The 64,263-nt window shown below is 44.3% G+C and overlaps 3 protein-coding genes and 1 long non-coding RNA gene across 60 annotated transcripts in view; 1 reads left to right on the top strand and 3 right to left on the bottom strand.

Annotated features, from left to right (window-relative positions):
* LOC127927251 (uncharacterized) overlaps positions 1-898 on the bottom strand; it is a 4,939-nt gene extending 4,041 nt beyond the window's left edge. Inside the window, exons 1-2 of the mRNA XM_052513356.1 lie at positions 804-898; positions 1-463 (exon numbers count right to left, since the gene is read on the bottom strand). The exon at positions 1-463 is cut by the window's left edge and continues 1,231 nt beyond it. The gene's annotated coding sequence lies outside the window, so the exon portion shown is untranslated. The remainder of the gene's footprint in view (positions 464-803) is intronic.
* An 11,576-nt stretch (positions 899-12,474) lies between these two features.
* Positions 12,475-19,022, bottom strand: LOC127927245 (uncharacterized). 50 transcript variants are annotated; one of them, XM_052513319.1, is made up of 12 exons: positions 18,426-19,022; positions 17,916-18,077; positions 17,679-17,876; positions 16,956-17,036; positions 16,878-16,919; positions 16,761-16,838; positions 16,524-16,601; positions 16,446-16,484; positions 15,504-15,623; positions 15,072-15,305; positions 14,906-15,035; positions 12,475-13,023 (listed from the first exon to the last, which is right to left on the bottom strand). In XM_052513319.1, the coding sequence occupies exons 1-12, from the start codon at positions 18,471-18,473 to the stop codon at positions 12,941-12,943; spliced, it is 1,293 nt and encodes a 430-aa protein (XP_052369279.1). In that variant the 5' UTR covers positions 18,474-19,022; the 3' UTR covers positions 12,475-12,940. The 50 variants fall into 50 exon arrangements, with proteins under 50 accessions (XP_052369279.1, XP_052369293.1, XP_052369256.1 ...); XM_052513333.1 differs by lacking the exons at positions 16,446-16,484; positions 16,524-16,601; positions 16,761-16,838 and adding exons at positions 16,173-16,211; positions 16,680-16,721 and having other exon boundaries at positions 15,072-15,227; positions 15,465-15,542; positions 16,956-16,997; positions 17,601-17,876; XM_052513296.1 differs by adding an exon at positions 15,702-15,743 and having other exon boundaries at positions 16,212-16,838.
* A 6,033-nt stretch (positions 19,023-25,055) lies between these two features.
* Positions 25,056-28,452, top strand: LOC127927243 (uncharacterized). Of its 8 annotated transcripts, none has more exons than XR_008126665.1 (3): positions 25,056-25,488; positions 25,743-26,352; positions 26,899-28,452. It is a non-coding gene; the product is annotated as an uncharacterized LOC127927243 (long non-coding RNA). The 8 variants fall into 8 exon arrangements; XR_008126664.1 differs by having other exon boundaries at positions 25,056-25,599; positions 25,824-26,352; XR_008126667.1 differs by having other exon boundaries at positions 25,056-25,791; positions 26,082-26,352.
* A 544-nt stretch (positions 28,453-28,996) lies between these two features.
* LOC127927241 (serine/arginine repetitive matrix protein 1-like) lies at positions 28,997-40,705 on the bottom strand. The gene is made up of 5 exons (XM_052513283.1): positions 40,092-40,705; positions 35,351-36,036; positions 33,354-33,938; positions 32,478-33,198; positions 28,997-29,408 (listed from the first exon to the last, which is right to left on the bottom strand). The coding sequence occupies exons 1-5, from the start codon at positions 40,682-40,684 to the stop codon at positions 29,267-29,269; spliced, it is 2,727 nt and encodes a 908-aa protein (XP_052369243.1). The 5' UTR covers positions 40,685-40,705; the 3' UTR covers positions 28,997-29,266.
* Positions 40,706-64,263: the final 23,558 nt, after the last annotated feature.

Raw genomic sequence — 64,263 nt, 5'->3', positions numbered from 1 at the left:
CATGATGCTTTACCAAACATTACAGCTGCTGACTGGAATACGAAGTCAAATCAATCCCTCACTCCCACTCTCCCTCACTACCACTCTCCTACTCCCTCACTACCACCCTCCCTCACTACCACTCTCCTACTCCCTCACTACCACTCTCCCTCACTACCACTCTCCTACTCTCCCTCACTACCACTCTCCCCCTCTCACTCACTACCACTCTCCTACTCTCCCTCTCTCCCCCTCTCCCTCACTACCACTCTCCCCCTCTCCCTCACTACCACTCTCCTACACTCCCTCTCTCCCCCTCTCCCTCACTACCACTCTCGTACTCTCCCTCTCTCCCCCTCTCCCTCACTACCACTCTCCTACTCTCCCTCTCTCCCCCTCACTACCCCTCTCCTACTCTCCCTCACTCCCTCACTACCACTCTCCTACTCTCCCTCACTCCCTCTCTTCCCCTCTCCCTCACTCCCTCTCTTCCCCTCTCCCTCACTACCACTCTCCTACTCTCCCTCACTCCCTCTCTTCCCCTCTCCCTCACTACCACTCTCCTACTCTCCCTCACTCCCTCCCTCTCTCCCCCTCTCCCTCACTACCACTCTCCCACTCTCCCTCTCTCCCTCACTACCCCTCTCCTACTCTCCCTCACTACCACTCTCCTACTCTCCCTCACTCCCTCTCTCCCTCACTACCACTCTCCTACTCTCCCTCACTACCACTCTCCTACTCTCCCTCACTCCCTCTCTCCCACTCTCCCTCACTACCGCTCTCCTACTCTCCCTCACTCCCTCTCTTCCCCTCTCCCTCACTACCACTCTCCTACTCTCCCTCACTCCCTCTCTTCCCCTCTCCCTCACTACCACTCTCCTACTCTCCCTCACTCCCTCCCTCTCTCCCCCTCTCCCTCACTACCACTCTCCCACTCTCCCTCTCTCCCTCACTACCCCTCTCCTACTCTCCCTCACTACCACTCTCCTACTCTCCCTCACTACCACTCTCCTACTCTCCCTCACTCCCTCTCTCCCTCACTACCACTCTCCTACTCTCCCTCACTACCACTCTCCTACTCTCCCTCACTCCCTCACTCCCCCTCTCCTTCACTACCCCTCTCCTACTCTCCCTCACTCTCCTACTCTCCCTCCCTCTCTCCCCCTCTCCCTCACTACCACTCTCCCACTCTCCCTCTCTCCCTCACTACCCCTCTCCTACTCTCCCTCCCTCCCTCTCTCCCCCTCTCCCTCACTACCACTCTCCCACTCTCCCTCTCTCCCTCACTACCCCTCTCCTACTCTCCCTCACTCTCCTACTCTCCCTCACTACCACTCTCCCACTCTCCGTCTCTCCCTCACTACCACTCTCCTACTCTCCCTCACTCCCTCTCTCCCCTCTCCCTCACTACCACTCTCTACCACTCTGTTAGCTAGTATAGTTTGCTGTTATAGTTAGTGTTAGCTAGTATAGCTAGCTGTTAGTGTTAGCTTGTTTAACTAGCTGTTAGGGTTAGTGTTAGCCAGTATAGTTCGCTGTTATAGTTAGTGTTAGCTAGTATAGCTAGCTGTTAGTGTTAGCTTGTTTAACTAGCTGTTAGGGTTAGTGTTAGCTGGTATAGCTAGCCATTAGGGTTAGCTGTTAGTGTTAGCTCATACAGCTGGCTGTTATTGTTATTGTTAGCTGGTAAAGCTAGCTGTTAGAGTTAGCTGATATAGCTAGCTGTCAGTTTTAGTGTTAGTTAGTATAGCTAGCTGTTATGGTTAGTGTTAGTTAGTATAGGTAGCTGTTATAGTTAGTGTTAGTAAGTATAGCTAACTGCTAGCTGTTAGGGTAAGTGTCAGCTGATTTAGCTAGTTGTTAGTGTTAGCTAGTATAGATAGCTGTTAGGGTTAGTCTTAGCTGGTATAGTCAGCTGTTATGGTTAGTGTTTTCCAGTATAGTCAGCTGTTATGGTTAGTGTTAGCTAGTATAGCTAGTTGTTAGGGTTAGTGTTAGCTACGGTAGTATAGCTTGCTGTTTGGTTTAGTGTTAGTTGATATAGAGCTGTTAGGGTTAGTGTTGGCTAGTATAGATAGCTGTTAATGTTAGCTAATATATATAGCTGTTAGTGTTAGCTAGTATAGCTAGCTGTTAGTGTTAGCTTGTTTAACTAGCTGTTAGGGTTAATGTTAGCTGGTATAGCTAGCAGTTAGGGTTAGCTGATGTAGCTAGCTTTTAGGGTTACCTGATATATCTAGCTGTTAGATTTAGTGTTAGCTTGTATAGCTAGCTGTTCGGGTTAGGGTTAGTCAGGATAGCTAGCTGTTAGGGTTAGTGTTAGCTGCTATAGCTAGCTGTTAGTGTTAGCTAGTATATCTAGCTGTTAGGGTTATTTGGTCAAACTAGCAGATAGGGTCAGGGTTAGTTGATATTGCTCGCTCTTATGGTTAGGGTTAGCTGATATAGCTAGCTGTTAGGGTTAGTGTTAGCTGGTATATCTAGCTGTTAGGGTTAGTTGGCATAGCTCCTGAGTGGTGCAGCAGTCTAAGGCACTGCATCTCAGTGCTTGAAGCATCACTACAGTCCCTGGTTCTAATCTAGGTTGTATCACAACTGTCCTTGATTGGGAGTCCCATAGGGAGGCGCACCATTGGCCCAGCGTTGGCTGGTGTAGGTTGTCATTGTAAATATGAATTTGTTCTTCAATGACTTGCCTAGTTAAATAAATGTTAAATAAAACATGTTTTGTGTGTGTTAGCTGGTATAGTTAGCTGTTAGGGTTAGCTGATATAGCCAGTTATTAGTGTTAGCTAGTATAGCTAGCTCTTAGTGTTTGGGGAAACTGATGTAGCTAGCGGTTAGGATTAGGTGGTATAGCTAGTTGTTAGGCTTAGTGTTTGCTGGTGGAGCTGGCTACATTTTAATAAAAAGCTTGTTTTTTACATTCCTATGTGAATATTTATGTTCATTTGAAAGGTTTAACATTATGATGGCGATGCTGAAAAAAGATTGAAGCCTCAAATCTCTGTCCCTCACTAGTGTGTGTGTGTGTGTGTGTGTGTGTGTGTGTTTGCAGTCTTTCTAGTGTGATTCAGCTGTGTGTCTCTGCCAAGGTACCTCTTATACGTTCTCATAATCAACAATGTACTTTACTGTGCTCAAAAATATGATATTTTTATCAAAGTGTTTAATTGATCATTTATTTTCAGTTGTTGCTGGCACGGTCATTACGAATGATGTGAAATAATATTGTAAACAGTCCAATAAGACACAGAGTTAACAACTATTTTAATTCTGTAGTAAGTTTTCCAGTATACAACTTGTGTATTCACTTGTGTTTTTAAAAAGGTCATACAATGTTCAACTTGTTGCTAGAGAACTGAATGTTGTTTAACAGAATACGATGATTCTATATCGTCTTTTTGAAATAGATTCTGTTGAGTGCATAATGCATGCAGCACGAGTAACATTATGAAACCGTGTGTACAAGCACCATAACATGCTACGCTCATGTAACTCACTAGGACAACAAGTTGTTATTATCTTGTTATGTTCATGTTAACACACAAAACCACTCTTATTTTTGATGTGCTGTCCTTCTTCATTTCCATGTACATATATAGATGGAAATAGTTTGTTATATTGGCTGAAAACTGAATTTTCCATGAAGGTTTTAAAGTGTTCACCACTCAAGCCATTGCAAATAAAAATATTTAAAGAACCATGTAGGCCTTGTGTCAGACTATTGTTAGGAAATTGTAGTTTTTAAGATGTATTTAGACAACACATAATCACATAATCACACTCCATACCCACTAGGGGAGTTTTTTTAAATCTATGCTCTCAAGGATACTCTGAGGCAATTTCCTGTTTGGAATTGATCAAAAGAAGGACGTGGCTAGCCCTCATTAGGTTTGGGACTTCTTGGTGCCATGTGGTGGAGAGGGAGAAATGGTTGTTTGGTGTGCAGCTAGCCTAGTGGTTAAGAGCGTTGGGCCAGTCACTGAAAGGGTGCTAGTTTGAATCCCGTAGCCAAAGAGGTGACAAAATCTGTCGATGTACCCTGTAAATCGCTCTGGATAAGACAACTGATAGACCAAACAACGCTGGAGCTGTCTGGCTCAGATGGTCAATGCTGTTTTTTAAACTTGCTCCTCTGGGTGTTCTGTTTACAGGTAAAGGACCCGTAAGGCAGAGTGAAGTTTATATCAGACTATGGCTGGATTAGACTGGGTAAAGTTAGTAGTGACTGGTTATAGTAGTGGTAGTGACTGGTTATAGTAGTGGTAGTGACTACAGTAGTAATGGTAGTGACTACAGTAGTAATGGTAGTGACTGGTTATAGTAGTGGTAGTGACTGGTTCTCGTAGTGGTAGTGACTGGTTATAGTAGTGGTAGTGACTACAGTAGTAATTGTAGTGACTGGTTATAGTAGTGGTAGTGACTACAGTAGTAATGGTAGTGACTGGTTATAGTAATGGTAGTGACTGGTTATAGTAGTGGTAGTGACTACAGTAGTAATTGTAGTGACTGGTTATAGTAGTGGTAGTGACTGGTTATAGTAGTGGTAGTGACTGGTTATAGTAGTGGTAGTGACTGGTTATAGTAATGGTAGTGACTGGTTATGGTCATGGTAGTGACTGGTTATAGTAGTGGTAGTGACTGGTTATAGTAGTGGTAGTGACTGGTTATAGTAGTGGTAGTGACTACATTAGTAGTGGTAGTGACTGGTTATAGTTATAGTAGTGGTAGTGACTGGTTATAGTAGTGGTAGTGACTGGTTATAGTAGTGGTAGTGTCTACAGTAGTAATGGTAGTGACTACAGTATTAATGGTAGTGACTGGTTATAGTAGTGGTAGTGTCTACAGTAGTAATGGTAGTGACTACAGTAGTAATGGTAGTGACTGGTTATAGTAGTGGTAGTGACTACAGTAGTAATGGTAGTGACTGGTTATAGTAGTGGTAGTGACTGGTTATAGTAGTGGTAGTGACTGGTTATAGTAGTGGTAGTGACTACAGTAGTAATGGTAGTGACTGGTTATAGTAGTGGTAGTGACTGGTTATAGTAGTGGTAGTGTCTACAGTAGTAATGGTAGTGACTGGTTATAGTAGTGGTAATGTCTACAGTAGTAATGGTAGTGACTGGTTATAGTAGTGGTAGTGACTGGTTATGGTAATGGTAGTGACTGGTTATAGTAGTGGTAGTGACTGGTTATAGTAGTGGTAGTGACTGGTTATAGTATTGGTAGTGACTGGTTATAGTAGTGGTAGTGACTACAGTAGTAATTGTAGTGACTGGTTATAGTAGTGGTAGTGACTGGTTATGGTAATGGTTGTGACTGGTTATAGTAGTGGTAGTGACTGGTTATAGTAGTGGTAGTGACTACAGTAGTAATTGTAGTGACTGGTTATAGTAGTGGTAGTGACTGGTTATAGTAGTGGTAGTGACTGGTTATAGTAGTGGTAGTGACTGGTTATAGTAGTGGTAGTGACTGGTTATAGTAGTGGTAGTGACTGGTTATAGTAGTGGTAGTGACTGGTTATAGTAGTGGTAGTGACTGGTTATAGTAGTGGTAGTGTCTGGTTATAGTAATGGTAGTGTCTGCAGTAGTAATGGTAGTGACTACAGTAGTAGTGGTAGTGACTGGTTATAGTAGTGGTAGTGTCTGGTTATAGTAGTGGTAGTGACTACAGTAGTAATGGTAGTGACTGGTTATAGTAGTGGTAGTGACTGGTTATAGTAGTGGTAGTGACTACAGTAGTAATGGTAGTGACTGGTTATAGTAGTGGTAGTGACTGGTTCTCGTAGTGGTAGTGACTGGTTATAGTAGTGGTAGTGACTGGTTATAGTAGTGGTAATGACTACAGTAGTAATTGTAGTGACTGGTTATAGTAGTGGTAGTGACTACAGTAGTAATTGTAGTGACTGGTTATAGTAGTGGTAGTGACTACAGTAGTAATTGTAGTGACTGGTTATATTAGTGGTAGTGACTGGTTATAATTATAGTAATGGTAGTGACTGGTTATAGTTACCGTAGTAATGGTATAGAAAAAGCGATATCTCAGACAAGCCAATCAAAATAAAAATAAAAATTAAGATGGGCAAAAGAACTCTGCCTGGAGTCGCCTCAAACTTTTTGATGTTGAGACTGATGTTTTGCGGGTACTATTTAATGAAGCTGCCAGTTGAGGACATGTGAGCGTTTCAATCGGTGACGTCACTCGCTTTGAGACCTTTAGGTAGTGGTAGTAGTGGTTCCCCTTGCTCTGCAAGGGCCGCAGCTTTTGTGGAGCGATGGGTAACGATGCTTCGTGGGTGACTGTTGTTGATGTGTGCACAGAGGGTCCCTGGTTTGCGCCCGGGTATGGGCGAGGGGACGGACTAAAGTTATACTGTTACAGTAGCATAGCTGTTTCGATACTTTTTCCTCTCACATACAGTAAAGGGCTGCAGAATGGAGAGCCAAGTGCTCTACGGTGTCCTCAGAGAGACAATCCTAAAAGAGAAAAGTCTGCTTTACGACTGAATAATTCAGCATCTGGATATGGCTGGTATATAAATACACTGCTCAAAAAAATAAAGGGAACACTAAAATAACACATCCTAGATTTGAATGAATGAAATATTCTTATTAAATACTTTTTTCTTTACATAGTTGAATGTGCTGACAACAAAATCACACAAAAATTATCAATGGAAATCAAATGTATCAACCCATGGAGGTCTGGATTTGGAGTTACACTCAAAATTAAAGTGGAAAACCACACTACAGGCTGATCCAACTTTGATGTAATGTCCTTAAAACAAGTCAAAATGAGGCTCAGTAGTGTCTGTGGCCTCCACGTGCCTGTATGACCTCCCTACAACGCCTGGGCATGCTCCTAATGAGGTGGCGGATGGTCTCCTGAGGGATCTCCTCCCAGACCTGGACTAAAGCATCCACCAACTCCTGGAGAGTCTGTGGTGCAACGTGGCGTTGGTGGATGGAGCGAGACATGATGTCCCAGATGTGCTCAATTGGATTCAGGTCTGGGGAACGGGCGGGCCAGTCCATAGCATCAATGCCTTCCTCTTGCAGGAACTGCTGACATACTCCAGCCACATGAGGTCTAGCATTGTCTTGCATTAGGAGGAACCCAGGGCCAACCACACCAGCATATGGTCTCACAAGGTGTCTGAGGATCTCATCTCAGGTACCTAATGGCAGTCAGGCTACCTCTGGCGAGCACATGGAGGGCTGTGCGGCCCCCCAAAGAAATGCTACCCCACACCATGACTGACCCACCGCCAAACCGGTCATGCTGGAGGATGTTGCAGGCAGCAGAACGTTCTCCACGGCGTCTCCAGACTCTGTCACGTCTGTCACATGTGCTCAGTGTGAACCTGCTTTCATCAGTGAAGGGCACAGGGCTCCAGTGGCAAATGCCAAACGTCCTGCACGGTGTTGGTCTGTAAGCACAACCCCCACCTGTGGACGTCGGGCCCTCATACCACCCTCATGGAGTCGGTTTCTGACCGTTTGAGCAGACACATGCACATTTGTGGCCTGCTGGAGGTCATTTTGCAGGGCTCTGGCAGTGCTCCTCCTTGCACAAAGGCGGAGGTAGTGGTTCTGCTGCTGGGTTGTTGCCCTCCTACGACCTCCTCCACGTCTCCTGATGTACTGGCCTGTCTCCTGGTAGCGCCTCCATGCTCTGGACACTACTCTGACAGACACAGGAAACCTTCTTGCCACAGCTCACATTGATGTGCCATCCTGGATGAGCTGCACTACCTGAGCCACTTGTGTGGGTTGTAGACTCCGTCTCATGCTACCACTAGAGTGAAAGCACCGCCAGCATTCAAAAGTGACCAAAACATCAGCCAGGAAGCATAGGAACTGAGAAGGGGTCTGTGGTCCCCACCTGTAGAACCACTCCTTTATTGGAGGTGTCTTGCTAAATGTCTATAATTTCCACCTGTTATCTATTCCATTTTCACAACAGCATGTGAAATTTATTGTCAATCAGTGTTGCTTCCTAAGTGGACAGTTTGATTTCACAGAAGTGTGATTGACTTGGAGTTACATTGTGTTGTTTAAGTGTTCCCTTTATTTTTTTGAGCAATGTAGATGTGTCTGGATGCTGTATAGCAACAACATGGGACAGTAGGACTGTTAGCACTATGGGAGGTTCAGTAAGGAACTCACGCAGCAAGAGACATTAGGGACATATGTAACCGTATAACTTTAGTCCGTCCCCTCGCCACGACCGGGCGCGAACCAGGGACCCGTTTGGCTCTAGATTACACCTACCCATATACATACTTTACATTGTTTGTAATCTTACTTCTCTCAAATTTTGTGCACAAATTTGTTCACATCCATGTTAGTGAGCATTTCTCCTTTGTCAAGATAATCCATCCACTTGACAGGTGTGGCATATCAAGAAGCTGATTAAACAGTATGATCATTACACAGGTGCACCTTGTGCATGTGGACAAGTCCACTCTAAAAGTCCACTCTAAAATGTACAAGTCCACTCTAAAAGTCCACTCTAAAATGTAGTTTTGTCACACAACACAATGCCACAGATGTCTCAAGTTGAGGGAGTGTGCAATTGGCATGCTGACTGCAGGAATGTCCACCAGATTTGTTGCCAGAGAATTGAATGTTCATTTCTCTACAATAAGCCGCCTCCAACATCAATTTAGAGAACTTGGCAGTACATCCAAACGGCCTCGTAGAAGTCATAGAAATCCGTCACTGGCCACGGGCAGCATTTGGTTCTTTAACACACGCACACATTCATCACTCCTCCCTGCTCCGTTATAAGACAAGTTAACAATGTGGGTCGACACACAGTTAACTCCTCTGTCTTAGTACATACATTTCACACTTATGTCAATGTTCATATATAATACAAGTAATATGTATTTTACTTATCGATGTTGTGGATGAACGCGTTTGTTTGTTCTGTTCCTCTCTCTCTCCATCTCTGTAGCTTCCGGGTATGCTGGATAAGGACCTGAGCTAAGGGAATTGGGCTTTGTAGTGCCTGTCCCAAATGGCTCATTAATGTAAATGTGCATATTGAAAGACACTGTCAGTAGTGATGTAATTTTGTAAATGTTATGTTGTGACATTGCTTCATAAACATGTTGCAATGTATATACTTTAGTATGTTTGTTTAGTTAAATGGAAAATGTAGGTTTGACTAGGTAATTGCTTAATTAGTGTTAATTGTTCTGAGGGAGCCTCTCTTTCAGTTCATGGAGAGGCCATTTTGGATTGAGCTGTGAATGGGGCAGCATTGTGTTTAGCTGGCCCATATGGTATATGTTTGATGGCAGTACTGTTGATGGGGCAGCATTGTGTTTAGCTGTCCCATAAGGTATATGTTTGATGGCAGTACTGTGGATGGGGCAGCATTGTGTTTAGCTGTCCCATAAGGTATATGTTTAATGGCAGTACTGTGGATGGGGCAGCATTGTGTTTAGCTGGCCCATAAGGTATATGTTTGATGGCAGTACTGTGGATGGGGCAGCATTGTGTTTAGCTGGCCCATAAGGTATATGTTAGATGGCAGTACTGTGGATGGGGCAGCATTGTGTTTAGCTGGCCCATAAGGTATATGTTAGATGGCAGTACTGTGGATGGGGCAGCATTGTGTTTAGCTGTCCCATAAGGTATATGTTTGATGGCAGTACTGTGGATGGGGCAGCATTGTGTTTAGCTGGCCCATAAGGTATATGTTAGATGGCAGTACTGTGGATGGGGCAGCATTGTGTTTAGCTGTCCCATAAGGTATATGTTTGATGGCAGTACTGTGGATGGGGCAGTATTGTGTTTAGCTGTCCCATACGGTATATGTTTGATGGCAGTACTGTGGATGGGGCAGCATTGTGTTTAGCTGTCCCATAAGGTATACGTTTGATGGCAGTACTGTGGATGGGGCAGCATTGTGTTTAGCTGTCCCATAAGGTATATGTTAGATGGCAGTACTGTGGATGGGGCAGCATTGTGTTTAGCTGTCCCATAAGGTATATGTTAGATGGCAGTACTGTGGATGGGGCAGTATTGTGTTTAGCTGTCCCATAAGGTATATGTTTAATGGCAGTACTGTGGATGGGGCAGCATTGTGTTTAGCTGTCCCATAAGGTATATGTTTGATGGCAGTACTGTGGATGGGGCAGCATTGTGTTTAGCTGGCCCATAAGGTATATGTTAGATGGCAGTACTGTGGATGGGGCAGCATTGTGTGCAGCTGGCCCATAAGGTATATGTTAGATGGCAGTACTGTGGATGGGGCAGTATTGTGTTTAGCTGTCCCATACGGTATATGTTTGATGGCAGTACTGTGGATGGGGCAGCATTGTGTTTAGCTGTCCCATAAGGTATACGTTTGATGGCAGTACTGTGGATGGGGCAGCATTGTGTTTAGCTGGCCCATAAGGTATATGTTAGATGGCAGTACTGTGGATGGGGCAGCATTGTGTTTAGCTGTCCCATAAGGTATATGTTAGATGGCAGTACTGTGGATGGGGCAGCATTGTGTTTAGCTGTCCCATAAGGTATATGTTTAATGGCAGTACTGTGGATGGGGCAGCATTGTGTTTAGCTGTCCCATAAGGTATATGTTAGATGGCAGTACTGTGGATGGGGCAGCATTGTGTTTAGCTGGCCCATAAGGTATATGTTTGATGGCAGTACTGTGAATGGGGCAGCATTGTGTTTAGCTGTCCCATAAGGTATATGTTTGATGGCAGTACTGTGGATGGGGCAGCATTGTGTTTAGCTGTCCCATAAGGTATATGTTAGATGGCAGTACTGTTGATGGGGCAGCATTGTGTTTAGCTGGCCCATAAGGTATATGTTTGATGGCAGTACTGTGGATGGGGCAGCATTGTGTTTAGCTGTCCCATAAGGTATATGTTAGATGGCAGTACTGTGGATGGGGCAGCATTGTGTTTAGCTGGCCCATAAGGTATATGTTTGATGGCAGTACTGTGGATGGGGCAGCATTGTGTTTAGCTGTCCCATAAGGTATATGTTTGATGGCAGTACTGTGGATGGGGCAGCATTGTGTTTAGCTGTCCCATAAGGTATATGTTAGATGGCAGTACTGTTGATGGGGCAGCATTGTGTTTAGCTGTCCCATAAGGTATATGTTAGATGGCAGTACTGTGGATGGGGCAGCATTGTGTTTAGCTGGCCCATATGGTATACGTTTGATGGCAGTACTGTTGTTTTTGTTCAGGAATCACTATGTAAATAAACACCCTGAAGCACAGAAGAACTTTTGCAGCTCCGCCATCTTTGTATATTGATAGAGGTTAGGTTTTCCAGTATAGTCTTCTGGCCTACTCTACGTGATAGGGGTCAGGTTATCCAGTATAGTCTTCTGGCCTACTCTACGTGATAGGGGTCAGGTTATCCAGTATAGTCTTCTGGCCTACTCTACGTGATAGGGGTCAGGTTATCCAGTATAGTCTTCTGGCCTACTCTACGTGATAGGGGTTAGGTTATCCAGTATAGTCTTCTGGCCTACTCTACGTGACATATGGTGGCAGTGGTGGGATGGCGCACCGCAAATCAGTGAATTCCAACAAGAGGTAAAGGATTGCGTTCTCAGCAGCAGCATCAGCTGTCAGAAAAGTTACCTTAAGTTGAACCGGGGTGGAATACCATGGAATCGTCTGGTGAAGAAGAGGTCAAGAATGAGAAACTAGGAGCCCGACCAAGTGGCCAAACACAACCAGAACCATTTGAGCTACCGGTTGAACCAGCAGGGACAGCCATAAAAGACCATCTGACTGAAGGAGAAGTTGGGGGACCAGAACCCAACCATGGTAGCCCTTTTCCAGCAACTGATCACCTGCCTTGAGAGGAGGGACGAAGACCTCAAGCAGGAGTTACGGAGTCTACGCTAATCTATCCTCACAGCTCCTCACCAAGCGGAACTCGTCAGTGAGAGCCCAAGATTGGGTCTGCCAACACCAGGACGAAAAAGGCTCAAAGGCTCCCCAAGCAGTAATGAGGCCAGCCCCAGCACCAGGAGACCAGTCCAGCAGTGTAAACGTCCATATTCCAGCATTCCTGAGGAAGGAGCCAAAGATGCCCTCATACCAGCAGGGGGAGGACATTGAAAACTACCTGCTGAGGTTTGAGCGCATGGCCAAGACGTGGCAGTGGCCGGAGGTAGAGTGGGCCTGCATACTTGTCCCATTGCTCACGGGCAATGCCTTAGAGGCTTACACAGCAATGGATGAGGGGCTGTCCAACGTCTACAAGGGCTTGAAGGAAGCGCTGCTGGTGAAGTTGACATCTCCCTAGAGATGAACCATTCCACAGGTGCAGGTTCATTAATTGTTTATGGTCCATTGAACAAACATTGGGAAACAGTGTCTAAACCCTTTACAATTAAGATCTGTGAAGTTATTTTGATTTTTACAAATTATCTTTGAAAGACAGGGTCCTGAAAAAGAGATGTTTATTTTTTTGCTGAGTTTAGTAGAATAAAGCTAACACAGCCAGGACTGAATTACTTTTTATTTTTATTTTTACATACCATGTGTTTGCAACAGTTGACAGAAGATGAATATTCCAATAAAAATACCCAGAAGCCTTTACAAGTTATTTCATTGGTCACATTAAATAAATGTACACAGTAGGGGGGGCACAAGAAACCATAGAAACAAAAGTATTGCTATTTACAAATGTTACTGTGACAATAAGACAATAACAAGCACTTACAGCAGAGCCCTCTGTACACTTTTAATCTTTCTAACTTTTCCATTTAAATCACTGGCTGGTCATTTCCTGTTAAGTCCTTGGGAATGTCATTGAGGTGGGTGAGGAGGGCCTCTCTAGCTTGTTGTCTCTGCTGGTCTCAGTCACTCCTAAGTTGAGGTACCTGGTGGTCGTCTGTAAGGATCCTTCACTACTCTGACCTGTCACTATTGTACTTTACTGAGCCCCTGGCTGTGGTCTCCAGGCCTCACTCTGAGCTCTCTGCCAGCATCCTGGTGAAGTGTAGAGCAGCAGGTTCCTGGGTCAGATTGTGGAGGCTGTAGGCATGGCCTGTTGGACAACACAGGGAGAGGGTCAGAAGACATGGTCTGTTGGACAACACAGGGAGGGGGTCAGAAGACATGGTCTGTTGGACAACACAGGGAGAGGGTCAGAAGACATGGTCTGTTGGACAACACAGGGAGAGGGTCAGAAGACATGGTCTGTTGGACAACACAGGGAGAGGGTCAGAAGACATGGTCTGTTGGACAACACAGGGAGGGGGTCAGAAGACATGGTCTGTTGGACAACACAGGGAGAGGGTCAGAAGACATGGTCTGTTGGACAACACAGGGAGAGGGTCAGAAGACATGGTCTGTTGGACAACACAGGGAGAGGGTCAGAAGACATGGTCTGTTGGACAACACAGGGAGGGGGTCAGAAGACATGGTCTGTTGGACAACACAGGGAGAGGGTCAGAAGACATGGTCTGTTGGACAACACAGGGAGGGGGTCAGAAGACATGGTCTGTTGGACAACACAGGGAGAGGGTCAGAAGACATGGTCTGTTGGACAACACAGGGAGAGGGTCAGAAGACATGGTCTGTTGGACAACACAGGGAGAGGGTCAGAAGACATGGTCTGTTGGACAACACAGGGAGAGGGTCAGAAGACATGGTCTGTTGGACAACACAGGGAGGGGGTCAGAAGACATGGTCTGTTGGACAACACAGGGAGAGGGTCAGAAGACATGGCCTGTTGGACAACACAGGGAGAGGGTCAGAAGACATGGCCTGTTGGACAACACAGGGAGAGGGTCAGAAGACATGGTCTGTTGGACAACACAGGGAGAGGGTCAGAAGACATGGTCTGTTGGACAACACAGGGAGAGGGTGAGAAGACATGGTCTGTTGGACAACACAGGGAGGGGGTCAGAAGACATGGTCTGTTGGACAACACAGGGAGAGGGTCAGAAGGCATGGCCTGTTGGACAACACAGGGAGAGGGTCAGAAGACATGGTCTGTTGGACAACACAGGGAGAGGGTCAGAAGACATGGTCTGTTGGACAACACAGGGAGAGGGTCAGAAGACATGGTCTGTTGGACAACACAGGGAGGGGGTCAGAAGACATGGTCTGTTGGACAACACAGGGAGAGGGTCAGAAGACATGGTCTGTTGGACAACACAGGGAGAGGGTCAGAAGACATGGTCTGTTGGACAACACAGGGAGGGGGTCAGAAGACATGGTCTGTTGGACAACACAGGGAGAGGGTCAGAAGACATGGTCTGTTGGACAACACAGGGAGGGGGTCAGAAGACATGGTCTGTTGGACAACACAGGGAGAGGGTCAGAAGACATGGTCTGTTGGACAACACAGGGAGAGGGTCAGAAGACATGGTCTGTTGGACAACACAGGGAGAGGGTCAGAAGACATGGTCTGTTGGACAACACAGGGAGAGGGTCAGAAGACATGGTCTGTTGGACAACACAGGGAGAGGGTCAGAAGACATGGTCTGTTGGACAACACAGGGAGAGGGTCAGAAAACATGGTCTGTTGGACAACACAGGGAGGGGTCAGAAGACAAGGTCTGTTGGACAACACAGGGAGGGGGTCAGAAGACATGGTCTGTTGGACAACACAGGGAGAGGGTCAGAAGACATGGTCTGTTGGACAACACAGGGAGAGGGTCAGAAGACATGGTCTGTTGGACAACACAGGGAGAGGGTCAGAAGACATGGTCTGTTGGACAACACAGGGAGAGGGTCAGAAAACATGGTCTGTTGGACAACACAGGGAGGGGGTCAGAAGACAAGGTCTGTTGGACAACACAGGGAGGGGGTCAGAAGACATGGTCTGTTGGACAACACAGGGAGAGGGTCAGAAGACATGGTCTGTTGGACAACACAGGGAGAGGGTCAGAAGACATGGTCTGTCCTGGGTTAAAACTCACCACATGGGACCATGAAGGTCTGTCCTGGGTTATAATGGTTCTCTTTGCCATTGATCTTCACAGTTACTGAGCTGGTTAGGAGGTTATACACCTGGAACAACAACACACAGCTGGTTAGGAGGTTATACACCTGGAACAACATACAGCTGGTTAGGGAGTTATACACCTGGAACAACAACACACAGCTGGTTAGGAGGTTATACACCTGGAACAACAACACACAGCTGGTTAGGAGGTTATACACCTGGAACAACAACACACAGCTGGTTAGGAGGTTATACACCTGGGACAACAACACACAGCTGGTTAGGAGGTTATACACCTGGAACAACAACACACAGCTGGTTAGGAGGTTATACACCTGGAACAACAACACACAGCTGGTTAGGAGGTTATACACCTGGAACAACATACAGCTGGTTAGGGAGTTATACACCTGGAACAATAATAATAATAATAATAATATATGCCATTTAGCTGACGCTTTTATCCAAAGCGACTTACAGTCATGTGTGCATACATTCTACAACAACACACAGCTGGTTAGGAGGTTATACACCTGGGACAACAACACACAGCTGGTTAGGAGGTTATACACCTGGGACAACAACACACAGCTGGTTAGGAGGTTATACACCTGGAACAACAACACACAGCTGGTTAGGAGGTTATACACCTGGAACAACAACAACACACAGCTGGTTAGGAGGTTATACACCTGGAACAACAACACACAGCTGGTTAGGAGGTTATACACCTGGAACAACAACACACAGCTGGTTAGGAGGTTATACACCTGGAACAACAACAACACACAGCTGGTTAGGAGGTTATACACCTGGAACATCAACACACAGCTGGTTAGGAGGTTATACACCTGGAACAACAACACACAGCTGGTTAGGAGGTTATACACCTGGAACAACAACACACAGCTGGTTAGGAGGTTATACACCTGGAACAACAATACACAGCTGGTTAGGAGGTTATACACCTGGAACAACAACACACAGCTGGTTAGGAGGTTATACACCTGGAACAACAACACACAGCTGGTTAGGAGGTTATACACCTGGAACAACAACACACAGCTGGTTAGGAGGTTATACACCTGGAACAACAACACACAGCTGGTTAGGAGGTTATACACCTGGAACAACAATACACAGCTGGTTAGGAGGTTATACACCTGGAACATCAACACACAGCTGGTTAGGAGGTTATACACCTGGAACAACAACACACAGCTGGTTAGGAGGTTATACACCTGGGACAACAACACACAGCTGGTTAGGAGGTTATACACCTGGAACAACAACACACAGCTGGTTAGGAGGTTATACACCTGGAACAACAACACACAGCTGGTTAGGAGGTTATACACCTGGAACAACAACACACAGCTGGTTAGGAGGTTATACACCTGGAACAACAACACACAGCTGGTTAGGAGGTTATACACCTGGAACAACAACACACAGCTGGTTAGGAGGTTATACACCTGGAACAACAACACACAGCTGGTTAGGAGGTTATACACCTGGAACATCAACACACAGCTGGTTAGGAGGTTATACACCTGGAACAACAACACACAGCTGGTTAGGAGGTTATACACCTGGAACAACAACACACAGCTGATTAGGAGGTTATACACCTGGAACAACAACACACAGCTGGTTAGGAGGTTATACACCTGGGACAACAACACACAGCTGGTTAGGAGGTTATACACCTGGAACAACAACATACAGCTGGTTAGGAGGTTATACACCTGGAACAACAACAACACACAGCTGGTTAGGAGGTTATACACCTGGAACAACAACACACAGCTGGTTAGGAGGTTATACACCTGGAACAACAACACACAGCTGGTTAGGAGGTTATACACCTGGAACAACAACACACAGCTGGTTAGGAGGTTATACACCTGGAACAACAACAAACAGCTGGTTAGGAGGTTATACACCTGGAACAACAACAACACACAGCTGGTTAGGAGGTTATACACCTGGAACAACACACAGCTGGTTAGGAGGTTATACACCTGGAACAACAACAACACACAGCTGGTTAGGAGGTTATACACCTGGAACAACAACACACAGCTGGTTAGGAGGTTATACACCTGGGACAACAACACACAGCTGGTTAGGAGGTTCCGGGACCACCCATACGTAGAATGTATGCACACATGACTGTAAGTCGCTTTGGATAAAAGCGTCTGCTAAATGGCATATATTATTATTATATTATTATTATACACCTGGAACAACAACACACAGCTGGTTAGGAGGTTATACACCTGGAACAACATACAGCTGGTTAGGAGGTTATACACCTGGAACAACAACACACATCTGGTTAGGAGGTTATACACCTGGAACATCAACACACAGCTGGTTAGGAGGTTATACACCTGGAACATCAACACACAGCTGGTTAGGAGGTTATACACCTGGAACAACAACACACATCTGGTTAGGAGGTTATACACCTGAAACAACAACACACAGCTGGTTAGGAGGTTATACACCTGGAACATCAACACACAGCTGGTTAGGAGGTTATACACCTGGAACAACAACACACAGCTGGTTAGGAGGTTATACACCTGGAACAACAACACACATCTGGTTAGGAGGTTATACACCTGGAACAACAACACACAGCTGATTAGGAGGTTATACACCTGGGACAACAACACACAGCTGGTTAGGAGGTTATACACCTGGGACAACAACACACAGCTGGTTAGGAGGTTATACACCTGGAACAACAACACACAGCTGGTTAGGAGGTTATACACCTGGGACAACAACACACAGCTGGTTAGGAGGTTATACACCTGGAACAACAACACACAGCTGGTTAGGAGGTTATACACCTGGAACAACAACACACAGCTGGTTAGGAGGTTATACACCTGGGACAACAACAACACACAGCTGGTTAGGAGGTTATACACCTGGAACAACAACACACAGCTGGTTAGGAGGTTATACACCTGGGACAACAACAATACACAGCTGGTTAGGAGGTTATACACCTGGGACAACAACAACACACAGCTGGTTAGGAGGTTATACACCTGGAACAACAACACACAGCTGGTTAGGAGGTTATACACCTGGAACATCAACACACAGCTGGTTAGGAGGTTATACACCTGGAACAACATACAGCTGGTTAGGAGGTTATACACCTGGGACAACAACACACAGCTGGTTAGGAGGTTATACACCTGGAACATCAACACACAGCTGGTTAGGAGGTTATACACCTGGAACAACAATACACAGCTGGTTAGGAGGTTATACACCTGGAACAACAACACACAGCTGGTTAGGAGGTTATACACCTGGAACAACAACACACAGCTGGTTAGGAGGTTATACACCTGGAACAACAACACACAGCTGGTTAGGAGGTTATACACCTGGAACAACAACACACAGTTGGTTAGGAGGTTATACACCTGGAACAACAACATACAGCTGATTAGGAGGTTATACACCTGGAACAACAACACACAGCTGGTTAGGAGGTTATACACCTGGAACATCAACACACAGCTGGTTAGGAGGTTATACACCTGGAACAACAACACACAGCTGGTTAGGAGGTTATACACCTGAACAAACTGATACCCTTGTATAATAGAGATAATACCAGAGCCCTGAAGCCTCCAGAAAATGAACCGACGCTCCACCAACCTGGAGGTCTTCCAACTAGCTGGTAAAAAGCTGTTCGGTCATCTTTCTTTTCCAGTCTTATTGCTCAGAATAAAAACAATCCAAAATGTATTTTGATACTGTCGCAAAGCAGCATTCCCCAAGGGAGGATGGCCTAGCAGTGATTTGATCATGATGATTAGAAAAGAGCTTATGGACTCTCTTTTAATATGCGTATTTCTGCAAAACTTTGTTGTCACGAGTCTGCACAGAACTGCTAGGACAGAACTGCCAACTGGACCCTATTGCAACTAAACTACTGAAAGAGCTACTTCCTGTGCTTGGCCCTCCTGTGTTGAACATCATAATTGGCTCCCTATCGTCCGGATGTGCACCAAACTAACTAAAAGTGGCAGTAATAAAGCCTCTCCTGAAAAAGCCAAGCCTTGACTTGAAAAAAAAAAAGTATACGTGTTTGAAACCTGACCGTTGTACATTACTTCAAATAATGAGGCATGTTTTACCTTGCTTCAAAGTAGCCTAGCCAAAATCCATCCAGAGAAACGTGGAGACAGTTATTTTATAAAGGCTTCCTCGTGCCATTAACAGCATTTCACTCCTGTTCTATTGGTTTTCATATATATATAAAAAGTGTTGTCTAGAAGCCAAAGGCTCCTCGTCATATTAGAAACCCTGTGCTAAGAACTATTCAATGCTGGTCTGACCAAACAGAATCCCCGCTTCGTGATTGTTTTTTCTCATGCGAACTGGGATATGTTCCGGATACGCGGTGAGTGAGTTTTATCAGGACGTGTATGAGATGTTTCACCCACTGTGACTATTAAAACCTACCCTAACCACAAACCGTGGATTGATGGCAGCATTCGCGCAAAATACCACATTTAACCGTGGCCAGGTGACTGGGAATATGGCTGAATACCAACAGTGTAGTTATTCCCTCCGTAAGGCAATCAAACAGACAAACCGTCAGTAAAGAGACGAAGTGGAGTCGCATTTGAACGGCTCAGACACAGGACGTATGTGGCAGGGTCTACAGACAATGATGGACTTCAAAAAGAAAACTATCCTTGTCGTGGACACCGACATCTTGCTTCCAGACAAGCTAAACATCTTCTTTGCCCACTTTGAGGATAACACAGTGCCACTGAAATGGCCTGCTACCAAGGACTGTGGGCTCTCCTCCGTGGCCGACGTGAGTAAGACATTTAAACATGTTTGGTGGAGGAGGAATAATGGTCTGGGCTGTTTTTCATGGTTCGGGCCCCTTGGTTCCAGTGAAGGGAAATCTTGACGATACGGCATACACAGGGGCATTGTCATGCTGAAACAGGAAAGGCCCTTCCCCAAACTGTTGCCACAAAGGTCAAAGCACAGATTTTAGACGATTCTGTGCTTCGACCTTTGTGGCAACAGTTTGGGGAAGGGCCTTTCCTGTTTCAGCATGACAATGCCCCTGTGCACAAAGCGAGGTCCATACAGAAATAATGGTTTGTTGAGATCGGTGTAGAAGAACTTGATTGGCCTGCACAGAGCCCTGACCTCAACCCCATTGAGATTATTTGGAACACCGACTGCAAGTCTGGCCTAATCGCCAAACACCAGGGCTGTTGGTAATGTAGTGTATCTGACATCACACTCAACTCTGATATCGTCTTTGTAGAACGCGTAGGGGTGTAGTCTGTGCTCAGTCAATGATTTCGATGTCAGAAACAGAGAACAGACCACAACCCCCTCCCAAGCTCAAATGGTTCATTCTTCGGATCTACACGTGGATGGCCTATTTAGAAAGCAAAATGGCGAATATCGCAGAAAAGCGACATTTTACATCCCTGATGGTTTTAGGGATCAGGGGTTAAAGGTTACTCACATTGCTAGTGCTGTTGTCGACCAGTAGAGGGTTAGGGGTTAGAGGTCAGGGTTACTCACAGTGGTGGTGCGGTGGTCCACCAGCAGAGAGTTAAAGGTCAGGGTTACTCACAGTGGTGGTGCTGTGGTCCACCAGCAGAGTTAAAGGTCAGGGTTACTCACAGTGGTGGCGCTGTGGTCCACCAGCAGAGGTTTCTTCATGTAGGAGCCCAGCAAGATCTTTCCATTGGAGAAGGTTTCAGCCAGCAGGTCCATCTTGTAACCAAGAGCTCTGTCTCGATACGAGAACCACTGGAAATGATCTGGGCTGATCTGGCCTCCCTCTGATAACACAACACAGGACAACATCACACTATTGTTGACCTATTGCCCCATCTCTGTCTGTGTGTACGTACGTTTCCCAGTGGCAGGCCAGAGCAAAGCCATCCAGTCTGTGAGGTTGGCCTTGTCCTCCAGCTGCAGTGTGATGGCTCTGAGAGGAGGAGCACAAAGCTCAGTCACAGCCTCAGGGTCCGACAGCACGATGCCAGGAGGGACAGACTGATGGACAGACGGATGGGGCGTCACTCTGAACGACTGGACACCTGTCATGAATGTTATGCATGTTAACATTAGAAGCCTCCTCCCTAAGTTTGTTCTATTCACTGCTTTAGCACACTCTGCCAACCCGGATGTTCTAGCTGTGTCTGAATCCTGGCTTAGGAAGACCACCAAAAATTCAGACATTTTAATTCCAAACTACAACATTTTCAGACAAGATAGAACTGCCAAAGGGGGCGGTGTTGCAATCTACTGCAAAGATAGCCTGCAGAGTTCTGTCCTACTATCCAGGTCTGTACCCAAACAATTTGAACTTCTACTTTTAAAAATCCACCTCTCTAAAAACAAGTCTCTCACCGTTGCCGCCTGCTATAGACCACCCTCTGCCCCCAGCTGTGCTCTGGACACCATATGTGAACTGATTGCCAACTTGCCTACCTGATTAAATAAAGGTTAAATAAAAAATAAATAAAACATGAAGAGGTCTGGGTTAGAGGTCAGTGGAATAATAAGACAGTAGTATATCAATAAAGGGATTGTAAAGTTCCAGGGTCGCCTCTGTCATCTTGGAAACAGGTGTCCAACACATCAGTGCCTTCAGAAAGTATTCACACCCCTTGACTTTTTACACATTGTTACATCCTGAATTTAAAATGAATTAAATAGAGGTGTTTTGTGTGTCACTGGCCTACACACAATAGCCCATCATGTCAAAGTGGAACTATGTTTTTAGAACATTTTACAAATAAATTAAAAATGAAAAGCTGAAATATCTTGATTCAATAAGAATTAAACTCCTTTGTTATGGCAAGCCTAAATAAGTTCAGGAGTAACAACTCGCTAAATGAGTCACATAAGTTGCATGGACTGACTGTGTGACGTAATAGTGTTGAACATGATATTTGAATGGCTACCTCATCTCTATACCCTACACATAACCACGAGGCCAATGGTGACGTTAGGGTTGAATGACTACCTCATCTCTATACCCTACACATAACCACGAGGCCAATGGTGACGTTAGGGTTGAATGGCTACCTCATCTCTATACCCCACACATAACCACGAGGCCAATGGTGACGTTAGGGTTGAATGACTACCTCATCTCTATACCCTACACATAACCACGAGGCCAATGGTGACGTTAGGGTTGAATGGCTACCTCATCTCTATACCCCACACATAACCACGAGGCCAATGGAGACGTTAGGGTTGAATGGCTACCTCATCTCTATATCCTACACATAACCACGAGGCCAATGGTGACGTTAGGGTTGAATGGCTGTGATAGGAGAAAACAGGATGAATCGACAACATTGTAGTAACTCCACAATACTAACCTAATTGACATGGTGAAATGAAGGAAGCCTGTACAGAATAACAAATATTCCAGAACATGCATCCTGTTTGCAACGAGGCACTAAAGCAAAACTGCAAAAGATCTTGTAAAGCAATTTACATTTTGTCCTGAATACAAAGTGTTATGTTTGGGGCAAATCCAATACATTAGAGTACCAAACTCCATATGTTGAAGCATAGCGGTGGCTGCATCATGTTATGGGTATGCTTGTAATCGTTAAGTACTAGGGAGTTTTTCAGGATAAAAAACAGAATGGCACAAAAGCACAGGCAAAAACCTATAGGAAATCCTGGTTCAGTCTGCCTTCCACCAGACACAGAGGTGAATTCACCTTTCAGCAGGACAATAACCTGGTTCAGTCTGCCTTCCACCAGACACAGAGATGAATTCACCTTTCAGCAGGACAATAACCTGGTTCAGTCTGCCTTCTACCAGACACAGAGGTGAATTCACCTTTCAGCAGGACAATAACCTGGTTCAGTCTGCCTTCTACCAGACACAGAGGTGAATTCACCTTTCAGCAGGACAATAACCTGGTTCAGTCTGCCTTCCACCAGACACAGAGGTGAATTCACCTTTCAGCAGGACAATAACCTGGTTCAGTCTGCCTTCCACCAGACACTGGGAGATGAATTCACCTTTCAGCAGGACAATAACCTGGTTCAGTCTGCCTTCCACCAGACACTGGGAGATGAATTCACCTTTCAGCAGGACAATAACCTGGTTCAGTCTGCTTTCCACCAGACACTGGGAGATGAATTCACCTTTCAGCAGGACAATAACCTGGTTCAGTCTGCCTTCCACCAGACACAGAGGTGAATTCACCTTTCAGCAGGACAATAACCTGGTTCAGTCTGCCTTCTACCAGACACTGGGAGATGAATTCACCTTTCAGCAGGACAATAACCTGGTTCAGTCTGCCTTCCACCAGACACTGGGAGATGGATTCACCTTTCAGCAGGACAATAACCTGGTTCAGTCTGCCTTCTACCAGACACAGAGGTGAATTCACCTTTCAGCAGGACAATAACCTGGTTCAGTCTGCCTTCCACCAGACACAGAGGTGAATTCACCTTTCAGCAGGACAATAACCTGGTTCAGTCTGCCTTCCACCAGACACAGAGGTAAATTCACCTTTCAGCAGGACAATAACCTGGTTCAGTCTGCCTTCTACCAGACACAGAGGTGAATTCACCTTTCAGCAGGACAATAACCTGGTTCAGTCTGCCTTCCACCAGACACAGAGGTGAATTCACCTTTCAGCAGGACAATAACCTGGTTCAGTCTGCCTTCCACCAGACACAGAGGTGAATTCACCTTTCAGCAGGACAATAACCTGGTTCAGTCTGCCTTCCACCAGACACAGAGGTGAATTCACCTTTCAGCAGGACAATAACCTGGTTCAGTCTGCCTTCTACCAGACACAGAGGTGAATTCACCTTTCAGCAGGACAATAACCTGGTTCAGTCTGCCTTCTACCAGACACAGAGGTGAATTCACCTTTCAGCAGGACAATAACCTGGTTCAGTCTGCCTTCTACCAGACACAGAGGTGAATTCACCTTTCAGCAGAACAATAACAAGGCCAAATCTACACAGGAGTTACTTACCAAGAAGACAGTGAATGTTCCTGAGTGGCCGAGTTATAGTATTGACTTAAATCTACTTGAAAAGACCTGTAAATGGTTGTCTGGCAAAGACCTGAAAATGGTTGTCTGGCAAAGACCTGAAAATGGTTGTCTAGTAAAGACCTGAAAATGGTTGTCTGGCAAAGACCTGAAAATGGTTGTCTGGCAAAGACCTGAAAATGGTTGTCTGGCAAAGACCTGAAAATGGTTGTCTAGTAAAGACCTGAAAATGGTTGTCTAGTAAAGACCTGAAAATGGTTGTCTAGTAAAGACCTGAAAATGGTTGTCTAGTAAAGACCTGAAAATGGTTGTCTAGTAAAGACCTGAAAATGGTTGTCTAGTAAAGACCTGAAAATGGTTGTCTAGTAAAGACCTGTAAATGGTTGTCTAGTAAAGACCTGTAAATGGTTGTCTAGTAAAGACCTGTAAATGGTTGTCTAGTAAAGACCTGTAAATGGTTGTCTAGTAAAGACCTGAAAATGGTTGTCTAGTAAAGACCTGTAAATGGTTGTCTAGTAAAGACCTGAAAATGGTTGTCTAGTAAAGACCTGTAAATGGTTGTCTGGTAAAGACCTGTAAATGGTTGTCTGGTAAAGACCTGAAAATGGTTGTCTAGTAAAGACCTGTAAATGGTTGTCTAGTAAAGACCTGAAAATGGTTGTCTGGTAAAGACCTGAAAATGGTTGTCTGGTAAAGACCTGAAAATGGTTCTCTAGTAAAGACCAACAACCAATTTGACAGAGCTTGAAGAATTTTGAAAAGAAAAATGGGAAAATGTTGCACAATCCTGGTGTGCAAGCTTTTAGAGGCATACTCAGAAAGACTGCTGTAATATTTGCCAAAAGTGCTTATAGAAAGTATTGACTCAAGAGGGGGGGAATACATACGTAAATTATTATATTTCTGCATTACATTTTCAATAAATTAGCAAACATTTGGAAAAACATATTTTCACTTTGTCATTAAGGAGTACTCTGTGTAGATGGGTGACTATCTGGATCCATTCTGAACTCAGGCTGTAACACAACAACATCAGTCAAAGGGGAGGAATACGTCCTGAAGGAACTGCACTTTAAATGTCTCATATCAAACTTAAAGTGCATATACAATCCCAACACACTTTAAATTAAAACAATACATTGGAAAAGTCAAAGCAAACAGGAATCAGTAAAACAGAAGCAATACAGGCTCCATAGGACACACTAGGTTAGGACAATAGGCTCCATAGGACACACTAGGTTAGGACAATAGGCTCCATAGGACACACTAGGTTAGGACAATAGGCTCCATAGGACAACAGGCTCCATAGGACACACTAGGTTAGGACAATAGGCTCCATAGGACACACTAGGTTAGGACAATAGGCTCCATAGGACACACTAGGTTAGGACAATAGGCTGCATAGGACAATAGGCTCCATAGGACACACTAGGTTAGGACAATAGGCTCCATAGGACACTAGGTTAGGACAATAGGCTCCATAGGACACTAGGTTAGGACAATAGGCTCCATAGGACACTAGGTTAGGACAATAGGCTCCATAGGACAATAGGCTCCATAGGACACACTAGGTTAGGACAATAGGCTCCATAGGACACACTAGGTTAGGACAATAGGCTGCATAGGACAATAGGCTCCATAGGACACACTAGGTTAGGACAATAGGCTCCATAGGACACACTAGGTTAGGACAATAGGCTGCATAGGACACTAGGTTAGGACAATAGGCTCCATAGGACACACTAGGTTAGGACAATAGGCTCCATAGGACAATAGGCTCCATAGGACACACTAGGTTAGGACAATAGGCTCCATAGGACACACTAGGTTAGGACAATAGGCTCCATAGGACACACTAGGTTAGGACAATAGGCTCCATAGGACACACTAGGTTAGGACAATAGGCTCCATAGGACACACTAGGTTAGGACAATAGGCTGCATAGGACAATAGGCTCCATAGGACACACTAGGTTAGGACAATAGGCTCCATAGGACACACTAGGTTAGGACAATAGGCTGCATAGGACAATAGGCTTCATAGGACACACTAGGTTAGGACAATAGGCTCCATAGGACACACTAGGTTAGGACAATAGGCTCCATAGGACACTAGGTTAGGACAATAGGCTCCATAGGACACACTAGGTTAGGACAATAGGCTCCATAGGACAATAGGCTCCATAGGACACACTAGGTTAGGACAATAGGCTCCATAGGACAATAGGCTCCATAGGACACACTAGGTTAGGACAATAGGCTCCATAGGACACTAGGTTAGGACAATAGGCTCCATAGGACACACTAGGTTAGGACAATAGGCTGCATAGGACAATAGGCTCCATAGGACACACTAGGTTAGGACAATAGGCTCCATAGGACACAATAGGTTAGGACAATATGCTCCATAGGACACACTAGGTTAGGACAATAGGCTGCATAGGACAATAGGCTCCATAGGACACACTAGGTTAGGACAATAGGCTCCATAGGACACACTAGGTTAGGACAATAGGCTCCATAGGACACACTAGGTTAGGACAATAGGCTCCATAGGACACACTAGGTTAGGACAATAGGCTCCATAGGACACACTAGGTTAGGACAATAGGCTCCATAGGACACACTAGGTTAGGACAATAGGCTCCATAGGACACACTAGGTTAGGACAATAGGCTCCATAGGACACACTAGGTTAGGACAATAGGCTCCATAGGACACACTAGGTTAGGACAATAGGCTCCATAGGACACACTAGGTTAGGACAATAGGCTCCATAGGACAACAGGCTCCATAGGACACACTAGGTTAGGACAATAGGCTCCATAGGACACACTAGGTTAGGACAATAGGCTCCATAGGACACACTAGGTTAGGACAATAGGCTCCATAGGACACACTAGGTTAGGACAATAGGCTCCATAGGACACTAGGTTAGGACAATAGGCTCCATAGGACACTAGGTTAGGACAATAGGCTCCATAGGACACTAGGTTAGGACAATAGGCTCCATAGGACACTAGGTTAGGACAATAGGCTCCATAGGACAATAGGCTCCATAGGACACACTAGGTTAGGACAATAGGCTCCATAGGACACACTAGGTTAGGACAATAGGCTGCATAGGACAATAGGCTCCATAGGACACACTAGGTTAGGACAATAGGCTGCATAGGACACTAGGTTAGGACAATAGGCTCCATAGGACACACTAGGTTAGGACAATAGGCTCCATAGGACAATAGGCTCCATAGGACACACTAGGTTAGGACAATAGGCTCCATAGGACACACTAGGTTAGGACAATAGGCTCCATAGGACACACTAGGTTAGGACAATAGGCTGCATAGGACAATAGGCTCCATAGGACACACTAGGTTAGGACAATAGGCTCCATAGGACACACTAGGTTAGGACACTAGGTTAGGACAATAGGCTCCATAGGACACACTAGGTTAGGACAATAGGCTCCATAGGACAATAGGCTCCATAGGACACACTAGGTTAGGACAATAGGCTCCATAGGACAATAGGCTCCATAGGACACACTAGGTTAGGACAATAGGCTCCATAGGACAATAGGCTCCATAGGACACACTAGGTTAGGACAATAGGCTCCATAGGACAATAGGCTCCATAGGACACACTAGGTTAGGACAATAGGCTCCATAGGACACTAGGTTAGGACAATAGGCTCCATAGGACACACTAGGTTAGGACAATAGGCTGCATAGGACAATAGGCTCCATAGGACACACTAGGTTAGGACAATAGGCTCCATAGGACACACTAGGTTAGGACAATATGCTCCATAGGACACACTAGGTTAGGACAATAGGCTGCATAGGACAATAGGCTCCATAGGACACACTAGGTTAGGACAATAGGCTCCATAGGACACACTAGGTTAGGACAATAGGCTCCATAGGACACACTAGGTTAGGACAATAGGCTCCATAGGACACACTAGGTTAGGACAATAGGCTGCATAGGACACACTAGGTTAGGACAATAGGCTGCATAGGACACACTAGGTTAGGACAATAGGCTCCATAGGACACACTAGGTTAGGACAATAGGCTCCATAGGACACACTAGGTTAGGACAATAGGCTCCATAGGACACACTAGGTTAGGACAATAGGCTCCATAGGACACACTAGGTTAGGACAATAGGCTCCATAGGACACACTAGGTTAGGACAATAGGCTCCATAGGACACACTAGGTTAGGACAATAGGCTCCATAGGACACACTAGGTTAGGACAATAGGCTCCATAGGACAACAGGCTCCATAGGACACACTAGGTTAGGACAATAGGCTCCATAGGACACACTAGGTTAGGACAATAGGCTCCATAGGACACACTAGGTTAGGACAATAGGCTGCATAGGACAATAGGCTCCATAGGACACACTAGGTTAGGACAATAGGCTCCATAGGACACACTAAGTTAGGACAATAGGCTCCATAGGACACACTAGTTTAGGACAATAGGCTCCATAGGACACACTAGGTTAGGACAATAGGCTGCATAGGACAATAGGCTCCATAGGACACACTAGGTTAGGACAATAGGCTCCATAGGACACACTAGGTTAGGACAATAGGCTGCATAGGACAATAGGCTCCATAGGACACACTAGGTTAGGACAATAGGCTGCATAGGACAATAGGCTCCATAGAACACACTAGGTTAGGACAATAGGCTCCATAGGACACACTAGGTTAGGACAATAGGCTGCATAGGACACTAGGTTAGGACAATAGGCTGCATAGGACAATAGGCTCCATAGGACACACTAGGTTAGGACAATAGGCTCCATAGGACACACTAGGTTAGGACAATAGGCTCCATAGGACAATAGGCTCCATAGGACACACTAGGTTAGGACAATAGGCTCCATAGGACACACTAGGTTAGGACAATAGGCTCCATAGGACAATAGGCTCCATAGGACACACTAGGTTAGGACAATAGGCTGCATAGGACAATAGGCTCCATAGGACACACTAGGTTAGGACAATAGGCTCCATAGGACACACTAGGTTAGGACAATATGCTCCATAGGACACACTAGGTTAGGACAATAGGCTGCATAGGACAATAGGCTCCATAGGACACACTAGGTTAGGACAATAGGCTCCATAGGACACACTAGGTTAGGACAATAGGCTGCATAGGACAATAGGCTCCATAGGACACACTAGGTTAGGACAATAGGCTCCATAGGACACACTAGGTTAGGACAATAGGCTCCATAGGACACACTAGGTTAGGACAATAGGCTGCATAGGACAATAGGCTCCATAGGACAACAGGCTCAAGGCTCCGTACTTACAGATGTTGTCATTCTCTTCATAATCCTCCAGTTCAATCATGGAAGACGGTCCGCTTTTGAACCCTTTTAACCTGTTGACAAAAAGGAATGGATCTCCTGACAGTGTCATGTTGGACAACAGTCACTCATAACGTTGTTTAGAAGAGAAGCAACAGTCAGAAATACACCATATATATACATACACATACAGCAGTATGTGGAAACCCCTTCAAGTTGGTGGATCTGTCTATTTCAGCCACACCCATTGGTGGAATCGGCTATTTCAGCCACACCCATTTGGTGGAATCGGCTATTTCAGCCACACCCGTTGGTGGAATCGGCTATTTCAGCCACACCCATTTGGTGGAATCGGCTATTTCAGCCACACCCATTGGTGGAATCGGCTATTTCAGCCACACCCATTGGTGGAATCGGCTATTTCAGCCACACCCATTGGTGGAATTGGCTATTTCAGCCACACCCGTTGGTGGAATTGGCTATTTCAGCCACACCCGTTGGTGGAATTGGCTATTTCAGCCACACCCATTTGGTGGAATTGGCTATTTCAGCCACACCCATTTGGTGGAATTGGCTATTTCAGCCACACCCATTTGGTGGAATTGGCTATTTCAGCCACACCCATTTGGTGGAATTGGCTATTTCAGCCACACCCATTTGGTGGAATTGGCTATTTCAGCCACTCCCATTTGGTGGAATTGGCTATTTCAGCCACACCCATTGGTGGAATCGGCTATTTCAGCCACACCCGTTGCTGACAAGTGTATAAAATTGGACTCTGGAGCAGTGGAAACGTGCTCCCTGGAGTGATGAATCACGCTTCACCATCTGGCGGATGCCAGGAGGACGCTACCTGTCCCAATGCATAGTGCAAACTGTAAAGTTTGGTGGGGAGGAATAATGGCCTGGGGCTGTTTTTCATAGTTCGGGCTAACCCCCTTAGTTCCAGTGAATCTTAACGCTACAGCGTACAATGACATTCTAGATGATTCTGTGCTTCCAACTTTGTTGCAACAGTTTGGGGAAGGCCCTTTCCTGTTTTACCATGACAATGCCCCCGTGCACAAGGCGATGTCCTGGGGCGGCAGGTAGCCTAGTGGTTAGAGTATTGGACTTGTAACCGAAAGGTTGCAATATCGAATCCCCGAGCTGAACAGGGTAAAAATCTATCGTTCTGCCCCTGAACAAGGCAGTTGTTCCTAGGCCGTCACTGAAAATAAGAATTTGTTCTTAACTGACTTGCCTAGTTAAATAAAGGTAAAATACAATGACAACAGTGTTTAGAAGCAACAATCAGAAGTAAAAGCTGTTGAGAAGCAACAGTTAGAACTAACAAGAGGTCGACCGATTATGATTTTTCAACACCGATAACGATTGTTGGAGGACCAAAAAAAGCGTATACCGATTAATCAGACGATTTTTTATTTTATTTACAGTGGGGCAAAAAAGTATTTAGTCAGCCACCAATTGTGCAAGTTCTCCCACTTAAAAAGATGAGGCCTGTAATTTTCATCATAGGTACACTTCAACTATGACAGACAAAATAAGAAAAAAAAATCCAGAAAAATCACATTGTAGGATTTTTAATGAATTTATTTGCAAATTATGGTGGAAAATAAGTATTTGGTCACCTACAAACAAGCAATATTTCTGGCTCGCACAGACCTGTAACTTCTTCTTTAACCTCTTGGTGTTAGGGGGCAGTATTTTAATTTTGGGGGAAAAACGTTCCCGTTTTAAAACGGGATATTTTGTCAGGATAAGATGCTAGAATATGGATATAATTGGATAGGAAACACTAACATTTCCAAAACTGTAAAGATAGTGTCTGTGAGTATAACAGAAGTGATGTTGCAGGCGAAAGCCTGAGAAAAATCCAATCCGGAAGTTCCAATCCGCCCCAGGTTTTCAATGACTCCCTATATGGCTGTACCATCAACGAGCTTACGCTTTTTCTACGTATTCCCCAAGGTTTGACATGTTTCTGTGGACATTACGGATATTATTTGGAATTTGTCTGCGTTGTTGTGACCGCTCTTTCCTTTCTGAACATAATGCGCCAAACAAACAGAGGTATTTTGAAAATAAAAATAATCTTTATGGATCAACCGGAACATTTGTTGTGTAACTGGGAGTCTCGTGAGTGAAAACATCCGAAGATCAAAAGGTAACCGATTAATTTGATTGCTTTTCGGATTTGTGACCAAGCTACCTGATGCTAAGTGTACTTAATGTTTTGTCATGCGATCGATAAACTTACACAAGCGCTTGGATTGCTTTCGCTGTAAAGCATAATTTCAAAATCTGAGACGACAGGTGGATTAACAAAAGGCTAAGCTGTGTTTTGCAATATTGCACTTATGATTTCATGAATATGAATATTTTTAGTAATATTATTTGACTGAGGCGCAATGCTATTCTGCGGTTGCTGATGACAGTTATCCCAGGGATGGGTAGCGTCAAGAAATTAAGGTATGATTAATATGATTGTATATGTAATTCTGTGTGATTAGTTAGGTATTTAGTAAATAAATAATTAAACCCAATTCTGTATTGCTGATTCAACTTGTTAGCCAGGGTTCGTGAAGATAACCAAGAATTTACAACTTTCAGATGAGACTGAAATAAGGTGACGATTAATATTGACTGCTAATGATGTAAAATATTACTAGGTCTTTAAGAGTTTATACGGAAGATAATAGCTCTATAAATATTATTTTGTGGTGCCCCGACTCTAGTTAATTACATTTACATGATTAGCTCAATCAGGTAATATTAATTACGGAGAAAGGATTTTATAGAATAGCATGTCATATCACTTAATCCGGCATAGCCAAAGACACGACGAGAAGCAACAGTCAGAAGTAGCGTGTTGAGAAGCAACAGTCAAAAGTAGCGTGTTGAGAAGCAACAGTCAAAAGTAGCGTGTTGAGAAGCAACAGTCAAAAGTAGCGTGTTGAGAAGCAACAGTCAAAAGTAGCGTGTTGAGAAGCAACAGTCAAAAGTAGCGTGTTGAGAAGCAACAGTCAAAAGTAGCGTGTTGAGAAGCAACAGTCAAAAGTAGCGTGTTGAGAAGCAACAGTCAAAAGTAGCGTGTTGAGAAGCAACAGTCAGAAGTAAGTAGTATTTGAGAGTGTACTTACGTGTTGTCTGAGAGTCGGTTGTTGCTTTGGGAGAAGTCTCGGTGTATGGTCTTCTTTTTCCCCAGCTGTCCAACAGGCTCTATGCAGACAGTACTGGCACTCAGATCCACAGGGCTGGAGCTCCTGTCACTGGTTGGGTCCTGGGAGGGGTCATTAGCTGGCCCAGAGCTGAGGCCGATGCTGGGGCTCTGGGCTGACTGCTCCTCAGGCGCTCTAGGGAATAGCGCGTTCCTCCCCAAAGTCTGCCGCGTGCTGCTTCTGACCGTGGCCACCGGGAGCGCTCCTCTGCCCGAGGAGAAGACGGTGGTGGCCAGAGAGCCCTTGACTGTCTTGGGAGCGGAGAGGTCCTTCCTCTTCAGCGGGGTCTGAACTCCTTCAGGTCGAGTTGAGGAGGCTGTGTTGCCATTCTGAGGGGGTCCAAGGAACTTACTTCTCTCCACCTTGCGAGTTTTTGGGTTTGGCTGTGGTTGAGGGGGTGAAGGTTTTTTGGGGTAAGGCTGGGGTTGTTGAGGGAATGAAGAGGTGCTGTCAGCGTTCTCTGGGGGGTTGTTGGTGACCCACCAGTTCCCTGGAGCTTTCCTCCTCCTGCTGCGTTTCTCTGGAGCCTCCCTGGCCTGACACCACTGCCTGCTGGGGGTAACGGTAGCAGAGTGGGGGGTAATGTCACTCTGGGGTTTACACTTGGGAGGGCGGGTATAGATCCAGTCAAACACCTTCTCACCTGAGAAGAGACATTAGCAGAACACAAAATCACCACATATTTAAGTAACAGCTGTTTGAGATGACAGAGTACATATTTTGTATTTTACTAAGTTTGATTTATGAGTGAGCTATATCCACTTGAAGGAAATGGGTGGTGTTAGTATGAAGCCTTACTTGGGGTGAGTGTATGCTGTCTGAGAGGGCTGGGCATGGGACTGAGCCCCCCCAGCTCCTGTTGCTCCTCCTGCTGCTCTGCCGTAGAGGCCTCAGCCTCCTCCTCTTCTCTCTGACCTTCAGGCCTCGCTGGCTCCTCTCTACTGGTCGTCTTTTGCTTCTTAGTTCTGCCCCTCTTGGGCTTCTCTGCTTTATGCTCTGCAGTCTGATTGGACAAAGGTTTATTTTCTGCGGTTTGATTGGACGAGGGTTTCTTCTTTGCGTTCTGATTAAACAAGGGCCTTGATGTCCCCTCTTGCCCTGACTCCACAGAGGAATATCTTGCTGGTTTGGTTTTTGTTTTCTTGTTATTGTGTTTGTACTTGTTTGCTGTGTGTGTGTTGACTGTCTCTGTGACCTGTGTGTTGAAAGGGCTGGTGAGCCACCAGGGACCAGGCTTGATCCTCTTCCTCTTCCCTGCTAACTGGGTTAGCTGGCCGGCCTGAGAGGAGTCAGCCTCACCTGTAGGGGAGGGGCCGACCTCCTTGGCTTTACGATTGGCTGGGACCTTGACTCGTCTCTGTCCTGTCGGTGCCAACTGTAGAACTGTGGAGGAAAGACAACATCTATCTAAATCAGCCTAGATTTTTATGTGCACTACATTTTTCCATTGATTTTTTTGTGAATATTTTTTATTTTGTTGTTTTTATTGTTGAGAGCAAAACATACAGTCAAAGTCCGAAGTTTACATACACCTTAGCCAAATACAGTTAAACTCAGTTTTTCACAATTCCTGACATTTAATCCTAGTACAAATTCCCTGTTTTAGGTCAGTTAGGATCACCACTTTATTTTAAGAATGTGAAATGTCAGAATAATAGTAGAGAGAATGATTTATTTCAGCTTTTATTTCTTTCATCAGAAATTGTGGGTAAGAAGTTTACATACACGCAATTACTATTTGGTAGCATTGCCTTTAAATTTTTTAACTCGGGTCAAACGATTTGGGTAGCCTTCCACAAACTTCCCACAATAAGTTGGGTGAATTTTGGCCCATTCCTCCTGACAGAGCTGGTGTAACGGAGTCAGGTTTGTAGACCTCCTTGCTCGCACACGCTTTTTCAGTTTTGTTTTCAAATTTTCTATAGGATTGAGGTCAGGGCTTTGTGATGGCCACTCTAATGCCTTGACTTTGTTGTCCTTAAGCCATTTTGCAACAACTTTGGAAGTATGCTTGGGGTCATGGTCGCAAATGGGTCTTCCAAATGGACAAAGCTTTAACTTCCTGACTGATGTCTTGAGATGTTGCTTCAATATATCCACCTAATTTTCCTACCTCATGATTCCATCTATTTTGTGAAGTGCACCAGTCCCTCCTGCAACAAAGCACCCCCACAACATGATGCTGCCACCCCCGTGCTTTACGGTTGGGATAGTGTTCTTCGGCTTGCAAGCCTCCCCCCTTTTCCTCCAAACATTATGATGGTCATTATGGCCAAACAGTTCTATTTTTGCTTCATCAGTATAGAGGACATTTCTTCAAAAAGTACGATCTTTGTCCCCATGTGCAGTCGCAAACCGTAGCCTGGTCTTGAAATAAATCAACAAATACACCTCCAATTGACTCAAATTATGTCAATTAGCCTATCAGAAGCTTCTAAAGCCACGACATCATTTTCTGGAATTTTCCAAGCGGTTTAAAAGCACAGTCAACTTAGTGTATGTAAACTTCTGACCAACTGGAATTGTGATACAGTGAATTATAAGTGAAATAATATGTCTAAACAATTGTTGGAAAAATTACTTGTATCATGCGCAAAGTAGATGTCCTAACCGACTTGCCAAAACCAGTTTGTAAACAAGAAATGTGTGGTTGAAAAACAAGTTTTAATGTCTCCAACTTAAGTGCATGTAAACTTCCGGCATTCAACTGTATTCCTATACCTACAAATGATACAACTTGAACTTGTGATGAACATTGTAGTCAAAGAAACCATTGTGATGTCAGCTGATCTTACCTGGGGAAACATCCAGGTCTGAAGCAGCTTCACTCTCCTCCTCCATGCTGACTGGCTGCTCCCCAGCTCCAGCTGACAGTCTCCTGGTCTTCCCAGACTGCAGGCCTCGTCCTCGGCTCGTCTTGGGGTTCACCTTGTTGCCTTGGATACCAGCTTGGAATTGAGATATTCTGGGAACTTTCTTTTCTGTTTTGGTGCGGGCTTTTGATTGGCTGGGTTTAGGCTTAGCCCCTCCTCCTGGTTCCAGGTAACCTGGTGTCGTTGGTTCAGATAACGGGTTGTTGACCTTCTTCTTCGGGGCTTGTTCTATGTGGTCTGCCTCGACAGGCCCATCACCCTGGGGACTTGAGTCCCTCTTCTTCCTGGCTGTAGACTTGGTGAGGACAGGTATGAGGGAGGAGCCTCCAGTAGCATTCTTCTCTTTAGTTTTCACTTCAGCTGTCCCTCTTGATCTCAGCTTGGCTGTATCCTTCTCTGATTGGCTTGTCTTGGTGAGTGTGTCAGCTGAGGCGTCATTATTGCTGTGTGATTGGTCCTTCTGCTGCGGTTGAGGTGTGGCTGTGGTCCTGTTGGGGTCAGTCTTCCTGCGCAGGGAGAACCAGGAAGGACCATCGTCCTCCAGGATCAGGAAGTCATCCTCCAGGTCGGTGAGAGGAACTTCTCTCACTGGAGACGCCAGGGCTTTCCTAGGGCAGAAACACAGCATTAAACCCTTTCCTAGGGCAGAAACACAGCATTAACCCTTTCCTAGGGCAGAAACACAACATTAACCCTTTCCTAGGGCAGAAACACAGCATTAACCCTTTCCTAGGGCAGAAACACAGCATTAACCCTTTCCTAGGGTAGAAACACAGCATTAACCCTTTCCTAGGGTAGAAACACAGCATTAACCCTTTCCTAGGGAAACACAGCATTAACCATTTCCTAGGGCAGCTCAGTTGGTAGAGCATGGCGCTTGTAACGCCAGGGTAGTGGGTTCGATCCCCGGGACCACCCATACGTAGAATGTATGCACACATGACTGTAAGTCGCTTTGGATAAAAGCGTCTGCTAAATGGCATATTATTATTATATTATTATTATTATTATTATTATTATTATTATTATATTATATTATTATTATTATTATTATAAACACATATTACATTAACCCTTTCCTATTATTATAAACACAGCATTAACCCTTTCATAGGGCAGAAACACAGCATTAACCCTTTCATAGGGCAGAAACACAGCATTAACCCTTTCCTAGGGCAGAAACACAGCATTAACCCTTTCCTAGGGCAGAAACACAACATTAACCCTTTCCTAGGGCAGAAACACAGCATTAACCCTTTCCTAGGGCAGAAACACAGCATTAACCCTTTCCTAGGGCAGAAACACAGCATTAACCCTTTCCTAGGGCAGAAACACAGCATTAACACTTTCCTAGGGCAGAAACACAGCATTAACCCTTTCCTACAGCATTAACCCTTTCCTAGGGCAGACACACAGCATTAACCCTTTCCTAGGGCAGAAACACAGCATTAACCCTTTCCTAGGGCAGAAACACAGCATTAACCCTTTCCTAGGGCAGAAACACAGCATTAACCCTTTCCTAGGGCAGAAACACAGCATTAACCCTTTCCTAGGGCAGAAACACAGCATTAACCCTTTCCTAGGGCAGAAACACAGCATTAACCCTTTCCTAGGGCAGAAACACAGCATTAACCCTTTCCTAAGGGCAGAAACACAGCATTAACCCTTTCCTAGGGCAGAAACACAGCATTAACCCTTTCCTAGGGCAGAAACACAGCATTAACCCTTTCCTAGGGCAGAAACACAGCATTAACCCTTTCCTAGGGCAGAAACACAGCATTAACCCTTTCCTAGGGCAGAAACACAGCATTAACCCTTTCCTAGGGCTGAACTTGTGAGAAGGTGGGAAGGATCCGTGGACACTAAAGGGACGGGTATGATGAGTGTGTTTCATTTGGTGACTTCAGAGAGGACAGGAAACACACATGACGATTAGAGGTCGGCCGATTAATCGGAATGGCCGATTAATTAGGGCCGATTTCAAGTTTTCATAACAATCGGAAATCTTTTTTTTTTTACACCTTTATTTCATCTTTACTTAACTAGGCAAGTCAGTTAAGAACACATTCTTATTTTCAATGACGGCCTAGGAACGGTGGGTTAACTGTATCGCTCAGGGGCAGAATGACAGATTTTCACCTTGTCAGCTCGGGGGATTTGCAACATTAGAGTTAACTTGTCCAACGCTCTAACCACCTGCCTCTCATTGCACTCCACGAGGAGACGCGAATGCAGTAAGGTAAGTAAGTAATGCAGTAAGGTAAGTTGCTAGCTAGCATTAAACGTATCTTATAAAAAGCAATCAATCATAATCACTAGTTAACTACACATGGTTGATGATATTACTAGTTTATCTAGCGTGTCCTGCGTTGCATATAATCTATGCGGTGCGTATCGTTGCTCCAACGTGTACCTAACCATAAAATCAATGCATTTCTTAAAATCACTATCACAGAATACATATTTTTAAACCTGCATATTTAGCTAAAAGAAATCCAGGTTAGCAGGCAATATTAACCAGGTGAAATTGTGTCACTTCTCTTGCGTTCATTGCACGCAGAGTCAGTGTCTATGCAAGTTTGGGCCGCCTAATTGGCCAGAATTGTACATAATTATGACCTAACATTGAAGGTTGTGCAATGTAACAGGAATATTTAGACTGATGGATGCCACCCGTTAGATAAAATACGGAACGGTTCCGTATTTCACTGAAAGAATAAACGTCTTGTTTTCGAAATGATAGTTTCCGGGTTCGACCATATTAATGACCTCAGGCTCGTATTTCTGTGTGTTATTAAGACTATGATTTCATTGAGCAGTCTGACTGAGCGATGGTAGGCAGCAGCAGGCTCGTAAGCAGTCATTCAAACAGCACATTCGTGCGTTTGCCAGCAGCTGTTTATGACTTCAAACCTATCAACACCCTAGATTAGGCTGGTGTAACCGATGTGAAATGGCTAGCTAGTTAGCGGGGTGCACACTAATAGCGTTTCCAACGTCACTCGCTCTGAGACTTGGAGTAGTTGTTCCCCTTGCTCTGCATGGGTGACGTTGCTTCGATGGTGGCTGGTGTCGTTGTGTTCCTGGTTCGAGCCCAGGTAGTGGCGAGGAGAGGGACGGAAGCTATACTGTTACACTGGCAATACTAAAGTGCCTATAAGAACATCCAATAGTCAAAGGTTAATTAAATACAAATGGTATAGAGAGAAATAGTCCTATAATTCCTATAATAACTACAACCTAAAACTTCTTACCTGGGAATATTGAAGACTCGTGTTAAAAGGAACCACCAGCTTTCATATGTTCTCATGTTCTGAGCAAGGAACTGAAACGTTAGCTACATGGCACATATTGCACTTTTACTTTCTTCTCCAACACTTTGTTTTTGCATTATTTAAACCAAATTCAACAAGTTTCATTATTTATTTGAGGCTAAATTGATTTTATTTAGGTATTATATTAAGTTAAAATAAGTGTTCATTCAGTATTGTTGTAATTGTCATTATTACAAATAATTGTTATTTTTATTTAATCGTCCGATTCATCGGCATAGACTTTTTTTGGTCCTCCAATAATCGGTATCGGTGTTCAAAAATCATAATCGACCTCGGATGACGACATCTCTGAATATGTACATTTCTCCATTATGGGGTTTGCATCTACTTCTTGTATAAAATTAATGAGTAAAGATGAAACTGTGTGTGAAATTATGTAATATGATGTTAAACCTTTAATGTGAAAGAATTGTATGGCGTCACGGACCAGCCGTTTTCTACTGTTACGAATAAAAACTCCTCCTGAGGAAATCCTCTTCAGACCACACGTCCCTCAATGGACACCGAGGGGGCACAGGTTGAGTTCAGACCACAAAAACCTCAGTATAAGCTAAGGTTGTAATGGTTGTTGAATTCCTAACCATACCACGTGGAGCATTGGCTACACGGCTGGAAACGTTGAACTCTGAGACTATCGATCCTGACAGAATAAGAGCAAATCTTAGATACGAATTACTATTACATATCTACTGTTTGTTTGCTTATGCATTTCTGTGATTATTTAGTTAATAAATAAATGATTATGACATTTGATGTATGGATGATTCATAGTGAAGACTGGGTTCGTGCAAATGAACAATTTATGATGTTTGGAATGAGACTAACGTGAGTTAAATAATAATTCATTAATTAGAAGATTAATTGATCAGATATTAAAATATCTGAAAAGTTCTATTCGGAAAATTATAACTTTGTAATCTGAAGATTTTCCTTGGTGCCCCGACTTCCTAGTTAATTACATTTACATGATTAGATTAATCACGTAATAATAATTACAGAGAATTGATTTGATAACATAACAGTCTTCACTTTAATGCCAAAGACACGACATATTAGTAACATGTTCAACTACTTAAGACATTGGCTCAAATCTAGGTTGTGCCTTTATTTTTCAGAGACAATTAACAATGATTATTTCACTTCTCTCATTGGGATTTGAGAAGTCAAATCCCAAACTCCAGCCTGGTATGCTTCGCAAGCGTTCCCGGAAGTCTCGTGATGTTGGGCCTTTCGGTGTAGAAACAGGGAGGGGCACTTCTGTGGATATTGTACACAGGGCAGTTCTAACCATTCATTCAGTTAAATGAAGACAATAGATGTGGACTCACCAGGCAGGCTTGGACTGACCAGCCTCTCTCAGCTTCTGGAGGAAGGAGGATGTGGCTTTCCTTTCCGGTGTTGCCTCCTTCTCTGGTGGTTGGGCCAGACTCTTCTTCTCTGAGGGTTGGGCCAGACTCTTCTTCTCTGAGGGTTGGGCCAGACTCTTCTTCTCTGAGGGCTGGGCCAGACTCTTCTTCTCTGAGGGCTGGGCCAGACTCTTCTTCTCTGGTGGCTGGGCCAGACTCTTCTTCTCTGGTGGCTGGGCCAGACTCTTCTTCTCTGGTGGCTGGGCCAGACTCTTCTTCTCTGGTGGCTGGGCCAGACTCTTCTTCTCTGAGGTCTGGGCCAGACTCTTCTTCTCTGGTGGCTGGGCCAGACTCTTCTTCTCTGGTGGCTGGGCCAGACTCTTCTTCTCTGGTGGCTGGGCCAGACTCTTCTTCTCTGGTGGCTGGGCCAGACTCTTCTTCTCTGGTGGCTGGGCCAGACTCTTCTTCTCTGGTGGCTGGGCCAGACTCTTCTTCTCTGGTGGCTGGGCCAGACTCTTCTTCTCTGGTGGCTGGGCCAGACTCTTCTTCTCTGAAGGTCGGGCCAGACTCTTCATCTCTGAAGGTCGGGCCAGACTCTTCTTTCTGAGTCCAGACTCATCATGTCCCCTGGAGAAAAGGAAACACCAGGGTGGTATAGAAGGTCGGGAACTCTTCTTCCCTGTAAAAGGAGGGGGTTCACCATGGACACAGGTTGTAGAAGGAGGGGCTCACCATGGGGGACAGTAAAACTTCCTGGAGGGGGAACACCAGGGGATGTGTAAATTGAGGGGGAACAACATTTAAACGGGTTTAGTGTAAAAAAAAAAAAAATAACAAGTGAACACCAGGGGGTGTAAATGCAGGGGAACACTGCAGGGGTGTAAAAGCCCTAGATTCAGGGGGACAAAGACATTACCTAGGGGGTATAGAAGGAGGGGAGTAATAATTGTACACTCACCAAGGGGCATCTTGTATAAGATATGCCATGGGGGAAAACACCAGGGGCTGCATATAAAAGTCATTTCTGGAACACCAGGGGGTATAAAAGGAGGGGGAACACCAGGGAGGTATAAAAGGAGGGGGACACCAGGGGGGTGTATAGAAGGAGGGGGACACCAGGGGGTATAGAAGGCATTTCCTTCTGGGGTTGGTACACCAGGGGGCTATGAAAGGAGGGGTTCGAACACCAGGGAGGTATAGAAGGACTAAGGGGAACACCAGGGGGCATATAGAAGGAGGGGGAACATTTGCCAGGGGGCTATAGAAGGATGGGGACCACCAGTGGGGTATAGAAGGAGGGGGATCACCAGGGGGTATAACATTGGAGGGGTATGTACATCATTTTCCATGGGGATAGAACCTGATGGTAGTTTTGAAACACATCAATTCCATTTAAATGTTCTAACATTGACATGTTCACCAGTGGGGTATAGAAGGTTCTTAACATTGACATGTTCACCATTGGGTTCTAGAAGGACATGTTCTAACACCAGGGGGTATAGAAGGTTCTTAGGGGGAATGTTCTTAACATTGACATGTTCTATAGAAGGAGGGGACATGTTCTAACATTGACATGGGGTAACATTGAATGTTCTTAACATTGAATGTTCACCAGGGGGTATGAATGTTCTAGGGGGAACACCAGGGGGTTCTAGACATGTTCTATTGGGAACACCAGGGAGGTGTAAAAGGAGGGGACCACCAGTGGGGTATAGAAGGAGGGGGATCACCAGGGGGTATAGAAGGAGGGAGAACACCAGGGGGTATAGAAGGAGGGGGAACACCAGGGGGTATAGAAGGAGGGGGAACACCAGGGGGTATAGAAGGAGGGGGAACACCAGGGGGTATAGAAGGAGGGGAACATCAGGGGGTATAGAAGGAGGGGGAACACCAGGGGGTATAGAAGGAGGGGGAACACCAGGGGGTATAGAAGGAGGGGGAACACCAGGGGGTATAGAAGGAGGGGGAACACCAGGGTGGGTATAAAATAAGGGGGAACACCAGGGGGTATAGAAGAGAAACACCATGGGGGTATAAAGAGGGGGAACACCAGGGGGGTATAAAATAAGGGGAACACCATGGAGGTATAGAAGGAGGGGGAACACCAGGGGGTATAGAAGGAGGGGGAACACCAGGGAGGTATAGAAGGAGGGGGACACCAGGGGGTATAGAAGGAGGGGGAACACCAGGGGGTATAGAAGGAGGGGAACACCAGGGGGTATGAAAGGAGGGGGAACACCAGGGAGGTATAGAAGGAGGGGGAACACCAGGGGGTATAGAAGGAGGGGGAACACCAGGGGGGTATAGAAGGATGGGGAACACCAGGGTGGGTAAAAATAAGGGGGACCACCAGTGGGGTATAGAAGGAAATCACCAGGGGGTATAAAGGAGGGGGAACATCAGGGGGGTATAAAGGAGGGGAACACCAGGGGGTATAGGAGGAGGGGAAAACACCAGGGGGTATAAAAGAGGGGAACACCAGGGTGGGTATAAAATAAGGGGGAACACCAGGGGGTATAGAAGAGAAAACACCATGGGGGTATAAAAGAGGGGGAACACCAGGGTGGGTATAAAATAAGGGGGAACACCAGGGGGTATAGAAGAGAAAACACCATGGGGGTAGAAGAAAAACACCATGGGGGTATAAAAGAGGGGGAACACCAGGGTGGGTATAAAATAAGGGGGAACACCATGGGGGTATAGAAGAGGGGGAACACCAGGGTGGGTATAAAATAAGGGGGAACACCAGGGGGTATAGAAGAGAAAACACCATGGGGGTATAAAAGAGGGGGAACATCAGAGAAGTGTAGAGGAAACAAATCTTCCCCTATTTGAATCAATATAACACATCTACAACAAGACTAAAAACAATAAACTCATTGTCAAGCGTTCCATATCAGTATCGAGTTGGGCATCTTACCCGTCTGCTGCCTGTCTGTTGCACTGTGGTGTCAGGGCAGTGATAGGCTGCTTTACAGGGCCGTGGTCATCTTCATCATCATCCTCATCACAGGTCAAGAGCAATGGAGAGGCTGTTCTGTCCTTGTCCTCATCCCCCTCCTGCCGCATCATGGGGCTGGAGGTCTTGATGGGAGCGTGCTTTTTAAATGGGCTCTCTACCTCAGCCAAGGAAAACACAGAAAAGGGTTGATGATTTCTACAGATAACTTATAACAGATAATGATGTCATACAGAGGTGGGCTGGTGAAACATTAACATATGCCCAGAGATACTGCCCCAGTAACAAGCCATTTCAGTCACTAGCTATCAGTTATCAACAGTCATCACCTACCAGTATCCAGAAAAGTGCTCTCTGCTCGCCCCATCCTTCTCCTTGTGCATCTCTTCTCCTTGGAGCACCTGATGTTAACAGATCATAAGTGTGCATTTTGACATTTCATTTCATTCCATTGCAGAATAGTACGAGGTGTTTTACCGCTTCACCAGTCTCTGGAACTGATGATGGTTCTCTCCTCTCCTTCTCTACAGGGTTACCAGTCTTCTCCTCCTCCTCTACAGGGGTGAAGGTCGGAGAGGGAGGCAGAGGGGGAAGCTCTTCCCCAACATCAGAGGGAGAATCTGCAGGACATATTAAGTCACATTAGTTATTGGGGGTCCAGAGACAAGGTAACATACCGGACAGATGATGGGTCATAGGGATGGGCGTTTTAAAATAAAACATTGCTCGACTCTGACCAACCAGAATGACGCAAAACGCCACGACAGCAAACAGTGTTGTTTTCAGGGTGTTAAAAATCAGTAGAGTAGCCTATTCTAACAACCACAGTGAAGGAGAAGTCTGACATTCGCCATTATAGAAATAAGGATGTGACAAATGGAAAACATTTACTTAAACATTCCTTTTTTGTCGGTTTTCAGCCCCTATTGAGTATGACTGCTACGGGGCAATTAGGTTCTCTGTGTTGGACAATGACTCTTACTGCAGTCCTCTGGGTTTTGTCAAGGCAGCAGGTTAGGAGAATTAAGGCAAAATGGACTTTTCCTAGAGAATTAAGGCAGCAGTTTAGGAAAACGAATCTGCAGCAGGTTAGGAGAATTAAGGCAGCAGGTTAGGAGAATTAAGGCAGCAGGTTAGGAGAATTAACGCAGCAGGTTAGGAGAGTTACACATGGAGTAAACAAGCGTACATTCAATAACACAATAAGGGAAAAACAAAGTCTATACAGCGTGTGCAAATGGCATGAGGTGGTAAGGCAATAAATAGGACATAGTAGCAAAGTAATTACAATTTAGCAGATTAACACTGGAGTGATAAATGAGCAGATGATGGTTTGTAAGTAGTTTATGTGTCGGGGGGGCTAGGGTCAGTCTGTTATATCTGGAGTGTTTCTCCTGTCTTATCTGGTGTCCTGTGTGAATTTAAGTATGCTCTCTCTAATTCTCTCTTTCTTTCTCTCTCTCGGGGGACTTGAACCCTAGGATCATGCCTCAGGACTACCTGGCATGATGACTCCTTGTTGTCTGGAAGAAAAAGAAACGCACACCTATTTAGGCGAGGTGCTGGCTAGCGGAGTAGAAAATAAAAAAATAAAAAAATAAAAAAGTTAAGAACAGCCAAGCTGTCTTCATCAGGATATAATCACAAACACATGACACTATATAAACGAGTCATCCCGCAAAAGACACAGGTGTCTAATCATGGCCAAGAGTAGCCTAATATCATTGGTTAATTATCAAATACTAAAATGTCACACAAAGAACAGCATACAAACAACAAATGGAGAGCATACGATCATAGATTCATTTTAGACTACACCAGCTTGCAAACAATTACAATGGCAAAGTCACAATAATCACAAGAATGGCTTCAGATCAAAGTCTACGTTGAGACCAAAGGGAGCACGGTCCTCTAAATTAAAGATCCAGGCAGCCTCTCGTTTTAACAATACATTATCAAGGTCACCCCCTCTCCTAGGGAGGGTGACATGTTCGATGCCAATATAACGCAGAGACGAAATCGAGTGGCCTGCCTCCAAGAAGTGGTGCCGCAACTGGTTAAGTAAAGTTTTTACACCTAATGGTGCTACGATGCTCTGAGATACGTACTTTTAATTCGCGCTTTGTTTTACCCTCATAATTTTTAACCACAAGGACAACTTTCAACATAAATAACTGCCTTAGTGGACCACGTAATAACACCTTTAATTGGGATCTGTTTCCACAAAACACTTTGAATAGTTAGAACACAAGAATGCGTCTTTTTGACCTTGAAAAGGGTCATGTTTAGTTTGGAATTTTCTCAATGGCAATATTAATCCGATCATTTCTGCAAACCCTCTCCTTGAACTTTCTTTGCGTCTCAGCCATATTTCTATCGAAATCTTTTTTTTTTTTTTGATTCGACAGAATTGGCTGTAGGGCAAACTATTTTTCAAGGGAAGTGGGTGACAACTATCAGCCCTTAAACTGTTACCATCAGTGGACTTCCTATAAAGATCAGTCTATAGAACATATATATATATATATATATGCCATTTAGCAGACGCTTTTATCCAAAGCGACTTACAGTCATGTGTGCATACATTCTACGTATGGGTGGTCCCGGGGATCGAACCCACTACCCTGGCGTTACAAGCGCCATGCTCTACCAACTGAGCTACAGAAGGACCACATACACCAACATAATCTTCACACAAGATCAGAAGATCAAGAAAACTGATTTGACTCCTTGTTGTCCCAAGTCCACCTGGTCGTGCTGCTGCTCCAGTTTCAACTGTTCTGCCTGCGGCTATGGAACCCTGACCTGTTTACTGTGATTACTATTATTTGACCATGCTAGTCATTTATGAACATTTGAACATCTTGGCCACGTTCTGTTTTAATCTCCACCCGGCACAGCCAGAAGAGGACTGGCCACCTCTCATAGCGTGGTTCCTCTCTAGGTTTCTTCCTAGGTTCTGGCCTTTCTAGGGAGATTTTCCTAGCCACCGTGCTTCTACACGTGCATTGCTTGCTGTTTGGGTATTTAGGCTGGTATTCTGTACAGCACTTTGAGATATAAATACATTTGAGTTGAAGTAGTGATGCTGGTGTGCAAAAGAGCAGCAAAGTAAATAAAAAACAGTATGGGGATAAGGTAGGTAGATTGGGTAGGCTATTTACAGATAGTTAGGCCATGGAAGGAATGTTGTTAGGCATTGAAGCTCGTTTGGAGGTTAGTTAACACAGTGTCCAAAGAAGGGCCAGATGTATACAGAATGGTGTCGGCTGCATAGAGGTGGATCAGGGAATCACCCTCAGCAAGAGCGACATTGTTGATATATACAGAGAAATTAACAGGCCCTCCGATTTGACACATTGAACTCTGTCTACAAAGTAGTTGGTGAACCAGGCGAGGCAGTCGTTAGAGAAACCAAGGCTATGGAGTCTGCCGATAAGAATACGGTGATTGACAGTCAAAAGCCTTTGACAGGTCTATGAAGACGGCTGCACAGTACTGTCGTTTATTGATGGCAGTTCTGATATTGTTTAGTACATTGAGCGTGGTTTAGGTGAACCGGTACGGTGGGATTCGAAATGGTCAGTGATCTGTTTATTAACTGGACTTTCGAAGATTTTAGAGAGGCAGGGCAGGATAGATATAGGTCTATAGCAGTTTGGGTATAGAGTGTCACCCCCTTTGAAGAGGGGGGTGACCACGGCAGCTTTCCAATTTTTAGGGATCTCGGACTATACGAAAGAGGTTGAAAAGGCTGGTAATAGGGGTTGCAACAATGGCGGCGGATAGTTTTAGAAAGAGAGGGCCCAGATTGTCTAGCCCAGCTGATTTGTACGGGCCCAGGTTTTGCAGCTCTTTCAGAACATTTGCTATCTGGATTTGGGTGAAGGAGAAGCTAGGGAGGCTCACGTGAGTAGCTGCGGGGGGGAAGCGGAGCTGTTGGCCAGGGTTGGAGTAGCCAGGAGGAAGGCATGGCCAGCCGTAGAGAAATTAGGCTTATTGACATTTTCGATTATCATGGATTTATCGTGGTGACCGTGTTACCTCGCCTCAGTGCAGTGGGCAGTTGGGAGGAGGTGCTCTTGTTCTCTATGGACTTTAAAGTGTCCCAAAACTTTTGGGAGTTAGAGCTACAGGATGCAAATTTCTGCTTGAAAAAGCTAGCCTTTGCTTTCCTGACTGACTGCGTCTATTGGTTCCTGACTTCCCTGAACAGTTGCATATCGCGGGGACTATTCGATGCTATTGCAGTCCGCCACAAGATGTTTTTGTGCTGGTCAAGGGCAGTCAGGTCTTGAGTGAACCAAGGCTATATCTGTTCTTAGTTCTGCATTTTTTGAAGGGGGCATGCTCATCTAAGATGGTGAGGAAATTACTTTTAAAGAACGACCAGGCATCCTCGACTGACGGGATGAGGTCAATATCCTTCCAGGATACCCGGGCCAGGTCGATTAGAAAGGCCTGCTTGCAGAAGTGTTTTAGGGAGCGTTTGACAGTGATGTAGGGTGGTCATTTGACCGAGGACCAATAGCGGATACAGGCAATGAGGCAGTGATCGCTGAGATCCTGATTGAAAACAGCAGAGGTGTATTTGGAGGGCAAGTTGGTCAGGATAATGTCTATGAGGGTGCCCATGTTTACGGATTTAGAGTTGTACTGGTGGGTTCCTTGATGATATGTGTGAGATTGAGGGCATCTAGCTTAGATTGTAGGACTGTCGGGGTGTTTAGCATATCCCAGTTTAGGTCACCTAACAGGACTAACTCTGAAGCTAGATGGGGGAGATCAATTCACAAATGGTGTCCAGGGCACAGCTGGGAGTTGAGGAAGGTCGATAGGAGGCATCAACAGTGAGAGACTTATTTCTGGAGAAATTAATTTTTCAAATTAGAAGTTCGAGCTGTTTGGGTATAGACCTGGAAAGTATGACAGAACTTTGCAGGCTCTCTCTGCAGTAGATTGCAACTCCTCCCCCTTTGGCAGTTCTAGCTTGATGGAAAATGTTATAGTTGGGTATGGAAATCTCAGAATTGTTGGTGGCCTTCCTAAGCCAGGATTCAGACACGGCAAGGACATCAGGGTTGGCGGAATGTGCTAAAGCAGTGAGTAAAACAAACTTAGGGAGGAGGCTTCTGATGTTAACATGCATGAAACCAAGGCTTTTTCGATCACAGAAGTCAACAAATGAGAGTGCCTGGGGACACGCAGGGCCTGGGTTAACCTCCACATCACTCGAGGAACAGAGGAGTAGGATGAGGGCACAGCTAAAGGCTATCAAAACTGGTCAAATCAAATCCAATTTTATTTGTCACATACACATGGTTAGCAAATGTTAATGAGAGTGTCGCGAAATGCTTGTGCTTCTAGTTCCGACAATGCAGTAATAACCAACAAGTAATCTAACTAACAATTCCAAAACTACTGTCTTATACACAGTCTAAGGGGATAAAGAATATGTACATAAGGATATATGAATGAGTGATGGTACAGAGCAGCATAGGCAAGATACAGTAGATGGTATCGAGTACAGTATATACATATGAGATGAGTATGTAAACAAAGTGGCATAGTTAAAGTGGCTAGTGATACATGTATTACATAATGATGCAGTCGATGATATAGAGTACAGTATATACATATGCATATGAGATGAATAATGTAGGGTAAGTAACATTATATAAGGTAGCATTGTTTAAAGTGGTTAGTGATATATTTACATCATTTCCATCAATTCCCATTATTAAAGAGGCTGGAGTTGAGTCAGTGTCAGTGTGTTGGCAGCAGCCACTCAATGTTAGTGGTGGCTGTTTAACAGTCTGATGGCCTTGGGATAGAAGCTGTTTTTCAGTCTCTCGGTCCCAGCTTTGATGCACCTGTACTGACCTCGCCTTCTGGATGATAGCGGGGTGAACAGGCAGTGGCTTGGGTGGTTGATGTCCTTGATGATCTTTATGGCCTTACTGTAACATCGGGTGGTGTAGGTGTCCTGGAGGGCAGGTAGTTTGCCCCCGGTGATGCGTCGTGCAGACCTCACTACCCTCTGGAGAGCCTTACGGTTGAGGGCGGAGCAGTTGCCGCACCAGGCGGTGATACAGCCCGCCAGGATGCTCTCGATTGTGCATCTGTAGAAGTTTGTGAGTGCTTTTGGTGACAAGCCAAATTTCTTCAGCCTCCTGAGGTTAAAGAGGCTCTGCTGCGCCTTCTTCACGATGCTGTCTGTGTGAGTGGACCAATTCAGTTTGTCTGTGATGTGTATGCCGAGGAACTTAAAACTTGCTACCCTCTCCACTACGGTTCCATCGATGTGGATAGGGGGGTGTTTCCTCTGCTGTTTCCTGAAGTCCACAATCATATCCTTAGTTTTGTTGACGTTGAGTGCGAGGTTATTCTCCTGACACCACACTCCGAGGGCCCTCACCTCCTCCCTGTAGGCCGTCTCGTCGTTGTTGGTAATCAAACCTACCACTGTTGTGTCGTCCGCAGAGATTCTACTTTGTCTCTGTACTGACGCTTAGCTTGTTTAATAGCCTTGCGGATGGAATAGCTGCACTGTTTGTATTCGGTCATGTTACCAGTCACCTTGCCCTGATTAAAAGCAGTGGTTCGCGCTTTCAGTTTCACACGAATGCTGCCATCAATACACGGTTTCTGGTTAGGGAATGTTTTTATCGTTGCTATGGGAACGACATTTCAACGCACGTTCTAATGAACTCGCACACCGAATCAGCGTATTCGTTATCTGTTATCTGACGCAATACGAAACATATCCCAGTCCACGTGATGGAAGCAGTCTTGGAGTGTGGAGTCAGCTTGGTCGGACCAGCGTTGGACAGACCTCAGCGTGGGAGCCTCTAGTTTTAGTTTCTGTCTGTAGGCGGGGATCAACAAAATGGAGTCGTGGTCAGCTTTTCCGAAAGGAGGGCGGGGCAGGGCCTTATATGCGTCGCGGAAGTTAGAGTAACAATGGTCCAAGGTTTTTCCACCCCTGGTTGCGCAATCGATATGCTGATAAAATTTAGGGAGTCTTGTTTTCAGATTAGCCTTGTTAAAATCCCCAGCTACAATGAATGCAGCCTCCGGATAAATGGATTCCAGTTTGCAAAGAGTCAAATAAAGTTCGTTCAGAGCCATCGATGTGTCTGCTTGGGGGGGATATATACGGCTGTGATTATAATCGAAGAGAATTCTCTTGGTAGATAATGCGGTCTACATTTGATTGTGAGGAATTCTAAATCAGGTGAACAGAAGGATTTGAGTTCCTGTATGTTTCTTTCATCACACCATGTCTCATTAGCCATAAGGCTTACGCCCCCGCCCCTCTTCTTACCAGAAAGGATGTTTGTTTCTGTCGGCGCGATGCGTGGAGAAACCCGCTGGCTGCACCGCCTCCGATAGAGTCTCTCCAGTGAGCCATGTTTCCGTGAAGCAAAGAACGTTACAGTCTCCGATGTCCCTCTGGAATGCTACCCTTGCTCGGATTTCATCAACCTTGTTGTCAAGAGACTGGACATTGGCGAGAAGAATGCTAGGGAGTGGTGCACGATGTGCCCGTCTCCGGAGTCTGACCAGAAGACCGCCTCGTTTCCCTCTTTTTCGGAGTCGCTTTTTTGGGGTCGCTGCATGGGATCCATTCCGCTGACCTGTTTGAAAGGCAGAACACAGGATCCGCGTCGCGAAAAAAATATTCTTGGTCGTACTGATGGTGAGTTGACGCTGATCTTATATTCAGTAGTTCTTCTCGACTGTATGTAATGAAACCTAAGATGACCTGGGGTACTAATGTAAGAAATAACATGTTAAAAAATATTTTTTTTAAATGCATAGTTTCCTAGAAACGCGAAGCGAGGCGGCCATCTCTGTCGGCGCCGGAAGAGCGTTGGACACAAAGAATCAAAGGAGCAGATTTCTGGGTGTGGTAGAATAGATTCAGGCCGTAATGTGCAGACAGGGGTATGGTGGGGTGCGGGTACAGTGGAGGTAGGCCCAGGCACTGAGTGGTAAGACAGGTTGCATCACTAGACGGCATAGCATGTATGGCATTGTGTGGGCTAGCGGTTTGCTGATGTTGTGACCATAGTGCCCCATGGTGGCGGTGGGGTTATGGGTATATGAATACGCTACAGACAATGAACACAAATAACATTTTATCAATAGCTATTTGAATGCACAGAAAAACCATGATGAGATCCTGAGGTCCATTGTGGTGCCATTCATCCATCACGTCATGTTTCAGCATGATGAGATCCTGAGGTCCATTGTGGTTCCATTCATCCATTACCTCATGTTTCAGCATGATGAGATCCTGAGGTCCATTGTGGTACCATTCATCCACCACCATCACCTCATGTTTCAGCATGATGAGATCCCGAGGCCCATTGTGGTTCCATTCATCCATTACCTCATGTTTCAGCATGATGAGATCCTGAGGTCCATTGTGGTTCCATTCATCCATCACCTCATGTTTCAGCATGATGAGATCCTGAGGCCCATTGTGGTTCCATTCATCCATCACCTCATGTTTCAGCATGATGAGATCCTGAGGCCCATTGTGGTGCCGTTCATCCATCACCTCATGTTTCAGCATGATGAGATCCTGAGGTCCATTGTGGTTCCATTCATCCACCACCATCACCTCATGTTTCAGCATGATGAGATCCTGAGGCCCATTGTGGTGCCATTCATCCATTACCTCATGTTTCAGCATGATGAGATCCTGAGGCCCATTGTGGTTCCATTCATCCATCACCTCATGTTTCAGCATGATGAGAACCTGAGGCCCATTGTGGTTCCATTCATCCATCACCTCATGTTTCAGCATGGTGAGAACCTGAGGTCCATTGTGGTTCCATTCATCTACCACCATCACCTCATGTTTCAGCATGATGAGATCCTGAGGCCCATTGTGGTGCCATTCATCCACCACCATCACCTCATGTTTCAGCATGATGAGATCCTGAGGTCCATTGTGGTTCCATTCATCCACCACCATCACCTCATGTTTCAGCATGATGAGATCCTGAGGCCCATTGTGGTTCCATTCATCCATCACCTCATGTTTCAGCATGGTGAGAACCTGAGGTCCATTGTGGTTCCATTCATCTACCACCATCACCTCATGTTTCAGCATGATGAGATCCTGAGGCCCATTGTGGTGCCATTCATCCATTACCTCATGTTTCAGCATGATGAGATCCTGAGGCCCATTGTGGTGCCATTCATCCATTACCTCATGTTTCAGCATGATGAGATCCTGAGGCTCATTGTGGTGCCATTCATCCATTACCTCATGTTTCAGCATGATGAGATCCTGAGGTCCATTGTGGTTCCATTCATCCATCACCTCATGTTTCAGCATGATGAGAACCTGAGGTCCATTGTGGTGCCATTCATCCATCACCTCATGTTTCAGCATGATGAGATCCTGAGGCCCATTGTGGTGCCATTTATCCATCACCTCATGTTTCAGCATGATGAGATCCTGAGGCCCATTGTGGTTCCATTCATCTACCACCATCACCTCATGTTTCAGCATGATGAGATCCTGAGGCCCATTGTGGTGCCATTCATCCATTACCTCATGTTTCAGCATGATGAGATCCTGAGGCCCATTGTGGTGCCGTTCATCCATCACCTCATGTTTCAGCATGATAATGCACAGCCCCATGTCGCATGGATCTGTACACAATTCCTGGGTATAACAACCTACACTGCCATATTCGTGTTAATCTCCCTGCACTGTCCAGTTTACAGTAGCTATTACAGTGAAAGAATACCATGCTATTGTTTGAGGAGATTTATGAATCAATGAACATGTATCACTGTGCAAACCAATTAGGCAGATTTGGGCAGACGTGATACAACATTTTGAACAGAAATGCAATGGTTATGTTCACTGTATCAGTCTAAAACGTTGCACATACACAAAAATCGTAATTGCATCTAACCTGGAATAATACATTACTCATCCATTTCAAAGATGATACAAAATAACATTTTTAAAACATGTTTTTTTCCATTGTATTATCTTTTACCAGATCTAATGGTGTTATATTCTCCTACATTAATTTCACATTTCCACAAACATCAAAATGTTTATTTTCAAATGGTAGCAAGAATATGCATATAGATTTCGGTATGTCATTTTAGGAGAAAATTGAAAAAAGGTTCAAACCCTTGTGTGTTTGAGCCAATCAGTTATCTTGTGACAAGGAAAGGGGGTATACAGAAGATAGGCCGATTTGGTAAAAGACCAAGTCCATATTATGAACAAGAACAGCTCAAATAAGCAAAGAGAAAGGACAGACCATCATTACTTTAAGACATGAAGGTCAGTCAATACGGAAAATGTCAAGAACATTGAAAGTTTCTTGAACCATAAATCGCTATGATGAAACTGGCTCTCATGAGGACCGCCACAGGAAAGGAAAACCCAGAGTTACCTCTGCTGCAGAGGATAAGTTCATTTAGGAGTTACCAGCCACAGAAATTGCAGCCCAAATAAATTCTTTAGAGTTCAAGTAACAAACATCTCAACAGCAACTGTTCAGAGGCGACTGTGAATCAGGCCTTCATGGTTGAATTGCTGCAACAACAAAAAACACTACTAAAGGACACCAATAAGAAGAAGAGACTTGCTTGGGCCAAGAAACACAAGCAATGGACATTAGACCGGTGGAAATCTGTTCTTTGGTCTGGAGTCCAAATTGGCGATTTTTGGTTCCTAATGCCATGTTTTTTTGAGAACGGATGATCTCCCCATGTGTATTTCCCACCATAAAGCATGGAGGAGGAGGAAGAAGTGTTTTGGTGTGGGGTGTGCTTTTGATTTGTTTAACACTTTCTTGGTTACTACATGATTCCATGTGTTATTTCAGTTTGATATCTTCACTGTTAACTTTGTATGGCTGCAGGGGCAGTATTGAGTGGCTTGGATGAATAAGGTGCCCAGAGTAAACAGCCTGCTCCTCACTTTCAGTTGCTAAATATGCATATTATTAGTAGTATTGGATAGAAAACACTCTGAAGTTTCTAAAACTGTTTGAATTATGTCTGAGTATAACAGAACTCATGCTTTTACACCTGCATTGTTTGCTGTTTGGGGTTTTAGGCTGGGTTTCTGTACAGCACTTTGAGATATCAGCTGATGTACGAAGGGCTATATAAATACATTTGATTTGATTTGATTTGATTTATAGAGAGAAATTCCACTTCCTGTTGTTGTTTTTTCTGGGGGTGGCAGATCTTCAACCAAGCTCTCATTGAAATTACAGCGAGATATGGATGAGTTTTCACTTCCTACGCCTTCCACTAGATGTCAACAGTCAATAGAACTTTGTCTGACTAATGTGAAGGGGGGGGGTCGAATGAGACCGGAAATAGTCACCACTGCCACGAGTTGACCATGCATTCACTATGCGCGTTCACAGGGGAAGGACCTGCGTTCCACCGGTCATCTGAAGTCATTCTAATTCTCCGGTTGAAATATTATTCAAGATATATGTAAACAACATTCTAAAGATTGATTCAGTACATCGTTTGACATGTTTTTACTGACTGTTACAGAACTTTTTTTTAGCTTTTTCCGTAAAGTTTTTTTAAAATCTGACACAGCGGTTGCATTAAGGAGAGGTATATCTATAATTCCATGTGTATAACTTGTATTATCATCTACATTTATGATGGGTATTTCTGTTGAAACGATGTGGCTTTGCAAAATCACTGGATGTTTTTGGAACTAGTGAATCTAATACGCCAATGTAAACTCAGATTTGATATAAATATGAACTTTATCAAACAAAACATGCATGTATTGTGTAACATGAAGTCCTATGAGTGTCATCTGATGAAGATAAAATTAATCACTAACCTTGAATTATCTTTATTTCGGCTTTTTGTGAAAGCTATATTTAGCTGGAAAATGGCTGTGCTTATTGTGGTTTGGTGGAGACCTTAACATAATCGTTTGTAGTGCTTTCGCTGAAAAGCCTATTTGAAATCGAACACTTTGGTGGGATTAACAACGAGAAAAGCTTTAAAATGGTATGAGACACATGTATGTTTTAGGAATTGTAATCATGAGATTTCTGTGGTTTGAATTTGGCGACCTCTATTTTCACTGGTAGTTGCCATATCTATCCCGTTAGTGGGATTGCAGCCATAACAAGTTAACTCAAAATGATACAATGACAAGATTCCAGTTGAACAAAGTTTACTAAATCGTATGAACACACTACAAGGTAGCCATCGCACATCAGGCTAGGTCCATCAACAGCAAGACTTCCCGTGCAGGCGCACTCTTGACTGAGTGATAGCCCCGTAATAACAGAAATATAGGGATACTTAAAACATGAACTTAACAATCTCCCCCTTTTCTTCAAAGACAAATAAAACATCAACAACATAATTAAATGCCCAAGTATTATTCAAGTTCCCCATTACAAATGAGTTGTGTGACAGTTTGTATTTGTATTACTCAAGCTGCCACTTGTGTGACGTCGTTGTCAAAAATGTTTACACAATAGTGGCCTGGTTCAAGAGTCACTGGTTGTTGAACATCAGCCTTGTATTTTTCTATGTCTAGAACAGCCCCTGCCTTCTTGAGGGAAGCGTTGCTTAATAGTAAGGATATCTGTAGGGACCACCTCTGTTTCAATGTGACACTTACCTGCAAAAATTGGTCAGACTATGTTAACTCTATTGGTATAATGGACGATTCTCCCATCTCCAAATTTGAAAGCTCCGTTGCTTGGTGTGCCAATCATATTTTGTACACTGCTCTTCCTGTTAGTTTAACTTGTTCATTTTTTACGAGGACATTCTTTAACAATGGTAAGTGCTTTGACAAATAGCACATTTTCATCTCCTTCCATATTTGTCCAGTGGATTTGTGCTGGGAAATGGCGCCCTCTTCTGGTTGTCTTGAGAACGTGACTTGTTGGTGCTTTTTCTCTGCTGCTCAGTGTAATATGCTGCGTCACTCACTTGCATTCCATCTGTTATTGGCGCGACAGACGTCTTTTCAACCAAAATTATTTTTAGTGCCGACTTCATTGATGCAAAAGTCAGCACAGTACAAGCAGTCAAAGCCAACTGTTTCTAGACAGACAGCAACTTGAAAGCTAACACTGCATCCAGGAGAACCATGTCGTACTTGCGCATCCTATTGTACCTGTTAGAAATCAATGACGTAGTCCATCATTGCAACTGAAATATCAAATCAAATTGATTTATAAAAACTCCCTAGAAAGGCCAAAACCTAGGAAGAAACCTAGAGAGGAACCAGGCTATGTGGGGTGGCCAGTCCTCTTCTGGCTGTGCCGGGTGGAGATTATAACAGAACATGGCCAAGATGTTCAAATGTTCATAAATGACCAGCATGGTCAAATAGTAATAATCACAGTAGTTGTCGAGGGCGCAGCAAGTCAGCACCTCAGGAGTAAATGTCAGTTGGCTTTTCATAACCGATCATGACTATTTGTAACCATTTGCATTTCTTTAAATAAGGGACTTTAATTTTGAAGGCGAAACACAAATTCCACTAATGTGGCTAATCATTATTGTGGCTAGCTTCACATATGTGCTGCATGCCCCTTGGGTTCCAAAGAGCAAGTCGAAAACTGGGTAATGCCTACCAACATAATACATACAGTTGAAGTCAGAAGTTTAAATACACTTAGGTTGGAGACATTAAAACTCGTTGTTCAACCACTCCACAAATTTAGTTTTGGCAAGTCGGTTAGGACATTACTTTGTGCATGACAAGTCATTTTTCCAACTATTGTTTACAGACAGATTATTTCACAGTATCACAATTCCAGTGGGTCAGAAATGTACATGTACTAAGTTGACTGAGTCTTTAAACAGATTGGAAAATTCCAGAAAATTATGTCATGGCTTTAGAAGCTTCTGATAGGCTAATTGACATCATTTGAGTCAATTGGAGGTGTATCTGTGGATGTATTTCAAGGCCTACCTTTGAGTGTATGTAAACTTCTGACCCACTGGGAATGTGATGAAAGAAATAAAAGCTGAAATAAATCCTTCGCTCTACTATTATTCACATTCTGAAAATAAAGTGGTGATCCTAACTGACCAAAGAAAGGGAATTTTTAAGATGAAATGTCAGGATTTGTGAAAAACTGAGTTCAAATGTATTTGGCTAAGGTGTATGTAAACTTCCGACTTCAACTGTATATTCATTTTTTTATTTAACTAGGCAGGTCAGTTATTAAGGACAAGTTCTTATTTAAAATGATGGCCTACCCCGGCCAAACCCTCCCCTAACCCGGACAACGCGGAGTCAATTTTGCGCCACCCTATGGGACTCCCGATCATGGTCAGCTGTGATACAGCCCAATCTCGATCCAGGGTCTGTAGTGACACCTCTAGCACGACATGCAGTGCCTTAGACCGCTGTGCCATTCGGGAGCCCCCATCTCCACCTCCTTTATACGTGACTTTGGTCAGGAATCTTGGTTTCCATTGACAACATGTGAGAGGATGAATATTAAAGTGAGTATATTTCTTACCCAAGTTTTTGAACCAAGTATTGGAGTCATCAATGTCCAGTTCGGCATTTCCCTTCGTGGTTGATGCGCTGACAGAACAGAAGAACATCAACATAGAAAGCAGTTTTTATTTACTAGTATTTATGACGATGGTTAACATTAGTATAATCAATGTATGACAACCTGATGACTGGTTCCCCCATGCAAATTCAGCCAGAAGTCTGGCAAAAAAAATATGCAAGTCTCTGCAAGCCAGAATGTTGAAAATAATCATATTTACACTTCCTTTACCGGTTGTCCGAGCTATTGGTCCTTTTGACGGTAGGAGGTTGAGATCGGGTATCCACAGGAAAATGTTGCTTACCCAACTTTTTCCAGCGCCGATAAGGTGTCACTTGTAAACAATAGTAGAATGTAACCGAACGTAGTCGACCCAAGAAATGTTCCTTATTATCAGCTGAAAGAACTTGTGAAATTTGCCAGCTGCTTGCGTGAAACAATGTTCATTCTGTGGTTTGATTAACCTCTGCCATATTGTGCAAGTGTTGGTCTCATAAAACAAAACATTTAAATATATTTGACCGAAAACAGCTTTTGGACATCAGCACTGCAATCACAAACGTAAATTTCTATGACAATTTATACTTCAAAGAGTCGTCAGCTCTGGACGTTCTGCTTACTCTGGACCAGACCCTAATCCCCGGGACTCTGCTTACTCTGGACCAGACCCTAATCCCGGGGCTCTGCTTACTCTGGACCAGACCCTAATCCCCGGGACTCGAACGAGGAAGCGATGGCACAAGAGGCAAATGAGCAAGGATCCCGGCGAGACTACGTTGGTGAGCAAATAAATTGCCTCTATCCTTCTTTCGATTGGCAAACGTACAATCACCAGAGAAACTGGACGAGCTCCGCTCGAGAATATTCTCAGAGTCGTGGCTGAACAAGGACAATATACATCTTTCTAGTTTTTACACGCATCGTCTCGACCAGACTCTGGTAAGACTAAGGGAGGACGGGTGTGTCTTTTGATGCACAATCATATGATGCATTTTGAATCATAGAATGCAAAATACATCATACGGTGATGATATCTGTATTTTGAAAGTTAAATATCTTGAAAACCTGATTACTTTCAAGCAAAACATTTTGGGACTGTCAACAATTGCCTAATTAAACTAATTCCAAAAGATAATTTATGGGTGGAATGTTCCTTTAATAGCAGCTGGAGTATGAGCTCTAATGTTTAGAAAGTCTCAAGTTTTTCCTCACCAGAGTAAGAATACCTCATGACAAGCTGCAGAACATGCATAGCTGTATTTACCACCAGACCACACTCAATGAGCTGTACAAGGCCAGAACCAAACAACATGCAAATCCTGAGACGGTGGCCTGTGATTTTAATGCAGGGAAACAAATCTGTTTTAACTCATAACTACCAGGATGTTGCCTGTGAAACTAGAGGCAACAAAACTCAATCCCATTTACTCCACACACAGAACCGCATACAAGACTCTCCCTCGCCCTCCCTTTGGCAAATCGGACAATAACTATCCTCCCGATTCCTGCTTACAAGCAAAAACTCAAACAGGAAGTGCAAGTGACCCGCTCAATAAGGAAGTGGTCCAATGAAGCGGATGCTAAGATACAGGACTGTTGCTAGTACAGACTGGAATATGTTCAGCGATTCATCCGATAACATTGAGGAGTTTACGACACCAGTCAACGGCTTCATTAATAAGTGCATCGACGACGTGGTCCCCACAGTGACCTTACGTACATATCCTAACCAGAAGCCATGGATTACAGGCAACATCCTCACTGAGCTAAAGGCAAGAGCTGCCGCTTTCAAGGAGCGGGACACTAATCCGGACACTTATAAGAAGTCCCGCTACAACCTCGTGACAGGGCTTGCAAACTATCATGGATTACAAAGGGGAAATCCAGCCGTGAGCTGTCCAGTGACGCAGGTCAACCAGATTAAATAAATGACTACTATGCTTGCGTAGAGGCAAGCAACACTAAACCATGCATGACAGCACCAGCTGTTCCGGGCTGCTGTTTGATCTCCTAGCCAATGTAAGAAAGACCTTTAAACATGTTATCATTCAGACCGATTACCAGGACACGTATTCAGAGCATGCGTTGACTAGCTGGCAAGTGTCTTAACCTCTCTAGGCTATGTGGGACACTAGCGTCTCACCTGGCCAACATCCAGTGAGATTGCAGAGCGCCAAATTCAAATACAGAAATACTCCTTACAAAAATTCAGAAAACAAAACATTTGACATAGGTTTAAAGATGAACTTCTTGTGAATCCAACCACGGTGTCAGATTTAATAAATGCTTTACAGCGAAAGCATACCTTACGATTATTTGAGAACATAGCCCAGCAGACAAATAATTACAAACAGTAAACAGCCAAGTAGAAGAGTTACACAAGTCAGAAATAGAAATAAAATTAATCCCTTCCCTTACCTCCTCCCATTTACTCAATAAATGTTCCTTTTGTTCGATAAAGTCTCTGTATATCCAAAAACTTCAGTTTTGTTAGCACGTTTTCTTCAGTAATCCACAGGCTCAAACACAGTCAAAACAGGCAGACAAAAAAAATCTAAATTGTATCCGTAAAGTTCATAGAAACATGTCAAACGATGTTTATATTCAATCCTCAGGTTGTTTTTAGCCTTAATGATCTATAATATTTCAACTGGACAATAAATGTCGTCAATATAAAAGGGAAACAAGAAATGAACTCTCGGGAAAAGCTCTGTGACACGTCAGGGTCCACTCATTCAGACTGGTCTTACTCCCTTATTTATAATAATACAAGCCAGAAACAATTGCTAAAGACTGCTGACATCTAGTGGAAGGCATACAATTTGAGTCCTAAGTCAATGGATACTGTAATGGCATTGAACAGAAAACTAGAAGAAAAAAAAACATGGGAAAAAACGTCCTGAATGGATTTTTCTCAGGTTTTCACCTTCTAAATCAGTTCTGTTATACTCAGACACTATTTTAACAGTTTTGGGAACTTTAGAGTGTTTTCTATCCAAATCTACCAGTTATATGCATATATCTTCTGGGCCCGAGTAGCAGGCCGTTTAATTTGGGCATGCTTTTCATCCAAAATTCCGAATGCTGCCCCCTACCCCTAGAGAAGTTAACTGACATTTTCAACTTCTCCCTGACCGAGTCTGTAATACCTCAAGAACACCACCGTCCTTGTGCCCAAAGAACGCCATGGTAACCTGTCTAAATGACTAACCGCCGAGTAGCACTCACATCTGTAGCCATGAAATGCTTTGAAAGGCTGGTCATTCATCACATCAACACCTTAATCCCAGAAACCCTAGATCCACTCGGATCCTGGACTTCCTGACAGGCCACCCCCAGGTGGTGAGGGTAGGCAACAACACGCGGACCCTCAACATGGGGGCCCCTCAGGGTTGCGTGCTTAGTCCCCTCTTGTACTCCCTGTTCTCCCACGACTGCATGGCCGGGCACAACTCCAATATCATCATTAAGGTTGCTGACGACACGACAGTTATCTTTATCACAGACGACAAAGTGACAGACTATTGGGAGGTCATCAGCGACCTGGCAGTGTTGTCAAGTTGTGTAACAAACCGTAGCTACATTTTATATATTCCTAGTGATATGTACACACAGTACCAGTTAAAAGTTGACACCTACGCATTCAAGGGTTTTTCTTTATTTGTATGATTTTTCACGTTGTAGAATAACTATAACTTCAAAACTATGAAGTAACACATATGGAATCATGTAGCAATCAAAAGCGTGTTAAACAAAAAATGAATGCCTTGATGACAGCTTTGCACACTTGGCATTCTCTCAACCAACTTCATGAGGTTGTCACCGGGAATGCATTTCAACCAAAAGGAGTGCCGTGTTAAAAGTTCATTTGTGTGGAATTTCTTTCCTTCTTAATACTTTTGAGCCAAACATTTGTGGGGTGACAAGGTAGGGGTGGTAAACAGAAGACAGCGCTATTTGGTAACAGACAAGTCCATATTAAATGGCAAGAACAGCTAAAATAAGCAAAGAGAAAAGACAGTCTATCATTACTAAAACATGAAGGTCAGTCAATCCAAAAAATGTCTTCAAGTCACAAATCAACATCAAGCGCTGATGAATAACCTGGCTCTCAATAGGACCGCCACAGAAAAGGAAGACCCAGAATTAACTCTACTGCAGAGTTCAGTAGAGATACCAGCCTCAGAAATTGCAGCCCAAATAAAATGCTTCAGAGTTCAAGTAACAGGCATCTCAACATCAACTGTTCAGAAGAGAATCAGGCCTTCATGGTCGAATTGCTGCAAACCACTACTAAAGGACACCAATAAGAAGAAGAGACTTGGTCCAAGAAACACAAGCATTGGACATTTAGACCGGTGGAGTCTAAATTTGAGATTTTTGGTTCCAACCGCCATGTCTTTGTGAGAAATAGCGTAGGTGAACGGATGATCTCCGCACGCAGTTCCTACCATGACACATGGAGGAGGTGTGATGGTGCTTTGCTGGTGACACTGTCAGTGATTTATTTAGAATCCAAGGCACTTAACCAGCATGGCTACCACAGCATTCTGCAACAATACACCATCACATCTGGTTCACACTGAATGGGAGTATCATTTGTTTTTTCAACATGACAGTGACCCAACACACCTCCAGGCTGTGTAAGGGCTACTTGACCAAGAAGGAGAGTGATTGAGTGCTGCATCAGATGACCTGGCCTCAACCCAAATGAGATGGTTTGGGATGAGTTGGACCGCAAAGTGAAGGAAAAGCAGCCAACAAGTGCTCAGCATGTGGGAACTCCTTCAAGACTGTTGGAAAAGCATTACAGGTGAAGCTGGTTGAGAGAATGCCAAGCATGTGCAAAGCTGTCAAGGCAACAGGTGGCTAATTTTGCAATATTTTGATTTGCTTAACACTTTTTTTGGTTACTACATGATTCCATATGTGTAATTTGATAGTATTGATGTCTTCACTATTATTCTACAATGTAGAAAATAGTAAAAATAAAGAAAATCCCTTGAATGAGTAGGTGTGTCCAAACTTTTAATTGGTATTGTATCTACCTCAAATAACACATACCCCTGTAACATTGACTCTGTGTCCAAACTTTTAATTGGTATTGTATCTACCTCAAATAACACATACCCCTGTAACATTGACTCTGTACTGGTACTCTGTGTACATAGTAAAGTAAATAAAGACATTATTTTTGTTCAACACTGACTTGTAATAGGACTGTTCTGGACTGCTGAGCCTACATGTTAGAGACGAGAGTAAGTATTTCACGCTTAGATTCTAAAAGAGACTAGCCTTTAAACACATTGGAAAACTCCAGAAAATGATGTATATATATGTATATATATGCCATTTAGCAGACGCTTTTATCCAAAGCGACTTACAGTCATGTGTGCATACATTCTACGTATGGGTGGTCCTGGGGATTGAACCCACTACCCTGGCGTTACAAGCGCCATGCTCTACCAACTGAGCTACAGAAGGACCACGATGTCATGGCTTTAGATGCATCTGATAGGCTAATTGACATTATTTGAGTCAACTGGAGGTGTTCCTGTGAATGTATTTCAAGGCCTACCTTCAAACTCAGTGCCTCTTTGCATAACATCAAGGGATGCACCATTAGGTGCAAAAACACGATTTAGTTGCGGCCCACTTTTTGGAAGCGAACCACTCGATTTCGTCCCTACGTTATATCAGCATCGAAAATGTCACCCTCCCTAGGAGAGGGGGTTGACCTCGACAATTTATTGTTAAAACAAGAGGCTGTCTGGATCTTTAATTTAAAGAACCTTGCTCCCGTCGGTCTCAATGTAGACTTTGACCTGAAGCCATTCTTGTGATTGTGATTTTGCTATTCATTGTAAATGTTTGCAGGCCTATGTATCCAAAGTGTATCTATTATCGTATGCTATCCATTCATGTGTTTGTATGTTCTTCTTATATCTGAGAATTAACCAATGGTATCAGGCCACTTCCCACCATGATTAGACACTTGTGTGTGTTTTGACACTATAAAAACTTGTTGGTTATTCAATTATTGCATCTGAGTTCCTAGTGTGCAGTTGTCCTTTTTCAAGTAGTCTACTCCGCTAGTCATCACCTCCCCTAAACAGGTGTGTTTGTTTCGCATCCCAATGAACACATTTAGGACAGTTTATACGTGTTATTCTGACTGCCATGATCGCACAGTTAACATTACCTTTGGATTACGAAGCCTTTGATTTTTTTAAAATTATTACATAAATTATAAACTCAGTTACGTTAGCTGATTTAAGATTCTCATAGAACCAAACGTATAACAACTTGACAGACCTTATTTTCGGCGTTTTTCCAAAAACACATTTATTTTCCTCATAGGCTTTGTCCAACGAACGAACCAAGGCAGAGTTAATACCTACCTAAATACGCCATTACCATCTATACCGAGTTACCTAGAATAGTTTCTTACCTCGTTTTAATGGAGAAGTACCGGCGCTTCTTCTGAGGTCTCGTCTGTGAAGAGATTGACATGTTATCAGCTGGGATAGTTAACGTTGTTAGCAAGTTAGCTAACTAAAGTCATTTACGTTTGCTAGTTTTTCAGTGCATATGGCATTTTTTTTCTATAATGTTAGTTTGCTAGCCA

The sequence above is a fragment of the Oncorhynchus keta genome, unplaced genomic scaffold, assembly GCF_023373465.1.
Source record: "Oncorhynchus keta strain PuntledgeMale-10-30-2019 unplaced genomic scaffold, Oket_V2 Un_scaffold_1004_pilon_pilon, whole genome shotgun sequence".
In the NCBI taxonomy this organism is placed as follows: domain Eukaryota; kingdom Metazoa; phylum Chordata; class Actinopteri; order Salmoniformes; family Salmonidae; genus Oncorhynchus; species Oncorhynchus keta.
This window is presented reverse-complemented; position numbering and strand designations above follow the sequence as displayed.

What these genes read in the sequence shown, in the direction of transcription:
- LOC127927241 (XM_052513283.1), bottom strand. Translation starts at nt 40,684, where the DNA reads ATGAAGAGTCTGGCCCGACCTTCAGAGAAGAAGAGTCTGGCCCAGCCA. An exon ending in GGTCAGTCCAAGCCTGCCTG is followed by an intron (nt 36,037 to 40,091) that starts GTGAGTCCACAT and finishes TTTCTGCCCTAG; the next exon opens with GAAAGCCCTGGCGTCTCCAG. An exon ending in ACAGCATACACTCACCCCAA is followed by an intron (nt 33,199 to 33,353) that starts GTAAGGCTTCAT and finishes GTCTCTTCTCAG; the next exon opens with GTGAGAAGGTGTTTGACTGG.
- LOC127927245 (XM_052513291.1), bottom strand. Translation starts at nt 18,473, where the DNA reads ATGTTCCAGGTGTATAACCTCCTAACCAGCTGTGTGTTGTTGTTCCAG. An exon ending in GCTGTGTGTTGTTGTCCCAG is followed by an intron (nt 15,306 to 15,503) that starts GTGTATAACCTC and finishes ATGTTGTTCCAG; the next exon opens with GTGTATAACCTCCTAACCAG. An exon ending in GACCTTCATGGTCCCATGTG is followed by an intron (nt 13,024 to 14,905) that starts GTGAGTTTTAAC and finishes GTTGTCCAACAG; the next exon opens with GCCATGCCTACAGCCTCCAC.